The following is a 72089-nucleotide window of genomic DNA, read 5'->3' on the forward strand; positions in this document are numbered from 1 at the left end:
AATAATACTCCGAAGAATGCCGAAGACCCCTGAGCCCCTGTCGGGCCAACATCCGAACAGGACGATTGGGAGGAGGGGCAGGTTAACCCCGACGATCCGGTCGGGAACGAGGTCTTGGAGGATAGTAACTACCTATCGATCTCCGAAGAGGACGTGAGCCTCGGCGACGAAGAATCCATCGTGCCGGAGGAACCCCTCGAACAAGAGCGCTTTAAGCACCGGCTAATCGCCACTTCGAGAAGCCTAAAAAAGAAGCAGCAACAGCTTTAAGCTGAACAAGATTTACTCAATGACAGATGGACTAATGTCCTGGCAGCCGAGGAATATGGCCTCGAACGCCCAACTAAGAGTTACCCGAAGGGCAAGCTACTACCACAATTTGACGACGAGGCCCTTGAGCCAATACCGCCAAAGAATAAAACTGCTGACGAGCCCGACCGACCACCACGTGGACGGGACAGACTGGCTACTTACGCCGAACACCAACTCGCGCCACCCTGCCGTCGAGGCAAGGAGGCAATGGCCCCAGGCTGTACCTACGACCTACGCAAGGACCTAAACAATAGAGCCGGTCAGACAAGATCAATCTATGGATCGAGGGGGCATGCTTCAACGCGAGAGGAAGGCCATCAGGCTTGGCGTGATAGGCACAACCTCAGCCGGGCCGAAAACCGCATACAGACTTCATCCGAACTGCGTCGCGACATCGCCCGATACAGAGGCGCCGCACACCCCCTATGCTTCACCGATGAGGTGATGGAGCACCAGTTCCCAGAAGGGTTTAAACCCATGAACATTGAATCATACGATGGTACGACAGATCACGCAGTATGGATCAAAGATTTTCTTCTCCATATTCACATGGCCCGCGGTGATGATCTCCGTGCCATCAAATACCTCCCGCTCAAATTAAAGGGACCAACACGACACTGGTTAAATAGCCTCCCAGAAAATTCTATTGGCAGCTGGGAAGACTTGGAAGATGCCTTTAGAGACAACTTCCAAGGTACCCATGTTCGGCCTCTAGACGCCGATGACCTTAGTCACATAGTCCAGCAACCCGGAGAATCAGCCTGGAAACTCTGGACCAGGTTCTTAATTAAAAAGAACCAAATTGTGGATTGTCCGGACTCCGAAGCCCTCAGTGCCTTTAAAGACAGCGTCCAAGACGAGTGGCTCGCCCGACACCTCGGCCAAGAAAAGCCGAAGTCCATGGCAGCCCTTACCGCACTTATGACCCACTTCTGCGCGGGAGAAGATAGCTGGCTAGCTCGTAGAAGCAATAGCACCAGCGACCCTGGCACTTCCGAAGACAGGGATGGCAATGGCAAGCCACGACGGAACAAGCACAAGCGTCGAAGAAATAACGAAGATACCGAAGACACGGCAGTCAACGCCGGATTCAGTGGCTCTAAACCCGGTCAGCGGAAGAAGCCACTCAAAGGAAACAAGGATGGTCCATCTAGTTTGGACAGAATACTCGATCGGCCTTGCCAGATTCATGGCACCCCTGATAAGCCTGCCAATCATACCAACAAAAATTGTTGGGTCTTTAAACAGGCCGGCAAGCTCAACGCCGAACACAAGGGGAAAGGGCCACCCAGCGAGGACGACGATGAAGAGCCTCGCCCACCAAACACAGGGGGACAGAAGAAATTTCCCCCCGAGATAAAAACGGTGAATATGATATATGCTACACATATCCCCAAAAGGGAGCGCAAGCGCGCACTTAGGGACGTCTACGCCATAGAGCCAGTCGCCCCAAAATTCAACCCATGGTCAGCCTGTCCGATCACCTTCGATCGCAGAGACCATCTGACTAGTATCCGTCATGGAGGTTCGGCAGCATTGGTCCTCGATCCAATTATCGACGGATTCCACCTCACGCGAGTCCTTATGGATGGAGGTAGTAGCCTTAACCTGCTTTATCAGGACACTGTCCGCAAAATGGGCATCGATCTGTCAAGAATCAAGCCCACCAAAACCACCTTTAAAGGAGTAATACATGGTGTAGAAGCCCGTTGCACGTGCTCAATAACATTGGAAGTGGTCTTTGGTTCGCTGGACAACTTCCGAAGTGAAGACTTGATCTTAGATGTCGTCCCTTTCTGCAGTGGTTATCACGCACTGCTCGGGAGAACCGCCTTCGCCTGCTTCAATGTGGTGCCGCATTATGCTTACTTAAAGCTCAAAATGCCTGGACCCTGCGGTGTTATTACAGTTAATGGAAACATGGAGCGCTCGCTCCGTACTGAGGAGCATACTGCTGCCCTTGCGGCTGAAGTACAGGGTGGCCTCATTGAGCCAAAAACCAAATCGGCAGCCAAGCCCCTGGACACTGTCAAATGGGTCTGGTCTACCCTGCAGACTGACAGTCCGGCTCGTCTAGAGCTAGATTAGCAATTCAGTCTCCGCCAAAGCCCCAACCGGATAGCGGTATACGTACCGCGCCTACATAACTACGCACTAAAGATACCATGGGAGAGGACGGAGGCATGCTAAACATAAGGTCCACGGTACGGCTCGACCCTATCCGGACCTTCATATTTTTCCATCCTTTTCTTCTTGTTTTTCTTTTTCAGGTTCTTTGCAACCCACACCACTCTTCGATGGTACTTAGGGCCCTTTTTCAGGCCCCTTATACACACACTCAATTGTTGATCCTCTTAAAGGACCATACACCATGGGGAAAAGCGGCGCAGACGTGCGACTGAGTGTCCAAAGGATCTTTAAGATCATCTTTTCAAATTTAGGACCTGTATACAGCTTTCCCTTGTTCTCGGCATGTAAAATGGCCTCGATATTTATGGCATCTTGTGTAAAAATACGTTTCGACGTACCAATAAGACTATAATGGAAACAGATTCGCCCAACCTCGTTCGGTATTGGCTTACTTCCTAATCTGTTTTCCCACTTTATGTCCGAATTGGCATACACACCTTGGTATGACTTAAATCGCTAGTGGCTTTATTCAAGCCATATATATATCCTCAACAATAGCAAGTCTGAACACTCTCAGAGTCTTCGGCATCCCGCATACTGCATTATATGCATCGGCGAATCACGTCTTTGGTCAATAGTTGGGTTGCCCGGCTCCTCTGCTTGCTACCTTACGTTCCGTTTTCGGCTAAGGTAGTAAAGGGAGAACTACTGCGATTGTGTTTTTGGCTGGCCCGGCTAAGCACCTCAGTAGAGAAAGCCGAAAACTGACTGTCGTGATGTGGCAAGAGCTGATCAGCAATTCGGCGACTTATTAAAATCTCTAGCGATTTCTTCCATATTACACGAAGGGCTGGCTTTCTCCAGTCACGCGTCTAAGGCATCCAAGTTCGATAGCCGTATACGCACCATGGGCTATCTTACAACCCCATTGTCAAACTCCTATCGCTAAGTGAGAGTGGTAAAGCCACATAGTCCGATCGCCTGGTTCGCTGCACTGACACCTCCTTTACAGACCAAGACATTGGGTTAACAGGTGGTCACGTGCTATTCCGAACACCCCTGTAATATCTACGTGGGGGCTGAAGCCGACGACTGGCAGACTCTCAGGGATATAAACGGCTGCACAGGAGGAAAAACACTTTTACAGATAAACAACATAAATATATTTAAAGCTTTAGTTTATACAACATCTGGGCAGTTCGGACACATTCACTCGAACAAGATGTCTTTTGAGCATTGGCCCTCTATCAAGCGGACACCTTCTAGGATGTCTTCAAAATAGCGCTCCAGCATGCGGTGGTCCTTGCCTCCAGACGAACCTTCAACGGCCACAAGGGCGGCCTTCATCTTACCCCAGTGCATCTTGACATGGGCAAAGGCCAGCCGCGCACCTTCTATACATGACGACCGCTTGACCGCGTCAACAAGTGGCTGCACTAGGCCAAAATAGCTGCTTGGAACGGGTTCGGTCAGCCACAGCCGGGCTATGATGTCCCTCATGGCCGATCCGGACATCCTATGCAGCTCGGCCCACTGCGCCATCTGATCATTTAGCAGTGTGGGGCGCTCCCGTGCCACGAACTGGGACCAGAATAGCTTCTCCACCGCGTGCTCCTCTTGGGCCAGGAAGAATCGTGCGGCATTGGCAGCGCTCTTTGGAAGATCCGTAAAGGTGTCTGGAGCACCCCACAGTTGCGTCAGTAAAACGTACGACTGATTGAGAATTTACTCTGTAGGAGAAAGGGCTTACCAACAGTTATTTGTCCGGCTTGCTTAATCTCCTCGCGCGCCGCTCGGGATTCAGCCCGCGCCTCCTCGGCCTCTTTAAGGGCCTTGGCAAGGTCGGCCGCCTAGGCTTTAATCTTCTCCTGTAGGGTCTTGCATTTCTCGGCGACGTCCTTGAGCGCCTACTCCACTTTGGTCACCCACTCCTCGTATCAGCAACAGACAACCTACTTGGACTTCATGTCCTCGACTGCTTTATCAGCGGCCGCCTTGTTCACCCTTGCCTGCTCCTTGGCCTGGGTAAGTTCACCCTTAAGGGCCTCAATCGCAGCTGCGTTGCCAGCAATTGTACACATAGCAGCGCATGGGCTTTAACTCAGGATGTACATATTAATACAAGCATGAACAAAATGTTTTAAAAACATACCTTGTGCCTCATCAAAACCCTTGTTGATGCAGATGAGATCCTCATCGGCCAATCCCAGCCTTCGTTTAAGTTCGAATACTTCGGCGGCCTGGGCGGTCGCCGCTAACAATGAAGCCTATATTTCAACATATAAAGGTATATCATCTCCTATGAAAATTATTGATCCTCTGTCCGCCCCTTTTTTTAACAAAAGGGACGATCAGAGTCTCAGGGGCTACTATCTATATACAGGCATCTTTTCACATGAAAAGCGGCCAGGAATATTACATTGCATACCTCGAAGCCTGTTAGCAGGTTAGTGAAGGCTTCGTTCAACCCGTTCTTGGCGGACTGAACTTTTTAAACCACCACACCCATTAGGGTGCGGTGCTCCTCCACAATGGAAGCACGTTGTAGTGCCTCCATCAGTGTGTTCGGCATCTCCGAATTAATGGAGGTTGCCGCGGGAGTTGGCACTCCCCCCTCCATTAAGGGGGTCTCTTATTCGACTCGGGAGCCTTTTGGGTTTCTAGAATAGTGTCCGGCTGGTGGCCGGACTGGTCCAGACCCCCGTCGTCAGCCCCCGAGGGGATTGATCCCCCCGTGTTTTCGGCGGCCGAGGTGTTTCCCTCTGGCGTTATTTTGGTGGTTTCCCGTACTGCCCCGTGCCCCGGAGGGGCCCTTCGGGACAACACCTCGGTGTCGTCCGTGGCGATAGGAAGGGAGGCTCGCGGAGGCGACTCGCTCTCCATCATCCTCAGATCCAAAGAGTTCCCCTCCGATGAATGTTGGGGAAGATGGCGGGCCGGACTACACCATACAAAACATTAATACCATAATCATCAAAAACCGAAGTTGTGTACGGCATCTTTGGATACTTACGATTCGGCAAGGGGCTTCGGCCTGGGGCGCCACTCGGGGATGGCCTCAGCGTCCGAATCTGAGCCGTCTGGGAGGGATATTTTTTCCCTTTTGGGCACCTCCGCCTCTGGATCTTCGGAGGCCGCCCTTTTATTCTTCTTCCCCTTCGGGGGAAGGTTGCTGTCGGCCTCCTCCTCCTTCTCTTCGTCTTCATCCTCCTCGGAGGAGTGAGTTTTGGTCTCTCCGGACACCGCGTCTGAAGTACCTTTGGGGCGGAGGACGTCTTTGGCTTCCTTGTTCTTCTTCTGGACCTTTTTTTCCGGCGCTTGATAGGGCGCCGGGACCACGATCCTCATTAGAAGAGGATCTGCTGGATTTTTGGGCAAGGGAGCTGGACATCTGATCCTTTCCACCTTCTTTGTCCAGCCCTGTTTTACAAGATAGAATTCTCAATGCACCCTCTCTTTTGATTAATGAACTATGTTATGTTCGGAAAGGTAGCACTTACTGGGGAGGCTGGATGATTGCAGTTGAGGCCGATGTCCTCGCACGTCCCTGGCCATGACTTTTGAGTATTGAAAAGTAGCTTCCAGATCGCTTCGTGCTTCATGCCGAAGAATCTCTTTAGGGTCCCTTGCCCTTCCGGATTGAACTCCCACATGCGGAGAGGCCGGCGTTGGCAGGGAAGGGACCGGCGAATGAGCAACACCTGGATCACATCTGCGAGGCTGGTGTTCTTCTCTATGATATTTTTGATACGCTTCTTCAGCATCAGCACCTCGTCGGATGATCCCCATTCCAGACCCTTGTTGGTCCATGACGCAAGTCGCAGCGGGGGTCCAGATCTAAATGCAGGGGCGGTTGCCCACTTGGTGCCGCGGGGTTCCGTGATATAAAACCACTCCTACTGCCATATCTTGACGGTCTCCATAAAGGCCCCTTTGGGCCAGATAACTTTTGGAAGGAATTCGGGGCCAGATCGTGAAAATCTAGCCCGTAATAGAACATGAGACCTCGGACAAAGGGGTGTAGGGGAAACCCTAGTCCGCGGAGGAAGTGAGGGAGGAATACGAACCTCTCACCGGGCTCTGGAGTGGGGATAACTTGCTCTCTGGCAGGGAGTCTGTGCCTGATTTCCACTGTCAAATACCTCGCCTCCCGAAGCTCCTTGATGTCCTTCTCCGTCACAGAGGAGGCCATCCACTTGCCTTGCGAGCCGGATCCGGACATGGCTGGAGTGGTTGGTGGCGAGGGGAAAGCTTGGAACTTGAGCGTTGGAGCTCGGGGACGGAAGGGCTGAGGAAGGAGAAGGGCATGGGGTAAAAAGATGGATCCTTATCCTCTTATAAAGGCGGTGAATATCAAGCGTCCCCCACGAGCCTTAAAACTCACCTATTCCCAAGAGGTCGTGCAAACGGCACGGTTGGATTACCCAAACCCGTATTGATGAGAATCCCGCAATAAGGGGACATGATCTTTGCTTTGACAAGACGTGTTAATGAAGACCGCGCCTCGAAACGCGAAGCAGGAGGCTAAAAAACGGTTCGAAATAATAATAAAGGCCAGAACCTAACACCTCGCCGGAAAAGCTGTCAGAAGACATAACTTATTTTTGTTTATGTATTTTGCCCTTGCGGTTCAGGGTTGCAACTATTACACAGAGCCGGATATAGTTCTTTTGGTCAACCACTTTGAAGTATTTGGAGGAGGAACCCGCCTTGCAATGCCGAAGACAATCTGCATGCCGGACACATCGTCATTGAAGCCTGGTTCAGGGGCTACTGAGGAAGTCCTGGATTAGGGGGTCCCCTGGCGTCCGGGCTATGTGACATGGGCCGGATTGATGGGCTGCGAAGATACAAGATAGAAGGCCTTCCCCCGTGTCCGGATGGGATTCTCCTTGGCGTGGATGGCAAGTTTGGCGTTCGGATGTGAAGATTCCTTTCTCTGTAAACTGACTCTGTACAACCCTAGCCCCCCCGATGTCTATATAAACCGGAGGGTTTAGTCCGTAGAGGCAATCACAATCATACAGGCTAGACATCTAGGGTTTAGCCATTACGATCTCGAGGTAGATCAACTCTTGTAACCCCTATACTCATCATAGTCAATCAAGCAGGAAGTAGGGTATTACCTCCATTAAGAGGGCCCGAACCTGGGTAAACATCGTGTCCCCTGGCTCTTGTTACCTTCGATCTTCAGACGCACAGTTCAGGACCCTACCCGAGATCGGCCAGTTTTGACACCGACAGAAGGCCTTATTTGCAAATGTGGAGAGGGGTGTGGGTATCTTTTTGCAAAATTGCCATAGTTTCCTTCCTATCCGTCGGATATAAATTGGATGGCCTATATTGCAGGATGGCAGGCACACCATCATCACCAACTCTGTTTTTATAAGAGTAGAGATATGTAAGTGTCACTGCCCCACCACACCCACACGCACACACTTCCCGACACTGAAGGTGTAGGGTGACACCTCGATCTTGATACTAATCTATCGACTGGCTTCTCTCTCAAACACACACACACACACTACCTGACACCGAAGGAGTAGGGTGGCACCTCGATCTTGATAGTAATCTATCTACTGCTTCTCTCTCAAACACGCACACATACACACACACTCGCTAGTTGTGCCTCTGTGCCTACCGCGCACACTCTCGATATGTCTTTCTCTCCCTTCCCCCTCCCCACCCCCTCCCCCACCCCAACAATGATAGAAGAAGGGTGAAAACTCGATTTGAACTTAATCTGTCAATTGGTTTCTCTCTCAAACATTGTGTCTCTGTGCCTTGCTCAGACACACTCGATATGTCTTTCTCTCCGTAGCCCCCTTGATATGTAGACTTCTCGCGCGCGCACAACTGTAGTGACGATGACGCTGAACCCATTGTGCCTTGTTTTTATCGGCCTCATGTGATAGTTTTCACCCTGTTTTCTGTTAATTAACAAGGCAACCTTTTCTTTGTTACTACTGGTGAATCTGAAATCATTCTGGGCAGACATAAAATATATCACTTCAACCCAATTATCGCGGTAACTATTTTAAAAGAAACTAGCTAGATGCCCGTGCGTTGCAGGGAACGTCAAGATGCATTTGTATGAGTAGTTTATCTTGTGAGAGAAAAGGATGAACGAGGGAAGGCCTTATTTTGCAAACGTGGAGAGGGATGTGGGTATCTTTTTGCAAAATTGCCATAGTTTCCTTCCTATCCATTAGATATAAATCCGACGGCCTATATTGCAGGATGGCATGCACACCATCATCACCAACTCTATTTTCTACTCCCTCCATTCCTAAATATTTGTCTTTTTAGAGATTTCAACAAGTGACTACATACGGAGCAAAATGAGTGAATCTACACTCTAAAATATGTCTACATACACATCCGTATGTGGTAGTCCATTTGAAATCTGAAAAAGACAAATATTTAGGGACGGAGGGAGTATAAGAGTAGACATGGAGATATATCTCCAGCATGGTCCACAAAAAAAATGTGTTGGACTGGTAAGCGCCGGATGCTCGCAACGCGATGACCTGGGTTCAAATTCTGTCTTTAACTTTAGATTTTTTATATTATATATTACTTATTTAATATATACTTCTTTTTCTACTGTACTGACAGTGGAACCCACAGAGTACTTAGAATACAAGATTAAGGATGGACTTGTTTCTTTTTAACTTTCTGTATGAAGCTATAGCCACCCTGCAAGTCACGTGTACACTGTACATGCAATGAACTTTTTATAGAGGGAGAATCATACAGGCAATTAACTCAAATGGATTGGATGTGACTCTATTATTTCCAGCATAAGAGCATCTACAACGATAGCCGGCAAATTTCCTCCCACTTCCTTCCGCGGAGGACGACATCAAACGCCAGCGGCATACATTTTCACAACTCTAACCAACCAGATGAAATTCGTGCAAACACGGACTGATTTCATATAAGCATGAAGGATTTCATATAAAAAAGTCGGACCTTCATATAAACATGATGGATTTCATTATATTTACATGAACTAATCAGTGCTAGTCTGGCTCTCTTGGTATAATTAATACTCCTTCTGCCCAGAAATACTTCTCCTAGAAATAGATGTATCTAGACTTATTTTAGTTATAGATACATCCAATTTATCCATTATTCCCGCCAGCCGGAGAGGGAGTACCTAATCTAAATGGCCGCCCGTGGATCCTTTTGTCTTCCTCATGTCCGACAGATACTTGCGGGGTCGACAAAGGTCCTCGAAAGAGACGAAGCAGCAAAGAAACCACCTGAATGCGCAGTCGTCGCCTCGGCGGTGGTCTTCATGGGACCCAAGTGGCGGCGGCCTACCGTGTTCTACTTCTCCTCGATGATGGCGGCGGGCACGAAGAAGCTGGCTACCGACTCGTCCCTCTCCACGCACCTGGCTTCTATCTCTGCCTGCATGGCGCTGCCACAGGCACGGGAGGCGCGCCCACAGACACGGGAGGCCCGGCCACCGCAGACACTAGTGGCGCGGTACGACGCAGCAACGACGACGCCCGTATCAGCATGCTCGCCGCCGTGCCGGCGTGGAGCAACTCACCACTCCTCATCGAGCTGAATGGGAGCGGCGAGTTGCTGAACCACGCACCGGCTTGGGGCGGCAATTGGCCCTGTCGGGCCAAGCGAGGTAGGTGAAGCACCGAGCAGCCTCGCCCGTATCCGGAGGGCTCGGCGGGCCACCCAGCCGGGTAGTATGCCGGAGAACAGCTCCTCGGAAGCCATCAGAAGAGTGGAGAAAATGGTGAAGGAGGAGATGGGGGAGCGGCGGAGGGGTGCGATTCTTGCCCGCTGTCTATCTGGCCTCGTTTAAATAGAGGGCGGATGGTAGGAGTTTGGCCGGCGTCTGGCCTTGTTTAAACTGAGGGCGGACGGGAGGAGCTCGGCTGGTGTTGTGTTTAATTCCGGCCCGCTCATGAACGGACGTGTGGCCGGAGTATGTTTCTCGGCTTGCATGCGGGTTTAACGAAGGGGTTTGATGTATGCGAGGAGGCGTGTTCAGCCAGGCGTGCAGTTGCCGGGCGGCGCAGTACTATTCGATTTGACAGCGGGCGGCGCAGTTCCCGATACAGCTTTAATGCAGATGAGGGAGGGGGTAGCGGTCCCCGAAATGTTTTTTAAGGGTTCCCGAAATGTTGAACGGCCAATGATGCATCCTCCTTCAATTAGCATCGTGAATGCATGAGGGAAGTAATGGGAGGAGGACCGGGGAAAGAGGTTGCACGATGTGAATGCAATGCAGTTTGCACTCACATAAATGCGCCCCTCCATTCCAATGCATCTACCACATCATACGCACCTAAGCATTTGACTAAGCACCTACAATAAGAGAAAAAGTGCTCACTCCAGACCCATGGCGGCGATGTGCGCGAGCGGCCAGTGGCTGTGCCAGATGGTCCACAACGCCAGCCTGCGGCATGGCACCGAGGATCGTCTCCAGACGGTGTTGGCGACTGGCTGGTGGATGGCCGCCATCGACGCCAACTACGACTCTTAGTTGTACTAGACGATCGTTGCCACCACCAACAAGTTCATCGTCCTCAAGAAGCTCGCGGATGACATTGCCGTACTCCTCCAGCCCACGCGCCCGGGCTCCTCATTGCCTGCCACCATAATCGGCCTCCATGCCCGGAACCTCTTTCAAGCACTGGTGGCCCCGCGACTGGTCGCCGACGCCACACAGAATGTCCACCTGGAGGTCGCGCTCGCCGCGAGGCGCCTCGCCCTGCAAGAATTCGTCGACGTACATATCCACGTGTACGAGCAAATCATGTACATAGGTATCTACAAGGCCAGTGAGGACACTACGATGTTGGCCATCCTCAACCGGCTGGAAGCCTTGGATGCCTTTGCTGAGAAGCACCTTGACCTCGCCACAAAAGCCGCCGCTCCTTAGCCGCCGGTCGGTGGCCCGGCACACTAAGTTGAGGAGGAGGAGGTCGTACGTTGATGGATGCATCTTTCTTCTTGCCTCCTGTAACCACCACTGCGATCGCATCATCGTGGCCTTAATTCTTATTATGCTATTTGTCGGCGTTCTGGGAACGGGGGTCCCCAGACTTGCCTGCCTGCGGCCCACGGCGTGGCTAAGCCAGCAGGCCGTACGACCCATCTTCATCAACAAGGCATCCAAGACCCTCGTGAGGCGGACGACGCAAGACCTCCTCAGGAGTGGCCTAGTCAGGCAGGCTCACAAGGAGCGGAGATATCAAGGCGGGGCAAACCTCCCGAGGCTCTCGTGACGTGAGCCATGACGATCGGCGCCAGGCGGGCGCCAGCGCGTGCAGCGTCCTCGTTTCCTCTTCGGTGCTAAGGAAGCAGGCGCAGGCGAGGAGTACTGAGGCATCAGGCAAAGGTTGCTATATCGGTGCAACGAGACCAAGACCAGGAGGACGGCAAGACGGAGGTCATCGTGGAGCCCAAGACGGCGTCACCACCAGAGCCTTTCGCAGGCGAAGACCACTTTTGTCAGGATAGCTTGTACTAGCTACCCCCCTTCAAATTTGCCCGCCGTTGTTGGCTCCCTTCCCGCTCAATATTTGGGAAGACGACTAGCGCCTATATAAGTAGAGCTAGCCACCACCGTAGGGGGAAGGGATTCAGATCACTCTCACCCACACAAATTAGCCAAGCACAAGAACACCTCAACCTCAGGAGGCTGTTCTTCCCCATGTACTGTTCATCAGGGCGAGAAGGTCTCCAACAATATAGCAGAGTACGAAGGCCTCATAGCTGGCCTCAGGGCTGCGGTGGCCTTGGGGGTGAGGCGTCTCACCATCAAGGGCGACTCGCAGCTCCTCGTCAACTTCTCCAACAAGGTTTATGAGCCAAAGGACGAGCACATGGAGGCATACCTCGTGGAGGTGCGCAAGATGGAGAAGCAGTTCTCGGGTCTGGAGTTACAGCATGTGCCCCGTGGCACCAACAAGGAAGCTGACGACATCGCCAGAAGAGCATCCAAGCGGCTACCCCAAGAGCCTGGCGTCTTTGAGGAGCGGCTCTTCAAGCCGTCAGTAGCGCCACCGCTCTCAAGAACGGCGCTGCCTCGCGAGGAGCTCCCTCAACCACCTGCCACAGGAGCCCCGGCCTGCGGCCCGACCTCGGGAGCGCGCTTGCTCTTAGCGCTCGAACCTTAGGAGGGATGCTGGATCAAGGAATTCAAGGAATACCCGACGCAAGGGACGCTGCCGGAAGAGGAGGAAGACATGGAGCGTGTGGCCCGACAAGCCACGACATATTGCATCTAGGACGGTGAGTTATATAGGAAGCGGCCAAATGACGTTTTCCTACGTTGCATCTCCAGGGAGCAAGGAAGAGAGCTGCTGGCCGACATACACGGCGGGGACTGCGGGCACCACTCGTCGTTGCGAACCCTCGTCGGTAAGGCGTTTCGCAGTGGATTCTACTGGCCCACGGCACTCAACGACGCGGCTGAACTGGTGAAGTCCCGCGAGGCCTGCCAGTTCCACGCCAAGCAGATTCATTAGCCGGCTCAGGGCCTCCAGACCATCCCACTCACATGGCCGTTCGCGGTCTGGGGGCTGGATATCTTGGGCCCGTTCCCTCGAGCGCTCGGGAGCTACCGCTACCTCTACGTCGCCATCGACAAGTTCACCAAGTGGACAAAGATAGAAGCCGTCCGCACCATCCCAGCTGGCTCCGCGGTCAAGTTCATCAAGGGTCTCGTGAGCCGTTTCGGGGTCCCCAACCGCAACATCACTGATAATGGCTCGCAGTTTACTAGTAATCCCTTCAGGACATATTGTGCTAACCTTGGAACGCAGATTTGCTACGCTTCGGTGGTGCACCCCCGGAGCAATGGACAGGCGGAACGCGCCAACGCAGAGGTCCTGAGGGGACTCAAGACCAGGACCTTCAAGAAGAAGCTCAAGGCCTGCGGCAGGGGCTGGTATGACGAGCTCCAGTCCGTGCTGTGGTCCATCCGCACCACCGCCACCAAGTCAACGGGCGAGACCCCGTTATTCCTTGTCTACGGAGCAGAAGCGGTCCTCCCTCACGAGGTCAAGCATCGCTCTGCACGGGTCCTGGTGTTTGATGAAACGCAGCAGGACACCATGCGGGGGATGGACCTCGTGCTGGGCGAGGAACGCCGCCGCGAAGCTGCACTGCGGGCGGCAAGGTATCAGCAGGCGCTGTGGCGGTACCACTGCCGCAACATCCGCCCCAGGACGCTCGAGGTGGGTGACCTCGTCCTGAGGCGGGTCCTCTACAGTGAAGGGCTGCATAAGCTCTCACCCATGTGGGAGGGTCCGTTCAAGGTCGTCCATGTCTCCAGGCCTGGCGCCGTGCGCCTGGAGACACAGGACGGGGTACCCATCCAGAACGCTTGGAACATCCAACACCTCCGGAAGTTCTAACCATGAAGAAAGGCCCAACGCCTCTGAAGAAGGCCCAGTGCCTGTGAAGGTCTCCGCTCGTGACACTCTCACGTAATAATGAGTGGGGTTGTACATGCCCCGGAGTCTCAGGAGTGCCGCCCTCGGGCCTCGAGGGCTCCCTCCCACGTCTTAGTAGCAGCACTTAGCTCCGCGCTGGTGAGAAGACTTGAAGACTAGAATAGGTGCCGGACGCGGCTTTTCATTTGCTTTCCATAGTTGGCTCGCCACTCTTTAATTGAAGTTTGCTTTGGTGTTCTCGGCTGATTTGGTTCAGTTGCCTTCTGCCTCTGTTTCCGTCTTTGGCTTGGCATGTACTCTCTCTCGCATTCCTCGCGAGGGGGCTGGACGGGTGCCCTCGTGAACGTTTTCCTGCCCTCGTGAGCGTTTTTTCTTGTTCTGCCCTTTGTCTGCTTTTCGTGAGGCACCCTCGTTCGAGCCCACAAGCTGGCGCACTTCTTCTAATCTGTGCCCCATGGGTACCGCGATACAAAGCGCAGGGTCAAGGCAAGTGGCACCTGCGACCAAGGCTCAGGAAAACGTTAAGCCTCCTAATGAGTTTTTTCTGCAGTTTCTAAGCGCCTACCAGGCCAAGGGGGCCTCGACAGGCACTAGGAAGCGAGCACCTCGTGGAGAGGAGACTGCTCCAAACATATCAAGCTAAGTTATCCCTACATAAAACAACGATGTTGCAGCACAGCACAAGGACGATGAACATAGCATAATAACTAGGAGATCATAGTTCGTTGCACGCCCCTCCAGGGCCCCATACTGGTTTCTTTCTTAATATAGGAAGGAAAGGAAGAACAAGATAAAAGGGGCGCGTGCCCCAGTGGTGGACCGCGAAGGCGGGCTCTTGGCGCTGACCCGAGCTCAGCCAGACCCCTCCTCGCGCTTCACAGGGGCATGACAACGAGATGACCCACTGCCACCTTCAAAGCGTGCGCGGCGGCTGGTCGTAACCACCGCTGCTAGAGCTGTCGCCGGGGGAAGAGCCGCCGTAGCTGGACGAGACGCGGTCGACGCCAAGGGCGGGTTCGCCCTCATCCTCGTCACGACCATCGCCAAGGCCGAGCACCTCGTCGCCGTCATTGACCTCGGGGCAGCATCCGGAGCGGCGAACATCTTCCCCAAACACCCTCACGTAGAGGGTCGCATCGCCGACGTACTTGAGGTGAAGGGTGCACCGCCTGCCAAGGCCGCGCGCGCGGGCAAACGTCTGCCAGCCGCGGGCCAGTGCTATGTTGCCCGCGACGGAGACCTCAACCGCGACCCAGGAAGCTCTGGTGCAGCAGCCGTCCGCCTGCAGCCAGAGCCCGCCTGGACCTGTGGCCGGAAGCTCGTCGACGAAGAAGCGCGGGAGCGGAAGCCAGTTGCCGGCCGGGTCCTCCGACCAGGCGACGAATTCTGTCAGCACCTCCGCCGAGTGGAAGCGCGGCCGGGGAGGCCGTGCAACCACGGCGCGTCTCCCTTCATCAACAGGGCTGCCGCGACCGGAGCGACCCCGGGCCACGCGAAGCGGCACCGCCGTGGCTGCAGAGGGCCGTGGCGGGGGTCGCGGTGTGCTTGTGGGGACGGCCACGCCCACGCTTGGGCATCGGAGAGCCGGGCCCTTCACGAGGGGCCTTCCCCTTCTCCGCGGCGGAGAACCTCTTCGACGGCGCCATTGGTGTCACTGCTAGCAATGGAGCGAGGGAGAAGAAGCAAGTGGAGTGGGAAGATATGGACGACGGGGGCTCTGCCCCCCTCCCCATTTATAGTAGGGGAAGGCCAACCAGCGCCCCCCACAATCATAGGTAATGATGGTTTTTCCTTGCATGTCGCAGGGACTTGTCAAGTTGGGAAGTTGCCGAGGCTGCATGGGGAAGCGGAGATGCCCATGTCCAATCAACCGCCACGCGTCGACCAAGGCCACAGGCTATTGGGGCCCGCGGCGCTCCGCACTTGCCCTTTGGCTTCGCCTCGAAGCCAAGTCCGAGCGCGCCTTGGGCCTGGGGGCTACTGTCGGCGTCCTGGGAATGGGGGTCCCCAGACTTGCCTGCCTGCGGCCCACGGCGTGGCTCTGCGAGCGGGCCCGTACGGCCCATCTTCATCAACAAGCTTTCAAGACCCTCGCAAGGGGCCAAGCCTCGCGAGGCGGACGACACAAGACCTCCTCGGGAGCGGCCTCACCAGGCTGGCTCACGAGGGGCGAAGAGATCAAGGCAAGGTAAACCTCGCGAGGTTCCAGTGACGTGAGCCATGACGGACGAGACCAGGCGGGCGCCAGCACGCACAGTGTGCTTGTTTCCCCTTTGGGGCGAAGGGGGAAGTGCAGGCGAGGAGTACCGAGGCATCAAGCAAAGGTTTACCCATCGGTGCAACGAGACCAAGACCAGCAGGACGGCAGGACGGAGGTCACCGTGGAGCCCAAGACAGCGTCACCACCAGAGTCTTTTTGCAGGCGAAGACTACTTTTGTCAGGATAAGTTGTACTAGCTGTCCCCTTTAAAATTGGCCGTTGGGGGATCCCTTCCCGCTCGATATTTGGGAAGAGGACCAGGGCCTCTATAAATAGGACTAGCCACCACAGTAGGGGGAGGAAACGGATTCAGATCATCCTCACCCACACAAGTTCACCAAGCACAAGAACACCTCTCCTCAGGAGGCTGTTCTTCCGCTTGTATTGTTCATCCACAGCCCAAGAGGCAATCCACCACCACACACTGGAGTAGGGTGTTACACCACAACGGTGGCCCGAACCAGTATAAATCTTGTGTCCCTTGTGTTGCGAGTTCGTTGTGCTAGCCTAGAAATCGCGAAGCGTGTCAGGGCGTGATCAGTGAGGGAGAGATCTTCGTGCGCACCCCAGAGTTCGAACCTTAAGGGTTTTGCCGGAACCCGCAATCCGTCAAAATTGTTTGGAGGTATGTAGTGGGTCGCCATACATCGTTTCTCTTGACTGCGATCCAATCACCATTGCCCGAAACTTCTTGGCAGGTATGTACTGGGTCGGCATGAGCTCCCACTGGATGGCTGCCGTCAGACAAGACCGGAAAAAGTTGGTGCTCGTGAACTTCCACACCTCCCATGAGATTATCCTTCCTACGTTGGATTATATAGGGTTTTACCGTCGCAGTCCAAGTCATCTAGATTACGAAGTCAGTTGGATGCACCTTGTTTTGCAGAAGATTGTAATCTGCCAAGTGCCCACACGAGATGCGAATTACGCAGACTTGAAGCTAATTGCCTTGTTCGACCGCGGACTCGTGTATCTTTTCGCTGGCGCCTTCTTTAGCTAGAGACAGCTCACCTCGTAGTGGATCGTCAAAGCTGATACACACTTCTGTGATGCTATTGAACACAATGGCATCATCTACGCGATCAACAAAGCAGATGGCACCACGTATTGCTGGCTCGACACGTGTAAGTTGTTTCCAGCTGATGTTAATGATGACGCCATGACACTGTTTGAACTTTTTTTGTGATGATTGGCATATCCCTGTTTGAGCAGAATTTGAGTATAACTATGGAAATGTATTAGAGACGCCATAAATCATCTATATTTGGAATGAGTTAATTCATGCGATTGTGACCACGTCATTACAGCCAATTTGTACCCCTGAATAATCAAACGGTTAGGAAGATATGGATATTCTCCTTATTTTATAGTAATCTATATACTACTAAATATGAGTGTGTATCAATGGCCATGTTAGTTTCCTCATTTTCATGATGTAGAAACATGCATCACACTGCTGGTTTCATCTAACCATACATTAGGGAAGTAAATGTGCATATGGAGAACTCTATATTTGGAAGTAGTAAAATCTTATAATGCTTACCATGTGTACATACCTATATTCGCCCTTTAGCAATCAATGGCTAGAATAATATCCTCGCAAAAAAATTTGCCCACAGAACATGAGTATATAACAATGCATGGTCTGTTAGTTTCCTTGAAGAATTTGTTTGTGAGGACAGAACATGATTACATAACATGCATGACATGGTAGTTTTCTGTGAAGAATCGATTGTGAGATAACATGAGTATAACCATGCATGGCACTTTATATTTTTGAACCCAGTATACATTTCCCTGTATTTTCCTCCCAGTTCCAACAGGGACATATCAATGCTGTTTCTTGCATTATCCTACTCATACTATGAACAATGCTGATCTTACATTAACAATGCATGTCCTTTTTTATATGATGCAGTGTCCCTATAGTTACTGCCCTTTCTAATCACACCACCTTTGCCAAAAACAGGGAAGCACAACTGGTTCCTCGCTCGATCAGACAACGACAAAAGATTGATGATCATTTGGACACATGAGCCGGAAAAGTTATATTGCAAAAACCCCACTGTATACAAGCACCGTGAAATACGTGAGTATCTGGATAGTGGCTGTTATGTCTATGAGAAGGATACCAGCTTGTTGGGGCCTTCAGGATTTTTGAGTTGGAGGCGGGTAAACATCCTTGGTTCACACTCTCTATTTGAAAGGATCGAGAAGAGGTGTCTAGAGGTGGGTGAATAGACTCTAATCAAGAAAAGTTGCAGATTTTAATTTCCTTTAGTTGATGTGGAGTTTGAACACAAGTTTAAACATTCACAATACATATCAAGCAAACATGCAAGCATACAAAGGGTATATGAGCAGCGGAAAGTAAAGCATGCAAGTTGCAAGAATGTAAAGAGATGGGATTGGAGTGTGCAAACGCAATTTGGAGACACGGAGATTTTTTATTCGTGGTTCCGATAGGTGGTGCTATCGTACATCCACGTTGATGGAGACTTCAACCCATGAAGGGTAATGGTTGCGCGAGTACACGGAGGGCTCCACCCACGAAGGGTCCACGAAGAAGCAACCTTGTCTATCCCACCATGGCCGTCGCCCACGAAGGACTTGCCTCACTAGGGTAGATCTTCACGAAGTAGGCGATCTCCTTGCCCTTACAAACTCCTTGGTTCAACTCCACAATCTTGTTGGAGGCTCCCAAGTGACACCTAGCCAATCTAGGAGACACCACTTTGCAAGAAGTAACAAATGGTGTGTTGATGATGAACTCCTTGCTCTTGTGCTTCAAATGATAGTCTCCCAAACACTCAACTCTCTCTCATAGGATTGGATTTGGTGGAAAGATGATTTAAGTGGAAAGCAACTTGGGGAAGGCTAGAGATCAAGATTTATGTGGTTGGAATGGAATATCTTGACCTCAACACAAGTGTAGGTGGTTCTCTCTCAGAAAATGTATGTTGGAAGTGTAGGCATGTTTTGATGGCTCTCTCCACGAATGAAGAGTGGGTGTAGGGGTATATATAGCCTCCACACAAAATCTAACCATTTCACACAAATCACCACACTCGGTGGGACCAATTCAGAGAACTCGGTCGGACCGATTTGGTTCATAATGTGGCCGTTAGGCATTTCGGTGGGACCAACTTGATCAACTCGGTGGGACCGATGTGCTAGGGTTAGGGTAAATCCAAAACTCGGTTTGACCGATTACTCAAACTCGGTGGGACCGATTTGGGTAATAAGTGAAACAGAATGTTGGCCAAGCAAACTCGGTGGGGCCGGTTGCAAATCTCGGTGGAACCGAAACTATTGCAATAGACAACAGAGAGTTTGCAAGCCCATCTCGGTGAGACCGAGATCCCATCGGTGAGACCGAACTGATTAGGGTTTCTGGCAGTGGCTATGTCAACTGAACTCGGTGGCTCCAGATGGAAAGAATCGGTGGGGCCGAGTTGGACTTTTTGGATTAGGACATATGTGGAAGTGAGAAAGTGGTTGAGGGCTTTGGAGCATATCACTAAGCACTTTGAGCAAGCAAGCCATTAAGCAACACCTCATCCCTTCTTAATAGTATTGGCTTTTCCTATAGACTCAATGTGATCATGGATCACTTAAAATAGAAAATGTAGAGTCCTGAGCTTTGAGCTTGAGCCAATCCTTTGTCCTTAGCATCTTGAAGGGGTTCCACATCCTCTTGTCCAAGCCACTCCATTTTTGAACTTATCTGAAACATACTAGGTAGAAGCATTAGTCCAACAAGAGATATGTTGACATTAATTACCAAAATCACCCAGGGAGCACTTGTGCTTTCAATCTCCCCCTTTTTGGTAATTGATGACAACATACATCAAAGCTTTAGATAAAGATATAGAGAGCAACAAGTAAAGCTTTGGAAAGACATGTAACATGCATAGGCTCCCCCTACATGTATGCAATCATATAAATATGAAACATAGGAGCATGTGGATGCATAAGCATGACAGAGTAATCCATGTGTTACATGTATCTTGGCTATATGCATCAGAGCAAATGAGGTGAATATAGGAAATGTACCTTGATGCCCATGAGTCCTTTTTGCAAACAGTATGTACATCAGCAAGAAATCCTCATACACATGACTGTGATGCATATACTTACCTTGTGGTCTTGAGTTTGCTTAGGAAGGAATGAACCTGAGTAAATAAGGTTAGACAACACAGATACACCTACTAGCCAGAGCAAACAAAAGAAACCACAGGAGAACCAAGACTGGGATGACATGTAGAGAGTGAGTACTGAGTACCCAATTGGGTATAGACATGTCCCCAAAGGTAAAGATATGCAATAAAATCAGAGATTTCCTTCCCTTAGATGTCTTGCTCCCCCTGAATCTTGCATTGGGATATTGGGAGAAGATAGGGAACAGAAAATCAGAGCAAAAGAAAAACAACAGAGCTTGAGCTTAATGCAAGCAATCAAATATGATCAAATATGAACATGTCTTTCCCCTCTTAAAGACATGTAACTTCTCTCCTCTTGAACACCAAGCATCTGGGGTTTCTTACACACTCCCTCTTAGTATCCTCTCCCCCTATAGAAATGATTAAGCATAGAGCTTTGATGTGATCTCTCTCTCCCCCTTTGACATCACTTTCCAAGAAGGGATCTTCTGGATTTTTGTGTTATTGCAGAAGGGTTCTGTCCTTGAGTCACAAAGCAAGTTGAATGTGATGCTGGTAGAGGACAAGAATCATTTAGTGGAGCTGGAGCAAAAGGACTGCAGGAATAAGTGGCAAGTTGTCTTTCCTGTAGTAAAATTGGTAGCACCGAGTTGTGTGATTCGGTGGCACCGAGAGAATTCGGTTGGGCCGAAGAAAACAGACAGGTGTGACCGAGTTCATCACAATAAAACACTTGTCACCTCAGCTCACTAGGCACTTTAAGATCTCACAAGGATTTGCAAGGAATTAGCTAAAAGATTTGCAATGCATTTGATGCAGAAAATGCAGAACAAGAAGAAATGAAAAGATCTAGATGAAGAACAAATATGCAAGAGACAAATGCAAAAGGAAACACAAGAGAACTTCATCTAGAATTGGGTGGTGACAACTTCACCTATGTTAGAGTATATTGACTTAGGAGTCAAGTGAGATCACTTATCTTTGGTCATACTCATCGTTTAAGCTCAAAATGGGGTTACCATTTTTCGTTTAAGCTTCTTGATGTATTCACATCTTGTTGAGTTGCTTTATCCCATGACTTGGAGTAAAGCTTCTCTAAGATGGAATAGCATACCTTGGGTGGTGGTGTTGATCTTGATCATGTAGTCGAACTTGTGTGGGTTGCTCAAGGTTGATGTAGCTCATCAAGAGTTGGGAGCACCACTCGGAGTTTGAGTTCATCTTTCTACATGGGTTAGCTTTGCAAGGAAGAGCACTTGTGTATCCAAAATGACAATCATAAAATTTGACATTGAATGAGTCAAAGGATATATCTGAGGGGCTTTGTGCTTCCTTGACTTCAACCACCATTGTATAGAGACTTGGTGATGTAGAGATTGCTCAAGATGTGAGTGAGTTGCAATCTCATGGATTTAGATGCATCCAAGTACCTACAAGGGTTAGATAGCATGCAAGGGTGCAAAAGTATCCAAGACATATAGATGGCATCATGAAAGAAATATGCAGGATTAGTCAAAGGCTCATGCCTTGCATGTATCCAAATGGAGTTCCTACTCCAAGTTTGAAGCATCAATGATGTTCAATTCACCTCTCAAACGGCAAAAGACTTTCTCATCAAGCGGTTTGGTAAATATATCCGCTAATTGCTTATCGGTGCAAACATGCTTAAGATTAATGTCCCCTTTGGCAACATGGTCTCGAATGAAATGATGACGAACTTCAATATGTTTAGTTCGAGAATGTTGCACGGGATTGTGAGAAATCTTAATAGCACTTTCATTGTCACACAGCAATGGAACATGTTTCACATATATCCCATAATCTTTAAGAGTTTGAGTCATCCAAAGTAATTTAGCACAACATGAACCAGCGGCAATGTATTCTGCTTCGGCGGTGGATAAGGATACCGAGTTTTGTTTCTTGGAGGACCAAGACACAAGAGATCTACCAAGAAATTGACAAGTACCCGAAGTGGACTTTCTATCAACCTTGTCTCCGGCATAGTCCGAATCGGAGTAGCCAACAAGATCAAAGGAAGACCTCTTAGGATACCAAATGCCAAAATTTGGTGTATGTATTAAGTATCCCACTATCCTTTTCACAGCCTTAAGATGACATTCTTTAGGTGCAGCTTGATATCGTGCACACATGCACACACTTAGCATAATATCGGGACGAGAGGCACATAGATATAACAATGAACCAATCATAGAGCGGTAAACTTTTTGATCAACCGGTTCACCATCTTTGGTCAAATCAAGATGTCCACTAGTAGGCATGGGTGTAGTCATACCTTTGCATTCTTGAATACTGAACTTCTTGAATAAGTCCTTGGTGTACTTTGTTTGAGAGACAAAGGTACCTTCCTTAGTTTGCTTCGACTTGAGTGTAGCCTTGGGCGACTAGGCGTGCTTTGTTGCGGACGACTTGACCATCTTCATCTTGCTTGTTGCGAAACACCCATTTGGTACCAATGATGTTGTGGTTGTTGTCGGGCTTCTCGACCAATGTCCATACTTGATTTCTCTCAAAGTTGTGTAGCTCTTCATGCATAGCGTTTATCCAATCCGGATCTTCCAATTCATCTTCAACCTTCATTGGTTCAATGCTAGAGATGAATGAGTAATGTTCACAAAAGTTAGCTAAACGAGTTTTAGAGCGAGTGATTCTCCCGGTTTGGATATCATTGTAGATTTGCTCGACGGGATGATCTTTGGCGATTCTTGCTCGAACTCGTGGGAGCTTTGGCTTGGCTCGGGGTGGAACATCTTCTTCATCTTGTTCTTCTTCTTGGCCTTCTTCATTGTTGACGTTGTCATTCTCTTGTCGTGGTGGAGAAGGAGGTTGTTTATGTTCATCTTGGTGTGCTTCCTCGTTTCTTCGTCTTGTTGTGTCCCACTTGTGGATGCTTCCATATCAATTCTTGGTTCACCTTGTCGTGAGGTAGAAGCTTCCACTTGGACGGACGAGGTACTCTCCTTCACCTCCGTTGGACGAATCTTGCCAATAGACAAGTCTTGGATTGCTTCCGAAGGGTCTTTGTCTCCTACATCAATTGGCAATTGCTCTACTTGCGAGCCGTTAGATTCATCAAACTTCACATCTACCGTCTCTTCAACCTTTCGGGTGAAATTGTTGTAGACACGGTAAGTGTGAGAGTTTGAGCCATAACCAAGTAGGAAACCTTCATGAGATTTAGAAGCAAATTTAGAACGACGATGCTTATCAAGAATGTAGCATTTTGAGCCAAATACTCAAAAGTATCCAACTTGGGGTTTGTTACCGGTGAGGAGCTCATATGCCGTCTTGCCGAGTAGCTTGTGAAGATACAAGCGATTTGTTGCATGACAAGCTGTCTCAACCACTTCCGCCCAAAAGTGTTTTGGAGTCTTGTACTCATCAAGCATCGTTCTTGCCATCTCGATAAGAGTCCGGTTCTTCCTCTCAACGACTCCATTTGGTTGAGGTGTGTACGTAGCCGGGAACTCATGTGAAATCCCTTCTTCGTCAAGAAAGGTATCCACATTTGCGTTCTTGAGCTCCATTCCGTTGTCGCTTCGAACCTTCTTGATCTTCACGTCAAATTGATTTTGGGCCTTCCTAGTGAAGTTTTTGAAGATCTTTTGGACCTGCGATTTGTCATCAAGAAAGAACACCCACGTAAATCTTGAAAAATCATCAACTATGACTAGTCCAAACGAGTTACCACCGAGACTCTTGTTGGCATTTGGACCAAAGAGATCCATGTGAAGTAGCTCGAGTGGTCTTCTCGCGGTCATGATGTTCTTCGCGCGATGACTTCCTCCAACTTGTTTCCCTGCCTGACAAGCACTACGAAGTCTATCCTTGTCAAATATGACATCTTTTACTCCAAGGATATGATCACCTTTAATAAGATTATCAAGATTTCGCATACCCACATGACCTAGCCTTCTATGCCACAGCCAACCCTTAGAAGATTTAGCAATTAGGAAAGTTCTAGGTTGAGCCTTTTTAGTGAAATCAACAATGTAAAGATCACCTCTACGTATACCGGTAAAGACCATTTTACGATTGTCTCTATGAAACACTTGGCAATCTACTTTAGTGAATAGGACATTGAAACCGAAATCAGCAAGTCTAGAAACTGAAAGTAAATTGTACCCAAGAGATTCAACGAGCATGACATTTTGTATGGAGCTATCATGTGAGATGGCCACCTTACCGAGGCCAACCACCTTACCCTTTGAGTTATCACCAAAATTGACATATTTTCGAGGGCCATCGTTTTCAGCAAGCTCACGGAACATATCTTTATCTCCGGTCATATGATCAGTACATCCACTATCAAGGACCCATTCCTTTCCTCCCGCCATGTAGCCGCGAAGGTTTGCCATAAGACCAAAGTGTCTCATTGCATCATCAAGATCATAGTCACTATCATCTTCCTCATCATAGTATCCATGTTCAACATCATCTTGTGATTGATCAATTCCTAGAGAGGGTAATTTATTAGACAAATGTTCATTTCTGTGATTATCTTTATGAATTCTAATAGCTTCGGAAATAATATTGCTAATGATCCCAACATCTCCTATGGCACGCATGAGATTTGTAAGCTCAAATAGACAATCACCAAAGCTAGGATCACTAGAATTCATCTTACTCAAGGCAATAGACTTATGGAGAATTTTGTCTAAATTTTTCAAGGAATAATCTGGAAATCGTTCCTCAAGAAATCTCCATATAGTATAGGCACAATCAAGAGTAGGCAAACTAGCAATCAAATTTTTGGGCAATCCTCTTATGATAAGATTGATAGTTCTAAGATTGCGAATCATGTCAAGATCCTCTTCGGGTGTGGGATGCAAGGGATCAATATGAGGTGCACAAGGGCTAGTAATGTACTTGTTCAAATGATATTCATTGAAAATCTCAAGCATTTCATTTTCCACTCATGAAAATATTCTCCATCAAGAATAGGCACTCTACATCTAAGACTCCCCAAAGTAGACACATCCATCTTCCTCCAAAGGTGTTTAAACCAAGGCAATGGAGACCAAAGCTCTGATACCAATTGAAAGGATCGAGAAGAGGTGTCTAGAGGGGGGTGAATAGACTCTAATCAAGAAAAGTTGTAGATTTTAATTTCCTTTAGTTGATGTGGAGTTTGAACACAAGTTTAAACATTCACAATACATATCAAGCAAACATGCAAGCATACAAAGGGTATATGAGCAGCAGAAAGTAAAGCATGCAAGTTGCAAGAATGTAAAGAGATGGGATTGGAGTGTGCAAACGCAATTTGGAGACACGGAGATTTTTTATCCGTGGTTCCGGTAGGTGGTGCTATCGTACATCCATGTTGATGGAGACTTCAACCCACGAAGGGTAACGGTTGCGCGAGTCCACGGAGGGCTCCACCCACGAAGGGTCCACGAAGAAGCAACCTTGTCTATCCCACCATGGCCGTCGCCCACGAAGGACTTGCCTCACTAGGGTAGATCTTCATGAAGTAGGCAATCTCCTTGCCCTTACAAGCTCCTTGGTTCAACTCCACAATCTTGTCGGAGGCTCCCAAGTGACACCTAGCCAATCTAGGAGACACCACTCTCCAAGAAGTAATAAATGGTGTGTTGATGATGAACTCCTTGCTCTTGTGCTTCAAATGATAGTCTCCCCAACACTCAACTCTCTCTCATAGGATTGGATTTGGTGGAAAGAAGATTTGAGTGGAAAGCAACTTGGGAAGGCTAGAGATCAAGATTTATGTGGTTGGAATGGAATATCTTGACCTCAACACAAGTGTAGGTGGTTCTCTCTCTCAGAAAATATGTATTGGAAGTGTAGGCATGTTCCGATGGCTCTCTCCATGAATGAAGAGTGGGTGGAGGGGTATATATAGCCTCCACACAAAATCTAACCGTTACACACAAATCACCACACTCGGTGGGACCGATTCAGAGAACTCGGTCGGACCAATTTGGTTCATAATGTGACCGTTAGGCATTTCGGTGGGACCGACTTGATCAACTCGGTGGGGCCGATGTGCTAGGGTTAGGGTAAATCCAAAACTCGGTTTGACCGATTACCCAAACTCGGTGGGACCGATTTGGGTAATAAGTGAAACAGAATGTTGGCCAAGCAAACTCGGTGGGGCCGGTTGCAAATCTTGGTGGAACCGAAACTATTGCAACAGACAACAGAGAGTTTGCAAGCCCATCTCGGTGAGACCGAGATCCCATCGGTGAGACCAAAGTGATTAGGGTTTCTGGCAGTGGCTATGTCAACTGAACTCGGTGGCTCCAGATGGAAAGAATCGGTGGGGCCGAGTTGGACTTTTTGGATTAGGACATATGTGGAAGTGAGAAAGTGGTTGAGGGCTTTGGAGCATATCACTAAGCACTTTGAGCAAGCAAGCCATTAAGCAACACCTCATCCCTTCTTAATAGTATTGGCTTTTCCTATAGACTCAATGTGATCTTGGATCACTTAAAATAGAAAATGTAGAGTCCTGAGCTTTGAGCTTGAGCCAATCCTTTGTCCTTAGCATCTTGAAGGGGCTCCACATCCTCTTGTCCAAGCCACTCCATTTTTGAACTTATCTGAAACATACTAGGTAGAAGCATTAGTCCAACAAGAGATATGTTGACATTAATTACCAAAATCACCCAGGGAGCACTTGTGCTTTCACTATTTCTCGGACTCAATTATCTGATTAACCAGGAGATCACCGTTGGCAAGGACCTTGATGGCAGAGAGGCTCTGTTTGCTATGGAAAAATGTGTCTACACGGCAAGCCCTAGGAGTTCGGGAGCAAACTCCCCTGATTGTGAATGATATAGCCTGCAGCCAAAAGAAGGTGAGAATGATAAAGGCATCTGGATTAACTTTGATCCTTGGATGTGTCGAGTCCAACAGGCAGTGATGTGGTTCAAGCCGTCAGGTTGATATAATTGGGCTGTTGCGTCGAAAAGGTGGAGTACTGGTGTCTCCGGATCATTGGTGGCTGAAGCGGGGCTGCAAATTATGATGGTGTTGGATCATCCCTCTTTGAATGACTTGTTGTCTTTGCTGCTTGTTCTGGATGGGTAGTTCTCTCTTTTATTATGCATATTCCTTGTCATTTGGTCATCCTCGTCTATGTCATTCTTACTATGTAATAGTTGCCTCTATTTAGAATGTCATTCTCGACTGGGTCACGAGAGTCTGAGCGCTACAGATGGGTGCTTTTTGGTGGTGTAGCAAGACTTCTTATGAACTATCATGTCTTGTTGTTTATGTCAGTAGTAGTCACTAGTCAGTGTTTGAATGTTGTATATATCGTTGTTTCGAACTGTTTGTTGTCTCGAACTGCTGGTGGGCTAAATGAGGGCATCACCATTCTCCAGTGTTCAGAGTATATCTCCTTTTTTCAAGTTATAATTTGAGCTCAGTGTCTTTTCGATGTTGTACACTTGTTTGGGCCAGTGAGGTGTCGTTGAATATGGGTCGAGTAGTAACGCAATGCCAAAGAGGTCCATTATGACTCTCAGGCCGGGCTCTCAAAAGATCCTCAAGAAAAAAATAGGCCGGGCTCTCAAAAAAAGAAAGAATTGGGACTCTTAGGGGGACATGTGGGCGCCACCGATGTTTTCGTGCACTTGCGCTCCGAGAGCATATTGGCGCGTGTTCGAAATTCATGCTACCTTTTCATCCCCAATCTCCCGCCCCTCCCCCACCTCTGGAATCTCCATTCCTACTCCAGTTCCCCCAAATCCCCCTCATGTACTCCCTGTACTCAAGCGCACTATCATATCGCCCGTCAACGCGGATCTCCGAGCCGGAGATCCTGAGGTCCGTCCTACCTTCGGGCGCTGCGTGCTGTCGCTCAACAATGGCATGGTGGCGCCTAACGACCAGTTTGCCGGCAAAGTGCTGATGGTAACCATCAGTGGCGACCGGCCTCCCGTCTCGCCGGACGACCTTGTCAAAGCTCTTGGCATTGCGCACGGCATCCAAATAAGCGACTTGCTCGTCGAAGTCTGTCCGCCACCGGCTGATTTCTTCGTTAGGTTCTGGACAACTTTCGACTGCAGTCGTGTGCTTGAATCTTCCCGGCGTTTGTTAGGCGATGGCGCGCTGGTGAGCTTTGACCGGTGCCACCCAGGATGGGGCTCGGTGCCCTCTGAGCCTGAGTTTTTAACAAATCTTACCTTCCACGGCATGCCTCGACGTGCTTCGAACAACGAGTCCATGAATGAGCTTATCAACGACCTTGGAGGTGAGCTCGTAAGTATGTTTGTTCCTCCAGACAGCTGGGCTCTGACAGTTATGGCATGGATGAAGAAGCCGACACCATACCGAAGGTGATTGGTGTTGAGATACCGGTGTAGGAATCGGGGTTGTACTATTCGTCGCCACCAAGGCCGCCGAGGACCACGTTAGGGATGTACCTATGTCGAGTGTTCGTGCATGTCAAAGAAGTGGTCAATCCATCAATCAAAGTCCTGCCGCCACCGCCGCTTGTGCCCGGGTTCGTCGACGGCGTCCATTACATGAGTCAACGTCAGACTTTCCCCGTGTTGCTCGGAACGATGGATGGCACAGGGCCTACTCCATCGCGCGGCGGAGGCCACTGCTTCTTTGTGAGGAGAGGCAGGGCTGGCTGCCTGGATGTGCTCTAATTTGAGGTAACAACTGAATCTTGTTAGATACTAGTTAAATCCGAGCTATGGGTGTGAAGCACTGATGTGCCAGTACATTTGATTGTGACCTGCTCTAATTTTTTACCTGAACTTTTTTTAGAAAGGGTTGTACATCAACTTAATGTTCTAGCAGAACTTATATATTGTGTTGTCTGTCTGTTTTCTTTGCACAACATTCAAGATATTTCCCCGTCAATGATAAAGACATTGAACCGTTATGTACGAGTTCGTTGGTTTCAACTTAGCCCTACCCGTAGCGATCCACTACTTCCACCCTGATTGTGCCGCCTCCATAAAAAATTTGTATGCAAGTTCGGTGTGCTATGATGTTCTATATGATTGTGTCAACTATCTAAGTTTTTACTGAGCATCAGCAATGCATATGACTGAAATATGTATTTACGAGCATCGACCGATGGGTCTCTCTCTCTCTCAAACACACACACACACAAGCGCGCGCACAAGTGGGGCCCGTTGAATTATTTCTTCGCTCGTGACAGCTTTTAATTAGGTTCCACTGTACTCTAACTTTTTTCTTAAGTTATTAATTGAGCTCAGTGACTTCAAAAAGTTGTACAGAAGCCATGTCTGGGCCTTTCCGGCGTCGCTGAATGTGGGCTAAGTAGCCATGTAAGGTTGTAGTGTACTACACAGGCCTTTTTTTCAACATCAGCAATTCAACTGGGCCGACAGTTGTACACAATATCCAGGTCAACTTGTTATTCTCTGCCCTGCTAGGCTGCAAATCTTTCCTAGGCTTAACAAGAAAATGGGCTTTAAGAAATAATAAATGGGATGTAATTATAAAACTGGGCAGTAACTATAAAAAATGCACCAAACACGTAATTAGTTTAAAAATATATTATTTTTGGAATGTGAAAATTTTAATTTCATTACTTGTTGTGCGCGCAATATTTCGTTAGATTTTTACGTAATACAAATTTATTTTGAAATTATATTTAATCTGACTAGAAATTTCAGGATAAAAATATTTCGGATCCCGTCAAAATGTGGAAAATTTTATTGAATTTTGTTTTGAGTGGTTGGTTGAAATTGTTAATCGTTGTCCTAGCTAGAAAATGGGTTGTACTTTTAACATACTGTAAATGGGCTGTAGTAAATTCCATTAGAATTCAAAAATGGGTTGTACATTCTTACAAATCGCAAATGGGCTATATGTTCTCTGCCACACACTTGTGGGACTACTAAGTTGACGCGTCCCCTAAGAAAACAAAAACTAAGTTGACGCGTATGCAAGGCTTTGTCAACTTATAGTCAAACACACGGTTCTAGCAGTAGCCGCCCAAAAAATGATTCCTCCCCCTGACATCTGGGGCTCACCGTTTCGGAGGCTGACCTGTGGGCCTACTAAGTTGACGCGTACCAGGGACTTTGTCAACTTAGTCAATATAAACGATTCTAGCTGCAGTAACCGTACGATGTCCATCCAACGGCCGTCGTGCTTCTTCAACCTCTAGTCTTCTTGCTCCAGCCGCCCAAACCAGCGCCGGCTGTGCTGCCTGCTCCTGCCTCCCGTGTCCGCCTGTGCTGCCACTGCTGGCCATGCCATCCCTCTATACTCACCCACACCTTCTGTTATTCTCCGGTGACGGCAGCCTCACACCGCAGCCGAAGCAGTCAACCCACGTACTCCCCTCCGCGTGGGCATCCACTGCCGTGTCTTCCCCGGCTCCGTGTTGTTCCCTTCCTAGGCCTCGCCATCGTCCACCTCCTTGGTGCTCTCGGCGTGGCGTGGTCAATGTGGTCAACTAAGGACAACCATCGGAAGAGGTCTTTAGGCGGTTAGGCTGACAGCTGGACCCACCAGCTACATCTTCGAACACAAGGAAGTGCCTCCTTATTACTCGCAAAATAAAAATGATTCCTCCCCCTGATAGCTGGGACTGAGCAGCTATATCTTCACACGCAAGGAAGTGCGTCCTTATCGTCCCTGACCGCTGGGACACACCCGGTCAAAGCGTATGTAGCGTTGTCTGTCTGGTCGCGAACGTGTACGTACATACTGGTCGATCGGTCTCTCTGCAAGTATGGACCGTGGCCGAGTAATTAGCGGCACATGTCGTTGTAGAGCATCCAACATAGCAGTTCATGCAGTCCCGTCTAAGTCCTGTACACGTATGTACAGCCACAGGGCAAAAAATACGGCCACTTACATACATACGGGTGGGGTCTCGAGCGCGTACTCGCGCATATATACGGATGGCCAGGGCTTGTGTACATGGAGAGGCAACAGACGACAGCAACGACGTCCTATTCATCGGGCAGTGAACCGGCTGGGTCAGAACGGAGAAACAACGTCATGTTCATCGGGAGACAACCGACTGGGTCGGAATGCGTCGTGTTCATTGGGAGCCAATCGGCTAGGACGGAACAGCCGATCAAAACGAGGCCTGGCGTACCGCAGAACGGAGGAAACGGCCTTGTGTTCGACCGGCCACGGTCGAAACGGGATCCTGTTCATCGGGAGGGGTCTGGCGTACCGCAAAACAGAGGAAACGGACTTCTCTTGGACCTCCTACCGTCGAAATGGGGTCCTGTTGATCGGGAGGGGTGTGGCGTACCACAAAACAGAGGAAACAGACTTGTGTTGGAGCGCTACGGTCGAAATGGGGGTCCTGTTCATCGGGAGGGGTGTGGCGTATCGCAAAAATGGACTCCATGGGATACTGTTCATCTCCACCGGCTTCTGCCTCCACGGGCTACTGTACATCCATCGTCGACCTCCTCCAGCCTCCACCTGCGACTGTTCATCCACGGGCTCCTATTCATCCAGCCTCCACCACTCCTCCACCGACTACTGTTCAACCAGCCCTCTCCATGGGGTCCTGTTCAACCACCCATCCACGGGCTACTGTTCATCAAGCCCTCCACCGGCTACTGTTCAACCAGCCCTCCACGGGGTCCTGTTCATCCAGCCCTCCATGGGGTCCTGTTCATCCAGCGGCAACGACCTCTACTACCACGGGGTCCTGTTCATCCACCCCCGCCGGGAACGGTTCATCCACCCCCCCCCCCCAACAACGCTCACTGTTCATCAAGAGGCAGCATCGACCGGCTTCAGTTAGCAGCAGTAGCGAAGGAATCGCTCGATCGGGTTCAGTTAACAGCCAGATCGATCAATCGCTCAGGTTCAGTAACGCGTAGCCTGCAGTGCAATCGCTCGGGTTCAGTTAGAGCCCAACGCCTCACACCCACGCACGTACGTTTACGAAAGAAACGCGCATCGCTCGGCCCCAGACCACCCACCGTAACCGGGAATTCCCTGATATTTTCCTCGCCCTCGCTTCTACCACAGTTTTATCCGTCATGGATGGCCCAAAGAATGCCATGCAGCTGCATCTCTGGCCCGCCCAGGACGAAAAGCCCATTTTCTGTCATGATTTTTTGTCATAGAAGTAGGATCCCACCACATCTATGATGATACCGGGTTTTGTCACAATTATCATCATAGAAGTGTCATAAGCATGACAGAAAAAAATTCGTTCGGCCCAAAATGTCATGGATGTGTCTTTTTTTGTAGTGATAGAAATTTGCAAAGTACATACGGATCTGAATGTGGCAGACCTGTTGACTAAGCCTCTTCCGTGAGCAAAACATGATCAACACCAAGACTCCGTGGGTGTTAGATTCATCACAATGTAATCTAGATTATCGACTCTAGTGCAAGTGGGAGACTGAAGGAAATATTCCCTAGAGGCAATAATAAAGTTGTTATTTTATATTTCCTTATTCATGATAAAGGTTTATTATTCATGCTAGAATTGTATTGATCGGAAACCTAAATACATGTGTGAATACATAAACAAATATCGTGTCCCTAGTAAGCCTCTACTAGACTAGCTCGTTGTTCAAAGATGGTTAAGGTTTCCTAACCATAGACATGTGTTGTAATTTGATAACGGGATCACATCATTAGGAGAATGATGTGATGGACAAGACCCATCCGTTAGCTTAGCATATTGATCGTTCAGTATTGCTATTGCTTTGTTCATGTCAAATACATATTCCTTCGACTATGAGATTATGCAACTCCCGGATACCGGATAAGGAGTTAGTTACAAGGTGATGTATTACGGAACGAGTAAAGAGACTTGCCAGTAATGAGATTGAACTAGGTATGAAGATACCGACGATCGAATCTCGGGCAAGTAACGTACCGATGGACAAAGGAAATTACATATGTTGTCATAATGGTTCGACCGATAAAGATCTTCATAGAATATGTAGGAGCCAATATGGGCATCCAAGTTCTGCTATTGGTTATTGACCAGAGAGCTGTCTCAGTCGTGTCTACATAGTTCTTGAACCCGTAGGGTCCGCACGCTTAACGTTCATTGAGGATATAGTGTTATATGAGTTATATGATTTGGTGCCCGAATGTTGTTCGGAGTCCCCGATGAGATCACCGACATGATGAGGAGTCTCAAAATGGTCGAGAGGTAAAGATTGATATATAGGACGATGGTATTCAGACATCGGAAGTGTTTTGGAGATAACCGGATAGTCATCGGAGTACTGGAGGGGGTACCGGTCACCCTCAGGAGGGTATTGGGCCTATTGGGCCATAAGAGGGGAGCACACCAGCCAACAAGGGGCTGGCGCGCCCCCATGGCAGCCGCCCAAGTGGGGAAAGGAAAGGGGGTGTGTCGGCGTTCTGGGAACGGGGTCCCCAGACTTGCCTGCCTGCGGCCCACGGCGTGGCTCCACTAGCGGCCTGGTACGGCCCATCTTCATCAGCAAACACTCAAGACCCTCGTGAGGAGCCAAGCCTCGCGAGGCAGACGACACAAGACCTCCTCAGGGGCAGCCTCACTAGGCTGGCTCACGAGGAGCGGAGAGATCAAGGCGAGGGGCACCTCGTGAGGTTTCCGTGACGTGAGCCATGACGACCAAGGCCAGGCGGGCGCCAGTGGGCGCAGAGTACCGATTGCCTCTTTGGTGCTAAAGGGGCAGGCGCAGGTGAGGAGTCCCGAGGCATCAGGCAAAGGTTTGCATATTGGTGCAACGAGACCGAGACCGGCAAGACGGCAGGACGGAGGTCATCGCGGAGCCCACGACGGCGTCACCACCAGAACCTTTGGTAGGCGAAGACCACCTTTTGTCAGGAAAGCTTGTACTACCTGTCCCCCTTTGAATTGGCCGTTGTGGGATCCCTTCCCGCCTAAACATTTGGGAAGAGGACCAGGGCCTCTATAAATAGGACTAGCCACCACCATAGGAAGGGGAGGGAAAGGTTGAGATCATCCCCAACCACACAAGCGCACCGAGCTCAAGAACACCTCTCCTCAGGAGGCTGTTCTTCCCTAGTACTAGTTCATCCCCAGCCTACAAGGCAATCCACAAACCACACTGGAGTAGGGTATTACACCACATCGGTGGCCCGAACCAGTATAAACTCTTGTGTCCCTTGTTCCGTGGGTTCGGCGAGCTAGGCCGTGAGATCGTGGCGAGAGTGTGAGCGAGGGGAGAGAAATCTTCGTGCGCACTCCAGTGTTCGAACCTCAAGGGTTTTGCCAGAACCCGTAATCCGACATTTGGCACGCCAGGTAGGGGGTGCACCGAAGCTTCTTCCTCACCGGACCAACTCGCCATCGCTCCGCAGCTCCAATGACTGATGATATGAGGACCCAAGCCGACCGTTGGGTGGCCTGGCCCGCTCGAGCACCGACGTCCGCTCTAGAAGACCTCAACTATGCGCTCCACGCGGCCCGCACACCGCCTAACGCCACCGGCCGCGGGCAGCGTGGACCCGCAACTTCCGCCCTCGCACCATGGCACGCGCACGCCGCCGCGTGATCTTCAAGCTACGCCGTGGCGACAGCACCGCACACCCGACGGAAGCAGGCGAACATGTGGGCCGTGCTCATCGCGGCACGGGAGCTGTTACGGTGCAGGCTAGCCGAGAGCAGCTGCGATGCGTTGCTGGAACGCGTCGCCGAACTGTTGGGCTGCGCCTGTAGGGGCGAGCCGCATTTCTGCTCTTTGTCCACGCCTCCGGTTGTAGCTGAGGTGCGCGCGAGGCCCCGGCGAGCTCGCGCACCCCCTGGGGCAATGGAGGAACCTGACGACACCAACATGGGCACTGACGCCACCCGTCCAACCGCTGCAACTTCATCACGGGCAGGAGCAAGCGCTGGCGGCCCCCTGCAAGGGCGCGCTGGAGTGCAACCCGGCAGCCGCCAAGGACGGGTGCCGTGGCTGGAAGCTCCAGGCACGGGGCACTCAGGTGGTGGCCCTGGTGGGGCGGCCGTCGATGCCTATGTCCCCGCATGGTGAACCTGGAGTACGTGCTCGGGGAGGGCCCCGGCACGTTCCTCGGGCCAGGATGGGACGGCGGAATGCTTGAAGCAGGAGCTTTCCACGAGTCACCCGAAGGCCCCACCGACCCCTTCAGCGACGACAACGGGTACAACAAGTATCGCGGGAACAGGCGTGCACTAACCATGGGCTACAGGTGGACCAAACCGCGACGGTAGCCGGAGACCCAAGGGTGGTGGTTCCGCCCCTGGCCGGAGCGGAACACTGGGGGCTGCGCGCAGGGGGCTCGGAGCCACGGCCTCCCCCGCGCCGTGGGGAGCAAGGCGTCGTGCGGAGGTAGGTCCTATGCCAGGGGAAGCACTAGTGAGCCCTTCCCCCCCGGCAGAGGGCCTGTGGTCACCGGGGGCGCCGCTAGCGTCCCCCTTGCCCCTTGGCCTCGTCCTGGTTTCCGGACAGCCCAATGGTGGCCGGGGGTGGCGCACGGCGGGGCCCTCGTCTGGCGATATGAAGTAAGGCTCACGTCTGTGAAGGTCTCCGCTCATGTCACTCTCACGTAATAATGAGTGGGGCTGTACACGCCCCGGAGTCTCCGGAGTACCGCCCTCGGGCCTCGGGGGCTCCCGCCCACGTCCTAGTGGAAGCACCATGCTCTGCGCTGGCCGTCGACACTGTCCCCCATTGACTATGCTCACAACCAGTGATAGCACTTGGCTCCGTGCTGGTGGAAGACAAGAAGACTAGCTAGGTGCCAGACGCGGCCATTTGCTTTGAGCTCTTTTTTGTAGTCCAAATTTGCAGCCTTTGATTTTGAATTTGAAATCGTATTTTCATTGGCAATCGCGGAGGGTGCCTTTTCTCGTTCATGTTGATTTCATGAGTTTCTGGATTCGTGCCTTGTTTTGAGGTTTGCGTCTGCTACCCCCCCCTTCCGAGCACCTCGCGAGCGGGGGGCGGGCATGGCATGCACGCACTACACGTGCACCCCACCATGACTAGCGCTCGCTTCTCGCAAGGCCCTCGTGGGCGGACTAGCAGGCCCCTCAGGAGACCACAACCTCGCGAGCCCGCAATGGACTCCCCTCGGGAGAAATGCACATCCGCAGCTGCCAAATCAGTTTGAAGCCCGCCTGGACTAAGGTAAGTTACGACAGCAAGCCCGCAAGGGGCTCGTGAGCTCACAAAAGCATGTTTCAAGCCTAGCCTAAGAAGTAAAATGGTAGTCCGTTTACATGAGGGGCTCCCCCTCCCCAAAATGCTCTTACATCGTGAGGGGCCGTCCCCAAGCTTTAGCATGCAGGTTCAAAATAAAGGAGTGTGGGCTCAGTCGGACATGTCGCTCGCCGCGTCTTCCGAATCACTCCTAGACATGCTGCTGGCGCTATCTTCACCGTCATCAATCGCGCCGCCCTCATCCTCCATGACCACCACCGCGTCATCATCAGAAGCGAAGGCCCTGACCAGAGCATCCACATTGTCGTCCACCCAGCGCGCTAGGTTGTCCCGGATGACCTCGGGCACAGGGGCGATGGTGGCATCAAAGTCAAAGTCAGGATTGATGTTTTGGAGATGGCTGAAAATGCAGGAAAACGCGCGCCCGAGGAGGCCTCGGCTCTTCTCCTCGACAAGCTCGTGATCCCTCTTAGCCCGGCTCTCCAGACGCGTTACGACATTATTGAAGAAGCGGAGGTGGCTCGCATAGTCTTCCGCGTGGGGATGAGGGGCGTGTTCATCACAAATGGCGCCTAACGCCTGGTTGGCCCTCGTCCTGAGGTCCCGAAGCATGGGGGTGTGCTCGCGCTGCAACGTCTGTCGGCAGATCGCCTCCTCCCTATTCTACTGCACGATGGACTCAGCAACGGTAACCCGTTGCTGAAGCGGGAGTAGCTCAGCACGGGCGGAGGCCAACTCGGCCTGCATGGAGATCAAGGCAGCCGCGGCGGCCTTCTCGCGCTGCTCCGCCTCAGCCAACCTTGACCTGAGGGCGGCGGTCCTGCCCTCAACTTCGGCTTCCACGAACTTCAGCTTCAGGTCGTACCTATTGGCAAGATCAACGCAAGGCTCGGCTACCCTGCGATCAACTTTCTCCTGGGTCCTGGCCTCGCGCACGCTGGCAGCATCTTCCGCTTGGGCAACCTGACGCTCCCTCGTCTCCAACCGCTCAATCTCGAGGCTGCGCTCCGTGGCCTCCAGCATCAGCGCTTCCTCGCGCCTCAAGATCTCCTCCTTGTCGGACGGTGCCCCCTTCATCCACGCCAAGGAAGCCCTACGAGCCTCCACTTGCTGCTCCAGGGAGGCATTCAGGGCCTGGAGCTCCTGCCTGCGCTTCTCGGCGACCTCGTGGCAGTGGTCTGCCTCCCTGGCCACCTCCAAGGCTCGGGCGCTGGCCTCGCGCGAGGTTGCGAGGGATGCCTCGGCCTTCGTGTTGGCATGCTCACAGTGGAGCCGCCCGAGGTTGATGGCCACCTTCAGTAGATGCCACTCGTCCACCAGCCGAAGGCCCTCGGTTTTGAGGCGGGCGTCTACATGCAAAAGTTCCTCCCCAAGCCGGCTCAGCGCACCCATCACCTCCCGGAAAAGCTCATGACGAACAGCGCCCCTCTTGCACGCCCACTCGAACGAACGACCAGGTCCGTCCTCTGCGCCGAAAGTCGCTGAAGAAGTCCGAAGAGGCACGCCTCCTCCCAGCAGGGGGCTGGAGGCCAGCCCCTTTCCAGCCGTCCTTCTGGTCTCTGCAGGGGCTCGGAGGGGTGGAGGCTCGTTGCGCAAAGAAGACGCCAGGGCTGAGGTCACCCAGCCGCAGTCAATAACCAGAGGAGGAGCCCTTGGCACACCTTCAGCACCCCAGGCAGGACCGCGAAGGAGGAACGACAAGTACATGGGGTCGAGACGCCAGGACGGCGCGTGCGCCTCCCCGGCTGATCTCGCGCCAAGTGCGGCAGGCCGGCCAGAGGCGCTCAGGATCAGCGGAGGACTCGGCGCAGGAGAAGGTTGCTTCTCGGGAGATCTCGCCACCTTAGGAGAAGGGACCCTGAGGAATCACGGTCAGGAGGGGAAGCAGCACTCGAGGAATTACAAAGATAAGGTACTCACTCGTCTATGGCGATATACTTCCTCTATTTCAATGGACGGAAGGCACCACCGCTATAGCTTGGAGATCCCTTCCTCTTCCGGAGCGCGTCGAAGTTCTGTCGGAGCCGGCCGAAACCCTGGGCGCGGTCACCAGCGCCGGGCGCGGCCGGAGTGGCTCCTGAGGAGGCGACCTCAGGGGTGCAGGACTGCGTGGAGACCTCGGCCTTCGCCTCGTAGCGACCCACCGGGGCCTCGAGGGTTTCAGCCTCAGGAGTGTCGGGCTGCGTCGCCCCTCCGGCCGCTTCCTCAGGACGGCTCTCCAGGGGCCCGTGGTACGACCCTTCAGGAGCCCCGAGCGGCGCCTGTTCGTCAGCAGCCGCGTCGCCAGTGGCCGATGATGGTCGCCCCCATGCGCCCACTTCCGAGGAGATCACTGCATCGGCGGCAGGCAAGGGAGCCATGAAGACAGGGCTCTCGCGAGGCCCTTCAAGGCTAGCCGGGCATGGTCCCCATGCCTCAGGGGCAAGAGCCGGCACTTGAAGCCTCATGCGATCCCCGTAACCGGGGAAGGTCCACATCGGCCGAGAGTGACGCTGAAGTGGAGCAATGCGGCACCGGATGAACTCCTTCACCACCATGGGCATCGTCACCCCAAGGCCCTTCAGCCTGGCCAGCCGGTGCTAGACATGAGCGAGCCGCTGGTCAGTGAGCCTTGCGTGCTCCCAGCCGGAGCTTGGGGCGGCCGGAATCCGCGGAAGCAGCAGCAAGGGGTTACACACACCAACATCCACATACACCCATCGCTTCCGGAAGCCTCCGACGACCGGCGAGAGCTCGAAGTCGATCCCTGAGCCGGCCGTAGCGGCCACAGCCTGGAAAGATACACACCCTGAGTGATGGCGAGCGTCTGTGAGATGCAGAGAGAAGAAGTGGCGGAGCAAGGCCACGGAAGGGGCAATGCCCACCATGGCCTTGCATACAAAGGCGAAGACGGCAAGGAGGATGATGGATTGGGGATCAAGGTGCAACGCATTGATCTGATAATGTGAAAGGACCGCATTGAAGAAATCAGAGAAACGAGGGATCAGACCGGCCCAGAGGGCGTGAAGATCGAGGGGGATCTCGGTGGCCGTCATGTCGATTTTAGCACGGGAAACGGGCCAGGCCACCGTCGCCCCCCATTCGTTGGAATCGGCGGCAAGCGTTGGGCGCAGCTTGCCCATCGCCTCCTAGTTGAGCACCACCGACCGCTCGACAACGGGTATGAAGGCCGCCGGCATATGAACCAAGGTACGGGACTCCATCTTCCCCTTCTTCTTCCGGCTTGGCTCCATGGCGGCGGGAGGAGTTGGCGTCAGATCGAACGGGGGAAAGGATCCGCTAGTTGCCGGAAGACGAGGGAACTACGGAGCGCTCGCCTGCAATGGGGGTGGTGTTGTGTAGGCAGCGATGGCTGCTTAGCCAGGCGGAAATCAAGGCTGCGTGGGGAAGTGGAGAGGCCCACGTGCTGTCAATCGCCACGAGTCAATCAAGGCCGCAGGCCGCGACGCTCCGCACTTGACCCTTGGCTTCGCCTCGAAACCAAGTCCGAGCGCGCCTTGGGCCCGGGGGCTACTGTCGACGTTCTGGGAATGGGGGTCCCCAGACTTGCCTGCCTGCGGCCCATGGCATGGCTCCACTAGCGGCCTGGTACGACCCATCTTCATCAGCAAACACTCAAGACCCTCGCGAGGAGCCAAGCCTTGTGAGGCGGATGACACAAGACCTCCTCCGGGGCAGCCTCACTAGGCTGGCTCGCGAGGAGCGGAGAGATCAAGGCGAGGGGCACCTCGTGAGGTTTCCGTGACGTGAGCCATGATGACCAAGGCCAGGCGGGCGCCCGCGGGCGCGGAGTACCGATTGCCTCTTTGGTGCTAAAGGGGCACGCGCAGGCGCAGGCGAGGAGTCACGAGGCATCAGGCAAAGGTTTCCATATCGGTTCAATGAGACTGAGACCAGCAGGACGGCAGGACAGAGGTCATCGCGGAGCCCACGACGGCGTCACCGCCAGAACCTTTGGCAGGCGAAGACCACCTTTCGTCAGGATATCTTGTACTAGCTGTCCCCCTTTGAATTGGCCGTTGGGGGATCCCTTCCCTCCTAAACATTTGGGAAGAGGACCAGGGCCTCTATAAATAGGACTAGCCACCACCATAGGAAGGGGAGGGAAAGGTTGAGATCATCCCCAACCACACAAGCTCACCGAGCTCAAGAACACCTCTCCTCAGGAGGCTGTTCTTCCCTTGTACTAGTTCATCCCCAGCCTACATGGCAATCCACCAAACCACACTGGAGTAGGGTATTACACCACATCAGTGGCCCGAACCAGTATAAACTCTTGTGTCCCTTGTTCCGTCGGTTCGGCGAGCTAGGCCGTGAGATCGTGGCGAGAGTGTGAGCGAGGGGGAGAGAAATCTTCGTGTGCACCCCAGTGTTCGAACCTCAAGGGTTTTGCCGGAACCCGTAATCCGACATTTGGCGCGCTAGGTAGGGGGTGCGCTGAAGCTTCTTCCTCACCGGACCAACTCGCCATCGCTCCCCAGCTCCGATGACTGATGATCTGAGGACCCAAGCCGACCGTTGGGCGGCCTGGCCCGCTCGAGCACCGCCGTCCGCTCCAGAAGACCTCAACTCCGCGCTCCAGGCGGCCCGCACACCTCCTAACGCCACCGGCCGCGGGCGGCGTGGACCCGCAACTTCCGCCCTCGCACCATGGCGCGCGCGCGACGCCACGCGATCTTCAAGCTATGCCGTGGCGACGGCACCGCACACCCGATGGGAGCAGGCGAACATGCGGGCCGCGGTCATTGTGGCACGGGAGATGTTACGGTGCAGGCTGGCCGAGAGCGGCCGCGACGCATTGCTGGAACGCGTCGCCGAACTGTTGGACTATGCCTATAGGCGCGAGCCGCCTTTCTGCTCTTTGTCCATGCTTCAGGCCATAGCTCACCCCCTGGGGCAATGGAGGAACCTGACGACACCAACATGGGCACTGACGCCGCCCGTCCAACCGCTGCAACTTCATCACGGGCAGGAGCAATGAAAGTGTGTTATATCGACTAGAGGGGGGTGAATAGGCGATTTTTATGAATTCTTCACTGAGGAATTTGCAAGTGAGGAAATTCCTTAGCGAAGAACTACTTGCAGCGGAATAAGTACTCAAGAGTAAGCATAGCAGAACATAGGCATGGTCATCATGATGAAATGAAGACAAGCACAGAGTACAGAAAGCGTAAACACAGGATAATACAAGATGAAGACAAACAGACTGAAGAAATTGAACTGAGGAAATTGAGAAAGTCTTCAGTCAAAGTCTTCAAACACAGATATGAACAAGCACACAACACAGTTATGAGGAAATGAAAGAGTTGAGGAAATAGAACCAGTTGGCTTGGTGAAGACAATGATTTGGTAGACCAGTTCCAACTGCTGTCTCAGTTGTACATCTGGTTAGGGTGGCTAGGTATTTAAACCTGAGGACACACAGTCCCGGACACCCAGTCCTGAACACGCAGTCCAGGACACTTAGTCCTCACCGTATTCCCCTTGAGCTAAGGTCACACAGACCTCACCCAATCACTCGTGGTAAGTCTTCAGGTGACTTCCGAACCTTCACAAACTTGGTCACTCAGCTATCCACAATTTCCTCTTGGATGCTCTAGACCATGATGCCTAACCATCTGGAAGAAGCACAGTCTTCAAAGGTAACAAGCGTCGGATCCATGCGGGGTCAATCTCTTCAGTGATGCTCGATCACTTTGGGTTTGTAGGTGTTTGGGTTTGGGTTTTCCTCACTTGATGATTTTCGCTCAAAGTCCTCGGAGGATGGGATGCTCTCAATTGAAAAGTGTCAGTTTCTCTCGGAGAAGCCAACCAGCTAGTGGTTGTAGGGGGTGGCTATTTATAGCCTAGGGAGCAGCCTGACATGATAAGACATAAATGCCCTTCAATGACATGACCGTTAGGTGGGTAGATATTTTGGGACAGCTGGCGCATAGCACAGCAACGGTCGGAAATTTGAGTATGAACTTCCTCAGGGCTATCATGTTCCTCACTGTTTAGGCAATCCGCACTGGCGAATTCCTAACTCCTCAGTCAGAACAAATTCCTCAGCGACCAGAAGAACTTCGTCTCTGTCACTGAAGAATATGACTGAACTGTATGAGATTTCCAATGGCTTCACTCGAAGGGATTGGTAGGTGTAGGATTTTGAGTTGAGCATCACATGGAAAATTTTCCTTAGTATTTCCTCGACCCCCTTTAACAGTACGGTGTCTTCTATAACTCAAGAAGGAGAAAATGAAACTACGAAAACAGAAGTCTTCATGCTTCATGTTCCTCAAATGAATACCAAGTCTTCAAGGTCACACCAATTTCTTGACTTTCAAAGTCTTCAGAAAGTCTTCAGAAATCCAAAGTCTTCAGTCGAAGAACTTCATTTTTAGGGGTCGACTTTCACTGTAAGTATCAAACTCCTCATAGACTTGTAGACCTGTGTACACTTATAAACACATTAGTCCCTTAACCTATAAGTCTTCAATACACCAAAATCACTAAGGGGCACTAGATGCACTTACAAGCAAGCGCTGGCGGCCCCCTGCAAGGTCGCGCTGGAGTGCAACCCGGCACCTGCCAAGGCTGGGTGCCGCGGTTGGAAGCTCCAGGCATGGGGCACTCAGGTGGTGGCCTTGGTGGGGCGACAGTCGATGCCTATGTGCCCCGCATGGTGAACCTGGAGTACGTGCTCGGAGAGGGCCCCGACACGTTCCTCAGGCCAGGATGGGACGGCGGAACGCTTGAAGCAGGAGCTTTCCACGAGTCGCCCGAAGGCCCCGCCGACCCCTTCAGCGCTTACGATGGGGTACAGCAGGTATTGCGGGAGCAGGCGTGCACTAACCATGGGCTACAGGTGGACCAGACCGCGACGGTAGCCGGAGACCCAAGGGTGGTGGTTCCGCCCATGGCCGGAGCGGAACGCTAGGGGCTGTGTGCAGGGGGCTCGGAGCCACGGCCTTCCCCGCGCCGTGGGGAGCAAGGCGTCGTGCGGAGGTAGGTCTTCTGCCGGGGGAAGCGCTGATGAGCCCTCCCCCCCCGGCAGAGGGCCTGTGGTCACCGGGAGCGCCGCTAGCGTCCCCCTTGCCCCTTGGCATCGTCCGAGTTTTCGGACGCCCCAATGGTGGCCGCGGGTGGCGCACGGCGGGGCCCTCATCTGGCGATATGAAGTAAGGCTCATGCCTGTGAAGGTCTCCGCTCATGACACTCTCACATAATAATGAGTGGGGCGGTACACGCCCCGGAGTCTCTGGAGTACCGCCCTCGGGCCTCGGGGGCTCCCGCCCACGTCCTAGTGGAAGCACCATGCTCCGCGCTGGCCGTCGACACTGTCCCCCAATGACCATGCTCACAAGCAGTGATGGCACTTAGCTCCGCGCTGGTGGAAGACAAGAAGACTAGCTAGGTGCCGGACGCGGCCATTTGCTTTGAGCTCTTTTCTGTAGCCCAAATTTGCAGCCTTTGATTTTGAATTTGAAGTCGTATTTTCATTGGCAATCGCGGGGGGTGCCTTTTCTCGTTCGTGTTGATTTCCTGAGTTTCTGGATTCATGCCTTGTTTTGAGGTTTGCGTCTGCTACCCCCGCCCCTTCCGAGCACCTCGCGAGCGGGGGCCGGGCGTGGCATGCACGCACTACGCGCGCACCCCACCATGACTGGCGCTTGCTTCTCGCAAGGCCCTCTCGGGCGGGCTAGCAGGCCCCTCAGGAGACCAAAACCTCGCGAGACCGCAAAGGACTCCCCTTTGGAGAAATGCACATCCGCAGCTGCCAAATCAGTTTGAAGCCTGCCTGGACTAAGGTAAGTTATGGCAGCAAGCCCGCAAGGGGCTCGTGAGCTCACAAAAGCACGTTTCAAGCCTAGCCTAAGAAGTAAAATGGTAGTCCGTTTACATGAGGGGCTCCCCCTCCCCAAAATGCTCTTACATCGTGATGGGCCGTCCCCAAGCTTTTGCATGCAGGTTCAAAATAAAGGAGTGCGGGCTCAGTCGGACATGTCGCTCGCCGCGTCTTCCGAATCACTACCAGACATGCTGTTGGCGCTATCTTCACCATCATCAACCGCGCCGCCCTCATCCGCCACGACCACCACCGCGTCATCATCAGAAGTGAAGGCCTTGACCAGAGCATCCACATTGTCATCCACCCAGCGCGCTGGGTTGTCCCGGATGACCTCAAGCACTGGGGCGATGGCGGCGTCAAAGTCAAAGTCAGGATTGATGTTCTGAAGATGGCTGAAAACGTAGGAAAACGCGCGCCCGAGGAGGCCTTGGCTCTTCTCCTAGACAAGCTCGCGAGCCCTCTCAGCCCGGCTCTCCAGGCGCGTCACGACATTAGTGAAGAAGCGGAGGTGGCTGGCATAGTCTTCCGCATGGGGATGAGGGGCGTGTTCATCACAAATGGCGCCTAGCGCCTGGTTGGCCCTCGTCCTGAGGTCCCGGAGCATGGGGGTGTGCTCGCGCTGCAACGTCTGTCGGTGGATCGCCTCCTCCCTGTTCTACTGCGCGATGGACTCAGCACGGTAACCCGCTGCTGAAGCGGGAGCAGCTCAGCACGGGCGGAGGCCAACTCGGCCTGCACGGAGATCAAGGCAGCCGCAGCGGCCTTCTCGTGCTGCTCCGCCTCAGCCAACCTTAACCTGAGGGCAGCGGTCCTGCCTTAGCTTCGGCTTCCACGAACTTCAGCTTCAGGTCGTACCTATTGGCAAGATCAGCGCGAGCCTCGGCTACCCTGCGATCAACTTCCTCCTGGGTCCTGGCCTCGCGCGCGCTGGCAGCATCTTCCACTTGGGCAACTTGACGCTCCCTCATCTCCAACCGCTCAAGCTCGAGGCTGCGCTCCGTGGCCTCCAGCATCAGCGCTTCTTCCTGACTCAAGATCTCCTCCTCGTCAGACGGCGCCCCCTTCATCGACGCCAAGGAAGCCCTACGCGCCTCCACTTGCTACTCCAGGGAGGCATTCAGGGCCTGGAGCTCCTGCCTGCTCTTCTCGGCGACCTCGTGGCAGTGGTCTGCCTCCCTGGCCTCCTCAAAGGCTCGGGCACTGGCCTCGCGCGAGGTTGCGAGGGATGCCTCAGCCTTCACGTTGGCATGCTCGCGCTGGAGGCGCCCGAGGTTGATAGCCACCTTCAGTTGATGCCACTCATCCACCAGCCGAAGGCCCTCGGTTTTGAGGCGGGCGTCTACATGCACAAGCTCCTCCCCAAGCCGGCTCAGCGGACCCATCGCCTCTTGGAAAAGCTCATGACAGACAGCGCCCCTCTTGCACGCCCGCTCGAACGAATGACCAGGACCATCCTCCGTGCCGGAAGTCGTTGAAGAAGTCCAAAGAGGCATGCCTCCTCCCAGCAGGGGGCTGGAGGTCAGCCCCTTTCCAGTTGTCCTTCGAGTCTCAGCAGGGGCTCGGAGGGGCGGAGGCTCATTGCGCAAAGAAGACGCCAGGGCCGAGGTCACCCAGCCGCGATCAATAACCAGAGGAGGAGCCCTTGGCACACCTTCAGCACCCCAGGAAGGAGGGCGAAGGAGGAACGACAAGAACGTGGGGATGAGACGCCAGGATGGCGCGTGCGCCTCCCCGGCCGACCTCGCGCCAGGTGCGGCAGGCCGGCTAGAGGCGCTTGGGATCAGCAGAGGACTCGAGGCAGGAGAAGGTTGCTTCTCGGGAGATCTCACCGCCTTAGGAGAAGGGACCCTGAGGTATCACAATCAGGAGGGGTAGCAGCACTTGAGGAATTACAAAGATAAGGTACTCACTCGTCTATGGCGATATACTTCCTCTGTTTCAATGGCCGGAAGGCACCACCGCTACAGCTTGGAGATCCCTTCCTCTTCCGGAGCACGTTGAAGTTTGGTTGGAAACGGCCGAAGCCCTGGGCGTAGTCACCAGCGCCGGGCGCGGCTGGAGTGGCTCCTGAGGAGGCGACCTCAGGGGTGCAGGACTGCGTGGAGACCTCGGCCTCCGCCTCGTAGCGACCCACCGGGGCCTCGGGGGTTTCAGCCTCAGGAGTGTCGGGTTGCGTCGCCCCTCTGACCGCTTCCTCAGGACGGCTCTCTAGGGGCCCGTGGGATGACCCTTCAGGAGCCCCGAGCGGCGCCGGTTCCTCAGCAGCCGCGTCGCCAGCGGTCGATGGTGGTCGCCCCCATGCGCCCACTTCCGGGGAGATCACTGCGCCGGCGGTAGGCAAGGGAGCCACGAAGACAGGGCTCTCGTGAGGACCTTCAAGGCCAGCCGGGCATGGCCCCCATTCGTCAAAGGAGGGCATCTGCTTCACGAACTCCACCTTGTTCGAGCAGCAGTACAGAAGACAACCTTCTGCCGGCAGGCTGGCTGGTGTTGTGTCACCAATCAGGAGCTCGAGCACCGTGCACCATGCCTCAGGGGCAAGAGCCGGCACTTGAAGCCTCATGCGATCCCCGTAACCGGAGAAGGTCCACATCGGCCGAGAGTGACGCTGAAGCGGAGCAATGCGGCACCGGATGAACTCCTTCACCACCATGGGCGTCGTCACCCCAAGGCCCTTCAGCCTGGCCAGCCGGTGCCAGACATGAGCGAGCCGCTGGTCGGTGAGCCTTGCGTGCTCCCAGCCGGAGCTTGGGGCGGCCGGAATCCGCGGAAGCAGCAGCAGGGGGTTACGCACACTAACATCCACATACACCCATCGCTTCCGGAAGCCTCCGATGACCGGCGAGAGCTCGAAGTCGATCCCCGAGCCGGCCGTAGCGGCCACAGCCTGGAAAGATACACACCCCGAGTGCTGGCGAGCGTCTGTCAGATGCAGAGAGAAGAAGTGGCGGAGCAAGTACACGGAAGGGGCAATGCCCACCATGGCCCCGTAAACAAAGGCGAAGACGACAAGGAGGATGATGGATTGGGGATCAAGGTGCAGCGTGTTGACCAGATAATGCGAAAGCACCGCATTGAAGAAATCGGAGAAAGGAGGGATCAGACCGGCCCAGAGGGCATGAAGATGGAGGGGGATCTCGGTGGCCGTCATGTCGATTTTAGCACGGGAAGCAGGCCAGGCCACTGTCGCCCCCCCCTTCGTTGGAATCGGCGGCGAGCGCTGGGCGCACCTTGCCCATCGCCTCCTGGTTATGCACCACCGACCGCTCAACAGCGGGTTCGAAGGCCGGCGGCATATGAACCAAGGTACGGGACTCCTTCTTCCCCTTCTTCTTTCGGCTTGGCTCCATGGCGGCGGCAGGAGTTGGCATCAGATCGAACGGGGGAAAGGATCCGCTAGTTGCCGGAAGACGAGGGAACTACGGAGCGCTCGCCTGCAATGGGGGTGGTGTTGTGTAGGCAACGGTGGCTGCTTAGACAGGCGGAAATCGAGGCTGCATGGGGAAGTGGTGAGGCCCACGTCCCGTCAATCGCCATGCGTCAATGAAGGCCGCAGGCGGTTGGGGCCCGCGGCGCTTCGCACTTGCCCCTTGGCTTCGCCTCGAAGCCAAGTCTGAGCACGCCTTGGGCCCGGGGGCTACTGTCGATGTTCTGGGAACGGGGGTCCCCAGACTTGCCTTCCTACGGCCCACGGCGTGGCTCCACTAGCGGCCTGGTACGACCCATCTTCATCAGCAAACACTCAAGACCCTCGCGAGGAGCCAAGCCTCGCGAGGCGGACGACAGAAGACCTCCTCAGGGGCAGCCTCACTAAGCTGGCTCATGAGGAGCGGAGAGATCAAGGCGAGGGGCACCTCATGAGGTTTCCGTGACGTGAGCCATGACGACCAAGGCCAGGTGGGCGCCAGCGGGCGCAGCGTACCGATTGCCTCTTTGGTGCTAAAGGGGCAGGCGCAGGCGAGGAGTCCCGAGGCATCAGGCAAAGGTTTCCATATCGGCGCAACGAGACTGAGACCAGCAGGACGGCAGGACGGAGGTCATCGCGGAGCCCACGACGGCGTCACCGCCAGAACCTTTGGCAGGCGAAGACCACCTTTTGTCAAGATAGCTTGTACTAGTTGTTCCCCTTTGAATTGGCCGTTGTGGGATCCCTTCCCGCCTAAACATTTGGGAAGAGGACCAGGGCCTCTATAAATAGGACTAGCCACCACCATAGGAAGGGGAGGGAAAGGTTGAGATCATCCCCAACCACACAAGCTCACCAAGCTCAAGAACACCTCTCCTCAGGAGGCTGTTCTTCCCTTGTACTTGTTCATCCCCAACCTACAAGGCAATCCACCACACCACACTGGAGTAGGGTATTACACCACATCGGTGGCCCGAACCAGTATAAACTCTTGTGTCCCTTGTTCCGTGGGTTCGGCGAGCTAGGCCGTGAGATCGTGGCGAGAGTGTGAGCGAGGGGGAGAGAGATCTTCGTGCGCACCCCAGTGTTCGAACCTCAAGGGTTTTGCTGGAACCCGTAATCCGACAGAGCGCCCTCCTGGCTGCTCCCTCCTACCCCCCACCTATATATATGTGGGAGGGGGCGCCTAGCACAAGCACAACAATCCCTTAGCCGTATGTGGCGCCCCCTCCACCGTTTACACCCCCGGTCATATTTTCGTAGTGCTTAGGCGAAGCCCTGCGGAGATAGCTTCACCATCACCATCACCACGCCGTCGTGCTGCCGGAACTCCTCTACTACCTCACTGTCTTGTTGGATCAAGAAGGCAGAGGACGTCACCGAGCTGAACGTGTGTTGAACGCAGGGGTGTCGTACGTTCGATACTTGATCGGTTGGAGGGTGAAGATGTTCGACTACATCAACTGCATTGTTAAACGTTTCTGCTTATGGTCTACGAGGGTATGTAGACACACTCTCCCCTCTCATTGCTATGCATCTCCATAGATCTTGCGTGTGCGTAGATTTTTTTTGTTTTCCATGCAATGCTACCTAACAGGGAACACCGCTCAAGCCCTCTGAATCTTGTCTCGAATTTTACCTTCAGGATTTAGCTAAGAATTTAGTAATTGTTATTTCATTTCGAAGCTGTGTAAGAACATTATCTCTAGATCATGTTTGATAAGCGGGGGTTGTTCTTATAAGTCTAAAAACAATGGTTATTCAATTTATTATAAGAATATGTTTTGATGGATTTGCCCCTATTTTCAGTGGATTATTCATTATGGATCTTGAATGTAAATGATGTCTATAACATTAATGGTAAACGTCTTACTAAGACTGGTAATACCACTTAAATGTCGCACTGCTGTCTTGGTCATATCGGAAAGTGATACGTCTCCAACGTATCTATAATTTATGAAGTATTCATGTTGTTATATTATCATTCTTGGATGTTTTACAATCATTTTATAGCAACTTTATATCATGTTTTGGAACTAACCTATTGACCCAGTGCTAGTTGCTGTTTTTTTGCTTGTTTTTTACATCGCAGGAAATCAAAATCAAACGGAGTCCAAACACTTCAAAAAATTTTGTGGATTTTTTATGGACCAAAAGACATCCAGTGGGCCAGACCAGCACCTGGGGGGTTCCCCGAGGGGGTCACAACCCACCAGGGCATGCCTGGGGGCCCAGGTGGGTTGTGCCCACCTCGGTGGCCTCCCGCACCCCCTCTTTGCCCTATAAACCACCAAATATTTCCAAAACCCTTGGGCTAACCCTAGATCAGAAGTTCCACCACCGCAAGGCTCTTTAGCCACCGAAAACCAATCTAGACCCCGTTCCGGCACCCTGCCGAAGGGGGAATCATCTCTGGTGGCCATCTTCATCATCCCGGCGGTCACCACAATGAGGAGGGAGTAGTCCACCCTCGGGGCTGAGGGTTTGTACCAGTAGCTACGTGTTTAATCTCTCTCTCTCTCCCGTGTTCTTGAGATGTCACGATCTTGATGTATCGCGGGCTTTGTTAATATAGTCGGATCATATGGTGTTTTCCCCTCTCTATCTTGTGATGAATTGAGTTTTCCCTTTGAGATTTCGTTTTATCGGATTGAATACTTTTATGGATTTGAGAGCACTTGATATATGTCTTGCATATGAATACACGTGGTGACAATGGGGTATCATATTTATTCACTTGATATATGTTTTGGCATTCAACTCGCGGATTCCCGAGGTGACATTGGGGTAATCTATGCATAGGGGTTGATGCACATTCTTGTCTTTGTTTCTCCGGTAGAAATCTTGGGTCACTCTTTGAAGTTCTTTGTGTTGGATTGAATATTACAATCTGAATTTGCTTTGGTGTTATTTTAGTACGAACTCTTTGTTAGATCGAACAGAAAGAATAGCTTGGTGTTATTTTAGTACGTACTCTTGGATAGATTGATTGGAAAGAATAGCTTTCATGTGGTTTCGTACCCTACAAACAATTCCGTCTTATGTTCTCCGCTAGATAGGAACTTTGGAGTGATTTCTTCATTGCACTTTGAGGGGTGGTTATATGATCCAATTATATTAGCACTGTTGAGAGAATGCACTAGCGAAAGTACGGACCCCAGGCCTCATTTTCAAGCATTGCAATACCGTTTTTGTGCCTGTTTACTATTTGCTACCTTGCTTACTATAACAATATATTTCTACCATCAATATTACACTTTTATCATCATCTCTTCGCCGAACTAGTGCACCTATACAATTTGCCATTGTATTGGGTGTGTTGGGGACACAAGAGATTTCTTGTATTTGATTTAGGGTTGTTTGAGAGAGACCATCTTCATCCTACACCTCCCACGGATTGATAAACCTTAGATCATCCACTTGAGGGAAAATTGCTACTGTCCTACAAAACTCTGCGCTTGGAGGCCCCACACGAGTCTACAAGAATAAAGTTCCGTAGTAGACATCAGAAAGCAACGTATGCAAGAGCTTCATAAAGATGGAGTATTGACACTTTTGATTTTGAATCAACTAACAAATACGTAGTGATGTATGTGGTTCGATAAGCACAGTAGGGCGTGGTGAATACTTCGTAAACTTCACTTATGATTTTAGTATATATGATTTATTTAATGAAACATAAGTCTAAAACATTTGAAAAGCGTCAAAGAATTTCATAATGAAGTTAGGAATCATCATGACAAAAAGATAAAAGGTTCTTGGATGATGAAGAAGAATATCTGAGTCATGAGTTTAGCAAACATCTGAATAATTGTGGAATTATTTCACAACTTACTGATATGATTTTATTGTTTTTGGGCATATGCACTTGAAACAACAACATATACACTAAATAGAGCACCGTCTAAAAAGTCCTGTCGATATGACACCATATGAGTTACGGAATGTGCTACTTCTTGAGCTTGCGTTGGTTTTTCCCTTGAAGAGGAAAGGGTGATCCAGCAAAGTATAGATAAGTATTTCCCTCAGTTTTGAGAACCAAGGTATCAATCAAGTAGGAGGTACAAGAAAGTCTCCAATCTATGCACCTGCACAAACAATCAAACACTTGCACCCAACGCGACAAAGGGGTTGTCAATCTCTTCACGGTCACTTGCAAGGATGAGATCTGATAGAGATAGATATAAAAGATTACTAAAACGCAAAACAAAGTAAAAACAAATAAATTGCAGCAAGGTATTTTTGGGTTTTTTTGGTTTATAGAGCTGAAAATAAATGATGGAAAATAGACCCGGGACCATAAGTTTCACTAGATGTTTCTCTCTTGAAAGCAAATAATACTGTGGGTGAACAAACTACTGTCGAGCAATTGATACAAAAGCGCAAAGTTATGACGATATCCAAGGCAATGATTATGCATATAGGCATCACGTCCGTGTCAAGTAGACCGAAACGATTCTGCATCTACTACTATACTCCACACATCGACCGCTATCCAGCATGCATCTAGAGTATTAAGTTCATAAGAACGTAGTAACACCTTAAGTAAGATGACATGATGTAGACGGATAAACTCAAGCAATATGATGAAAACCCCATCTTTTTATCCTTGATGGCAACAATACAAATACGTGCCTCGCTACCCCTACTTTGTCACTGGGTGAGGACACCACAAGATTGAACCCAAAACTAAGCACCTTTCCCATTGCAAGAAGAACCAATCTAGTTGGCCAAACCAAACCGATAATTCGAAGAGAAATACAAATATATCAAATCATGCATATAAGAATTCAGAGAAGATTCAAATAATATTCATAGATAAACTGGTCATAAATCCACAATTCAACGGATCTCGACCAACACACTGCAAAAGAATATTACATCGGATAGATCTCCAAGAAATCAAGGAGAACATGGTATTGAGATTCACAGAGAGAGAAGAAGCCATCTAGCTACTAGCTGTGGACCCTTAGGTCCGTGGTAAACTACTCACGCTTCATCGGAAGGGCAATAGAGTTGATGTAGAAGCCCTCCATGATCGAATTCCCCTCCGGCAGGGTGCCAGAAAAGGCCCCAAGATGGGATCTCACGGGAACAGAAGGTTGCGGCGGCAGAAAAGTATTTTCGTGGATGCTTCTGATGTCGGGGGAATATTTCTGAATTTATAGACCAAAGATTAGCGTTAGAAGACCTTCGAGGGGCCCACAAGACTAGGGGTGCACCCCTAGGGCTTGTGGCCTCCTCGGGACTACTCTGACTTCATCTCCAAGTCCTACATGTGTCTTCTGGTCCAAGAAAAATCATCGCAAAAGTTTTATTCCGTTTGGACTCCGTTTGATATTCCTGTTCTGTAAAACTCAAAAACAAGGAAAAAACATAAACTAGCACTGGGCTCTAGGTTAATAGGTTAGTCCCAAAAATAATATAAAATAGCATATTAATGCATATAAAACATCCAAAACAAATAATATAATAGCATGGAACAATAAAAAATTATAGATACATTGGAGAGGTATCAAGCATCCCCAAGCTTAATTCCTGCTCGTCCTCGAGTAGGTAAATGATAAAAACGGAATTTTTGATGTGGAATGCTAGCTAACATATTTATCCATGTAATTTTCTTTATTGTGGCATGAATATTCAGATCCATAAGATTCAAAACAAAAGTTTAATATTGACATAAAAACAATAATACTTCAAGCATACTAATAAAGCAATCATGTCTTCTCAGAATAACATGGCAAAAGAAAGTTATCCCTACAAAATCATATAATCTGGCTATGCTCCATCTTCACCACACAAAGTATTAAATCATGCACAAACCCAATGACAAGCCAAGCAATTGTTTCATACTTCTGACGTTCTCAAAAAATTTCAACTTTCACGCAATACATGAGCGTGAGGCATGGATATAGCACTATAGGTGGAATAGAATATGCTGGTTACGGAGAAGACAAAAAGAAGGAGATAGTCTCACATCAACCAGGCGTATTAATGGGCTATGGAGATGCCCATCAATAGATATCGATGTGAGTAGGGATTGCCATGCAATGGATGCACTAGAGCTATTAGTTTATGAAAGCTCAAAAAGAAACTAAGTGGGGGTGCATCCAACTTGCTTGCTCACGAAGACCTAGGGCAATTTGAGGAAGCCCATCATTGAAATATACAAGCCAAGTTCTATAATGAAAAATTCCCACTATTATATGAAAGTGACAACATAGGAGACTCTCAATAATAAAGATCATGGTGCTACTTTGAAGCACAAGTGTGGAAAAGGGATAGTAACATTGTCCCTTCTTTATTTTCTCTCATTTTTTTGTGGGCTTCATTGGCCTCTCTTTTTATTTGGGCTTCTTTGGCCTCTTTTATTTTTTATAAAGTCCGGAGACTCATCCCAACTTGTGAGGGAATCGTATCTTCCATCATCCTTTCCTCACATGGGACAATGCTCTAATAATGATGATCATCACACTTTTATTTACTTACAACTCAAGAATTACAACTCGATTCTAGAATAAAATATGACTATATGAATGCCTCCGGTGGTGTACCGGGATGTGCAATGATCAAGAGTGACATGTATAAAAATTATGAACGGTGGCCTTGCTGCAAATACTATGCGAACTACATGATCATGCAAAGCAATATGATAATGATGGTGCGTGTCATAATAAACAGAATGGTGGAAGTTTCATGACAATATATCTCGGAATGGCTATGGAAATGCCATAGTAGGTAGGTATGGTGGCTGTTTTGAGGAAGGGTATATGGTGGGTGTAATGCACCGGTGAAAGTTGCGCGGTACTAGAGAGGCTAGCAATGGTGGAAGGGTAAGAGTGCGTATAATCCATGGACTCAACATTAGTCATAAAGAACTCACATACTTATTGCAAAAGTCTATTAGTCATCAAAACAAAGTACTACATGCATGCTTCTAGGTGGGTAGATTGGTAGGAAAAGACCATCGCTCGTCCCCGACCGCCACTCATAAGGAAGACAATAAATAAATAAATCATGCCCCGACTTCATCACATAACGGTTCACCATACGTGCATGCTATGGGAATCACAAGTTTTAACACATGTATTTCTACCAATCCACAATTACTCACTAGCATGACTCTAATATAGCCATCTTTATATGTCAAAACAATCATAAGGAATCAAAATGCTCATAGTATTCAATGCTCTTTATATAAAAGTTTTTATTATATCCCTCTTGGATGCCCATCATACTAGGACTAAATTCATAACCTAAGCAAATTACCATGCTATTTAGAGACTCTTAAAATAATATAAGTGAAGCACGAGAGTTCAACAATTTCTATAAAATAAAGCCATTGTTGTGCTCTAAAAAGATATAAGTGAAGCACTAGAGCAAATTGCCTAGTTCAAAAGATATAAGTGAAGCACATAGAGTATTCTAATAAATCACGATTCATGCGTGTACCTTTCAAAAGGTGTGTACAGAAAGGATGATTGTGGCAAACTAAAAAGCAAAGACTCATATCATACAAGACGCTCCAAGCAAAACACATATCATGTGGTGAATAAAAATATAGCCTCAAGTAAATTTACCGATGGATGAAGACGAAAGAGGGGATGCCATCTGAGGCATCCCCAAGCTTAGATGCTTGGTTGTCCTTGAATATTACCTTTGGGTGCCTTGGGAATCCCTAAGCTTAGGCTCTTGCCACTCCTTATTCCATAGTCCATCAAATCTTTACCAAAAACTTGAAAACTTCACAACACAAAACTCAACAAAAAACTCATCAGATCCGTTAGTATAAGAAAATAAATCACCACTTTTTGGTACTATTGTGAACCCATTCTTTTTTATATTGGTGTAATATCTACTGTATTCCAACTTCTCCATGGTTCATACCCCCCGATACTACCCATAGATTCATCAAAATAAGTAAACAACACATAGAAAACAGAATCTGTCAAAAACAGAACAATCTGTAGCAATCTGTAAACTTCGTATACTTCTGTAACTCCAAACATTCTGAAAAAATTAGGACAACAGAGGCAATTCATATATCAATCTTGTGTAAAAAATTCAGGATTTTATCACGCTTCTGTGATTTTTAACAATTCTGGCAATGGGCGCAAAAGTTTCTGTTTTTCAGCAAGATCAAATCAACGATATAACAAAGTATCCCAAAGACGTTACTTGGCTCAAACACTAATTAAGAACACCAAAACACAATTACTATAGAAGTAATACTGTGTATTTATTCAAGAACAGTAGCATAAACAAAAAAACACAAAAATAAAATTGGGTTGCCTCCCAACAAGCGCTATTGTTTAACGCCCCTAGCTAGGCATAAAACATAGATCTAGGTATTGTCATATTTGATATTCAACTCCTCAGTTGCACACTTATAACCTTTAGGGGATTCTTTGGTTTTATCAATAATCACACTCCTAGGCAAGAAATCAAGAAATTCACTTGTGGCAATTGGTTCCTTAATAATATTAATAAAGTTAGGGTGAACACTTAGGAGCTAGGGTTCTGCCAGTTCTAGGCCGGAGATTGTAGGGGAAGGAGGGGGCTGGACGTGGGCGAACTCGCGGTCGCCAGCGGCTGGGCGCCGTCGTGCGCGAGGGAAGAGGCGACGGCGTTGGCAGGAGGCGGCTAGGGTTAGGTGTCCCGAATCCCTTCGGGAAGCCGAGAAAATAATGATTGCTTCTTGCTTAATCTCAAAACAGGTCCTTACATGAGTTTATATAATCCTCCTAATGATATAATTGGGCTAAGCCCCTAACACGATAAGATAACTGGGCCAGGCCCCTAATTGCCTGGACTGTAATATATGCCGCTCATAACATTTCTCCCCGCTTGCACAAACAACTCGTCCTCGAGCTGGAAGGCGGGGAAGCGCTTGTGGAACTCCTTGAGGTGATCACCCGTCGCCAAACACCTCCGGGGCAGCTGGGGCGTGCAGGTCGCCGAGCCCGGTGGCGGCGGCGTCCTCCTGTAGTCGCAAACTCCAGGTAGAAGAGGCGCGGGCAGACGTGGCCGGGCAGGTAGGGCTCGTCGCAGTTGAAGCACGACCCTTGGCGGCGACACTCGAGCAGCTCGGCCGAGGTGAGCCGGCGGAACGGGCGCGCCGCGGTCGCGACGAGGGGTGTCGTGGAAGCCTGAGCAGGACGACCTTGCACGGAAACATCCGGCCAGGGTGGCGACCCAGCGGCCCTAGACGATGATGTCTCCTGGATGGCCACGGCGCAGCGCTCGAACGTGTGTGCATAGTACATGGCCGTCTGAAGGTCCTGGGGTCCCTGCAGTTCCATGTCCACACGGATATGATCTGGTATACCGCCGACGAAGAGTTCGGCCCGCTGGCGAGCCGTCACGCCGCGCGCGTGGCACGCTAGGGCCTGAAAGCGGTCGATGAAGTCTTGCACCGTAGAGGTGAAGGGCAGGCGGCCCAACTCTGCCAGCCGGCTCCCGCGTACCGGCGGTCCGAAGCGCAGGAGGCAGAGCTCGCGAAAATGCTCCCATGGGGGCATGCCGCCCTCGTCCTGCTCGAGGGCGTAGTACCATGTCTGTGCGGCGCCGTGGAGGTGATAAGAGGCGATCCAGGTGCGGTCCGACACGAGCGTCTGTTGCCCCCGGAAGAACTGCTCGCATTGGTTGAGCCAGTTGAGGGGGTCCTCGGTGCTGTCGTAGGTGGCGAAGTCGAGCTTGGCGAAGCGCGGCGGGGTCAGAGTCGGACCCCATGGGCATATGGCTCGGCAGTACGGGCCAGCGAAGAGGATGATGCCGGGTCGGTGGGCACCGGGGGTCCCCCGCGAAACGGCGGTCCGGCGGGTCCAGCGCAGGCACCCGCGGAGCCGGAGGGCCCGCCGTACTGCAGGGTGGGTGCCGGCTGTTCCCCGGCCATAGTGTAGACCGACTGTGGCGTCGACCCGGCCAACCACGCCGGAAGCGGTGACGGTGAGGTTGGGAACCGGACCTGCTGGATCGGAACACCTGTCGGCGCGGTCGTCGTCGGCCCGGTGCTGAGCGGCGGGGGTGCCTGGGGCAGCAGCAGCTGCTGCATGGGTGCGACGGGCGCGGCGGGATGAAGTTGCAGCAGCTGCTGCATGTGGGCGACGGGCGTGGTGGAAGCCGCGAGGGCCGTCGATGGCCACTGCGGCCAGATGGGAGTGCTGGCGGGGGGCGGCTGCTGCATGGGGGCGATGGGCGCGGGGGGCGTCATGAGAACCGGCAACGGCCACTGCGGGGTGGTGGCGGGCGGCGGCTGCAGCGGCCTAGCGAACGCCACGGAGGCCGCCGAGTGCGGCGAGTACCACGGTAGGGCCGGCGGACCGGTGGCGGCAGCCAGTAGCGAGGGTGGCGGAGGCCCGTAGGGGCTGGCCAAGTACAGCCGGATCTCCTGGACCGCTGTGACGAGGGTGTGGAGGACCCCAGTGACCTCCTCCGGGCTGTAGATGGCGGCGGGCGGCGCGGTGGAGGGCATCGGCAGCTGGGCGGTGGGGCGCCGGAGGTGGGGACCAGCGGCGTGGGTGGGGAGGATAGTGACGCGGTGGAGAGGATTGGCGGCGCGGTGGTGATGAGCAGTGGTGGGGTGGGTGGAGGTGCAGACATGATCGGAACCGAGCTACCTGATACCAATGTGTTAGGAGCTAGGGTTCTGCCGGTTCTAGGCCGGAGATTGTAGGGGAAGGAGGGGGCTGGACGTGGGCGAACTCGCGGTCGCCGGCGGCTGGGTGCCGTCGTGCGCGAGGGAAGAGGCGGTGGCGTTGGCAGGAGGCGGCTAGAGTTAGGTTTCCCAGCTCCCTTCGGGAAGCCGAGCAAATAATGATTGCTTCTTGCTTAATCTCAAAACGGGTCCTTACATGAGTTTATATAATCCTCCTAATGATATAATTGGGCTAAGCCCCTAACACGATAAGATAACTGGGCCAGGCCCCTAATTGCCTGGACTGTAATATATGCCGCTCATAACATCTACAGTAGCAATTTTATTCTCGATAGTATCAAGCCCTTGCATCACATGTGTAGCGACCTAACCTCAGACAGTCAAGTCTCTGTGTTTCAGTGTCATCCCTGGATCGGTATTGCTGACACACACAGTACTCGAGGATTTATAACAGAGTTCAATCACACACTTATTACATCGAATGTCTCAAAAGAGAACTTCATACAATAATATGGCTGAAGGCCATCTAAATAAGATAATAGCGGAAGCTTCGAAGGTAGAAGAGTCCATCCAACTCCACGGCAAAACTGAGTGGATGACAACGACCTAGCGCACCTTACTGTTCGTCTGAAACTCTGCAACATAATACGTTGCAGCCTGTGTAGGTCAGCACATGGAATATGCTGGCAAGATAACACTATAGACCAATGAACAAAATAACAGCTATCACTACATGCATTTATGGCTGGTGGAGGCTCTATGGTTATCATTTGCATAAATCTAATTTTTCCCTACAACAAAGGAATAAATTTTATTTAAATAAAAAGTTTGTTGAAACATTGAGAAGGTTCCTCCAACTCAATCCCAAAATAATAGTTATAACCTAACAAATATATTTAAGTAAAGTGACGAGATCAAATCAATAATTCAAGTACCAGATACTCAAGATGTCCATAACCGGGGACACGGCTAACCATGATTAGTTTATACACTCTGTAGAGGTTTGCGCACTTTTCCTCACAAGAGTCGATCTCCTCTGTTGGATTTCTCCAACTACATGACGTTTGAGAAATGGATGACCGAGACACAATCTTTCCAAAGACGTCCCCTTAACCGATTGATAGGTCGGTACACCTACAATCCCCTACATCTACTAGCCCATCATGGAAAGGATTGCCACAGCTTACTCAACTATGCCAGAGCCCATAATGGCTTGTGGCTGCACACAGAAGTTTCTAGCATGAATAATCTTATGATCCCTTTGAGCCTGGGTGGCAAACCATAGGATAATCACACGGGTACTCCGGGATATCCTAGGACAACGCGGGATTGCTCCAGGTGCCCGGACAACCACTGGGTGCTCGAGGGTGCCCCAACCAATCCACCCAGGTGTGTATTAAAGTAGCCACCTTAAGTTAAACCTTACTTAACAATAATCTATCGCATCTTTCATGAATACGCTCAAACCAATCCACGTCTACGAGCATTGCATAGTAGTATAAGCATAACGTAGTAACACCCAAGGTTTGAAATAAAAGACAATAGGTTCTACCTCATCAACTACTTCCCGATACCCACATGTTAGCAAGTCCTAACCATGCAGTGTTTGAGTATTGAAACTAATGCATAAAAACGGGGTAATAAAGGGGTATGATCAAAGTGTTACTTGCCTTGCTGACGATCTGAAAACCTGAGTGACTCGTAGTAGCAAGCCTCGCACTCCGGAAACTCCATCGTGAACAAACAATAGCATACATAAGCACTCAAGCATAATATGCAAAGGTAAAACTCAAAATAAAAGATCCAAACTGAAACTCAAGAGAAGAGCTTCGATTTGCAAAAAGAATCAATCGAATCGGAGTCACGAAACTTAGATTACGATCAAAAGACGTTCGAATTCAAATCGGCTTGAAACCAAATTTTAAATGTGTCAAAACCGTGTTCAAGTTGATTATCTGGAAAGAGGGGAACAAGACGAAGATTTTGGGGTTGGTTTCACTGGATGTGGACAAATAAGCAAAAAGTAGCGACGGTTTGAAGTTCAGGGACTAATCTGTGATAAAAGTATTCGCGGATAGGTCTCTGGCCGATAATAAATAGAAAAAGAAAAATCTATCGGACGAACGTCTGCTAACAGAACTAAACGAACGAATTCGTTCGTTAACAAAAACTAACCGATGAACGTTCGTTAATTAACGAACTAAATTAAAAACCGATCTAAACGGAATAAAATGAGAAAATTAAAAAAATCGGGTTGGGTTTCGGCAGTTATACCGGTTCCCGAAAAAAACCGGCGGCGACGGCGGTGGTCTCCGGTGAGGCGGGGCAACGGCGTCAGCGGCGGCTCGTGGCGCGGGGTGGCGGCGCGGGGCGATGCGACGGCGGCGGCTTGCGGCGACGGCAGCGGCGAGCGGCGGCGCTGCGGGCTTGGGGAGGCAGCGGCGCGGCTTGATGAGGGGGAGAGAGGGGCGGGGCGGCAGTATTTAAGGAGGGGGGTGGCCGGCTTGGGGAGGGGGTCACGGCCGGCGGCGGAGTCCGGCTCGGACTCCTCTGGAGTTCGGCGGCAGCACGGGGAAGGAGGCGGTGGCGCGGCTGGGCCGGCCCAGCAGAGATTTAAAAAAAATCGCCTAAAGAAAAATCCTAATAAAATATAAAAAATTCTAAGAATACCAGAAATAATTTTCACCGTCCAAACCGAATATTTAGGACAAGGTGAACATTTTTCTGGCCTAAAATGTAATTTTCAAAAATGCATATTTTCTCTAATTCAAATAAAATACAAATAAAATAATAATTTGATTTTTAAAATTTCTTCTCCAATATTTCTCTCTTGTTGAAGAAGTCATTTTATCTTATCTCATTTTTATTATTGGAAATAATTGGAGAGAAAAATATTAAAATCAAATTGATCCTCTTTTCAAATTTGAAAAAAAAAATCAAATATGGAAATTTGTGAAATCTCCAACTCTCTCCTTGGGTCCTTGAGTTGCTTAAGATTTCTGGTATCACAACCAAAATGCAATTAAAATATGATATGCATATGATGACCTATGTACAACATCCAAATTGAAAATTTGGGTTACAAACCGACCCCCCTGAAGATGAATCTCGTCCTCGAGATTCGGGTTGGCTAGAAAATAGGTGTGGGTGGTCTTTCCGTAGGTCTTCTTCTCGCTTCCAGGTGGCTTCCTCCTCGGTATGGTGGCTCCATTGTACTTTGCAAAACTTGATAACCTTGTTGCGTGTAACTCGGCTGGCAAACTCGAGATCTTGACGGGTTTCTCCTCATAAGTTAGGTCACTCTCCAACTGAATTGCTTCCAGGGGCACTGTATCTCTCAGAGGAATATTGGCCATCTCAGCATGGCACTTCTTCAACTGGGAAACGTGAAACACATCGTGCACTCTTGACAATCCTTCTGGTAACTCCAGCTTGTAGGCTACTTCTCCCATACGCTCCAAAACTCGATATGGTCCTACAAATCTTGGGGCTAACTTCCCTTTAACTCCAAATCTATTAACTCCTCGGAGCGGTGACACACGAAGATATGCTCTGTATCCAATTTCATAGACTACCTCCTTGCGTTTAGTATCAGCATAACTCTTCTGCCTGGACTGAGCTGCCTTAAGTCTATCACGAATCAATTTAACCTTCTCTTCAGACTCCTTAATTAAATCTGGTCCAAACAACTGACAGTCTCCTACTTCATCCCACATCAACGGTGTCCTGCACCTCCTTCCATACAAAGCTTCGAAAGGGACCATCTTCAAAGTAGCCTGGTAACTGTTCTTGTATGAGAACTCTGCGTAAGGCAAATATCATCCCAACTAGATCCATAATCTAGAGCACAAGCTCTCAACATGTACTCCAGAATCTGATTGACTCTCTCGGTCTGTCGATCTGTCTGCGGATGAAAGGCTGTACTGAACTCTAGCCTGGTACCCAAAGTCTGGTGCAGCTGATTCCAAAACTTCGAGGTAAATTGTGTCCCTCTATCTGATACAATGGTCCTCGGAACTCCATGCAGACATATGATCCTGGTCATATATATCTTGGCCAACTTCGCGCTCGTATAAGTGGTTTTCACGGGGATAAAGTGAGCCACTTTGGTCAAGCGATCAACTACTACCCAGATAGAATCATATCCCGATCGTGTCCTGGGTAATCCGGTGATGAAATCCATGCCAAGCTTGTCCCACTTCCATTCGGGTATCGGCATAGGCTGAAGTAATCCTGCTGGCTTCTGATGTTCTGCCTTCACTCTTTGACATACATCACATACTGCTACATACTCAGAAATATCCTTCTTTATATCTGTCCACCAGAAATGTTCCTTCAAATCCAAATACATCTTGGTGTTTCCGGGGTGAATTGAGTATGGCGAGTCATGAGCTTCCTGAAGTATTAACTTCCTGATCTCCGCATTATTAGGCACATATACACGATCCTCAAACCATAAAGTTTCGTGCTCATCCCCACGAAAACCCTTGGCTTTTCCTTTGCTCATCTTCTCCTTTATCTCAGCAATTTATCATCCTTCTAAGCTTCTCGAATCTTTCCCAATAATGTGGAATGAACCTCCATTGCTGCAACAAAACCACTTCGAACTATCTCCAAACGAAGTTCCTTGGGATCGTCGACTAACTCCTGCGGTAATCCTCCTCTTACGAGGGTATTGACATAACTCTTACGGCTCAAAGCGTCTGCTACGACATTGGCCTTTCCTGGATGATAATGCAGCTTCATATCATAATCCTTTATTAGTTCCAACCATCTCCTCTGCCTGAGATTCAACTCCTTCTGTGTGAAAATATACTTCAAACTCTTGTGATCCGTGTACACATCACAATGATTTCCAATAAGAAAATGTCTCCAGGTCTTGAGCGCATGCACTACGGCTGCTAGCTCCAAATCATGTGTGGCATAATTCAACTCATGAGGTTGAAGCTAACGTGAGGCATATGAAACAACTCTTCTGTCTTGCATAAGTACACCTCCAAGTCCCAGGCGAGAAGCGCCGCAATAAACTTGGAAATCCTTGCGTATATCCGGAAGAATCAGCACTGAGGCTGTAACTAAATGTTTCTTCAACTCCTGAAAGCTGGCCTCACACTCCTCGGTCCATTTGAATTTGGTGTCCTTCTTCAACAACTCCGTCATGGGTTTCGCAATCTTGGAAAAATTCTCAATGAATCTCCTATAATATCCTGGGAGTCCCAGAAAACTGCGGATCTCTCCAACTGAGGTGGGTGCCAACCACTCAGTGACAGACTGAACCTTGGTAGGGTCTACTGCTATACCTTCTCCTGATATAACATGTCCAAGAAATCCAACTTCCTTCAACCAAAACTCACATTTGTTGAACTTGGCATATAGTTGATGTTCCCTGAGCTTCTCGAGAACTAATCGCAAATGTTCCTTGTGTTCCTCTCCATTCTTTGAGTACACCATTATGTCATCAATGAACACCACAACAAACTTATCCAAGAACTCCATGAACACCTTATTCATCATACTCATAAAATACGCAGGGGCGTTAGTCAATCCAAAAGACATGACCGTGTACTCATATAGCCCATACCTTGTGGTAAAAGCTGTCTTAGGTATATCCTGTTCTCGGATCTTTAGCTGGTGGTATCCTGATCGAAGATCGATCTTGGAGAATACTTTAGCTCCCTGCAGCTGGTCAAACAAATCATTGATCATCGGTAGTGGGTACTTGTTCTTGATCGTAACCTCATTCAATGCATGATAATCAACAACCATTCTCAAAGATCCATCCTTCTTCTCAACTAGGAGCACTGGGGCTCCCCACGGTGATGAACTTGGTCGAATGTAACCTTTCTCCAATAACTCCTTAATCTGCTTCTTGATTTCCTCCAGATCATTTGCGGGCATTCGATACGGTCTCTTCGATATTGGTCCAGTGCCTGGCAACAACTCTATTAAAAATTCTTTGTCTTGATCTGGCGGCATGCCTGGTAATTCCTCTGGAAATACATCTAGGTATTCCTTCACAACAGGCACTTCCTCCTGAACAACTCCTGAGAGTGAATTTACTTGAGTCCTCCTTGGCGCATGCCTGGATACGTACTTGATCCTTTTACCCTCTGGGGCGGTGAGTAGAATTGACTTACTAGCACAATCGATATTTCCTCCATACATCGATAGCCAATCCATACCCAGTATCACATCCAATCCTTGTGACTCCAAAATTATTAGGTCTGAGGGGAAAACATGCCTACCTATGGTCAATGGCATCTGAAAACATCCTCTGCTTGCCATATACTCCGATCCTGGCGTGCTTACTAACATAGGTGTCTTAAGGACTTTGGTGGGTAACTTATACTTATCTACAAATCCCCTTGATATGTATGAATGCGATGCACTAGTATCAAAAAGAACAGTAGCGGTAAATGACTTAATCAAAAACTTACTGATAACTGCATCTGGCTGCTCTTCAACTTCCTCCACGTTAACGCGGTTCACCTGTCCTCTGGTGAAAGGGTTGGGCTTCTTCCCAGAACTTCCATTGCCATTTCCATTCTTTGCTTCAGGACACTCGGTGGCGTAGTGTCTAGTCTTCCCGCACTTGAAACAAGTAATGTGACTTAGATCCTTCTTGGCGGGTGTAGTGGGGTTGAAACGGTTCTGACCGTTGTTTCCTCCATTCCCATTACCATTCTTAGGGCCACTATGGTTATGTGAGCTTCCTCCATTGTGAGTGTGGCCTCCATGGTTATGATGGGTATGTCCTCCCGAGTTCGGGGTAAAACGAGGCTTCTGCTGAGATCCAGAGTTGTACTTCCCCTGTCCATACTTCCTTTTGCGGCTCTCTATCTGCTTCTACTTGCCTTCGATCATAAGAGCCCTATCTACCAACTCCTGGTAGTTGGCAAATGTTGCCACCATCAACTACATACTTAGTTCATCATTTAGCCCTTCCATAAACTTCTCCTGCTTTGCGGCATCTGTGGCCACATCATCTGGGGCATAGCGGGCTAATTTGCTAAACTCATCCACGTACTGTGCCACAGTAGATTTCCCTGGCGTAAGTTGCGAAACTCATGCTTTTTCATACTCATTGCTCCAGTTGAGACATGTGTTGTGCGGAAAGCTTGCTGAAACTGATCCCAAGTGACATTTGCTATGGGGAAACTGACTGTGTAATTCTCCCACCATGAGGCTGCGGGTCCATCCAGTTGGTGTGCGGCAAAGCGCACTTTCTCAGCATCTGTGCAACCTGCGGTGGTCAGCTCCCTTCCAATCCTGCGGAGCTAGTCATCAGCAACAATCGGCTCGGTGCTACTGGAAAACACCAGCGGATTCAACCTCAGAAAATGGGCTAAGTTGTCAACTGGAGGTGGTGGCGGTGGATTGTTGTTGTTGTTTTTGTTGCCTTGGTTCTGGACTAGCAACTGCATCAAGGCATTCTGCTGTTGGATCAACTGAGTGAGCTCCGGTGGGAAGACAAATCCGGGGTCATGTCTCGGAGGCATCTGATAGGTTTAGAGCAGTGAGAATAGAATAGAGTGAGGTCTATAGATAGATCGCTACCCATATGCACATGAGACAAACACATTCATTTCACACCACTCAATTCAAACAAGGGCATACAAACGATCTAATCTATCGTTACAAAATACTCGGACTATTACTATATACATGGGGGAAATACTACTGATAATATGGTAGTCGACTACAAATTTTGATCGATGGAAGACTCCATGATATCTGCTCCATCTTCGTCTTTGTAATCATCATCACTATCAGGGTCGGAGTCGGTGTCGTCGATTATGATGTAGTCTTCGGGATGGTTGTCCTCCTCAGGTGCGGGATCTCCCATGAATATTCCTAGCTTCTTCTTCAGGTCTTCATTCTTCTCCAGTAATACTGCAATTTCCTCTTCATATCCATCACGTGTAGAGTTGAATTCCTCTTCTACCTCCATGTTCCTGGTCATCACTTTCTTCATGTCTATCATCCTGGCGCACATCTGGTTCTCTTGACGACAAATGTGTTGGTTTAACTCCTGGATGTAGGCTGCAATGGATTTATCCCTCCTGGTGCAAATCATCTCCCATTGCTCATCTCGGCGTCCACATATCTGGTAGATGGTGTCCTTAAGATCCTTGTGGTATACCTCGCCGATGCGTCCCATGGCGATGTGGGCTGCCATGCTCTTTCCTAGACTCCAGGTTGGTGCATCAAAGGAAAACTCTATGGGCTCAGTAACTGGCGTGAATGTCCGTCCTGGAACATGAACTCGAATCATCCAGCGCTCCTCTTCTTGTAAAGTGGCGGTGTAGGTCCCGATGAAGCTTGGTATTCCGATGTTCAGGTACCTAGTGGCTTCCTTCAGGTGTCGTCCAAAAGGTGTGTCTTCATTTGGTTGAGTGAACTTGTTCCTCGGGTCCGCCATCTATAGACTAGAAAATGGAGAGGAGTCAGAAATGAGTAGAGAAGAGTGTCCTATGGCTTATCTTAGTGGTCGTGTCCTACAGTCAGCGTGTGCTCTGATACCATCTTATAGCGACCCAACCTCAGACGGTCAAATCTCTGTGTTTTAGTGTCATCCCTGGATCAGTATTGCTAACACACACAGTACTCTAGGATTTATAACAGAGTTCAATCACACACTTATTACATCGAATGTCTCAAAAGAGAACTTAATACAATAATATGGCTGAAGGCCATCTAAATAACATAACAACGGAAGCTTCGAAGGTAGAAGAGTCCATCCAACTCCACGGCAAAACTGAGTGCATGACAACGACCTAGCGCACCTTACTCTTTGTCTGAAACTCTGCAACATAATACGTTAAAGCCTGTGTAGGTCAGCACATGGAATATGCTGGCAAGATAACACTATAGAGCAATGAACAAAATAACAGCTATCACTACATGCATTTATGGCTGGTGGAGGCTCTATGGTTATCATCTACATAAAGCTAGTTTTTCCCTACAACAAAGGAATAAATTTTATTTAACTAAAAAGTTTGTTGAAACATTGAGAAGGTTCCTCCAACTCAATCCCAAAATAATAGTTATAACCCAACAAATTTATTTAAGTAAAGTGACGAGATGAAATCAATAATTCAAGTACCAGATACTCAAGATGTCCATAACCGGGGACATGGCTAACCATGATTAGTTTATACACTCTGCGGAGGTTTGCGCACTTTTCCCCACAAGACACGATCTCCTCCATTGGATTTCTCGCACTACATGATGTTTGAGAAATGGATGACCGAGACACAGTCTTTCCGAAGAGGTCCCCTTAACCGATAGATAGGCCGGTACACCTACAATCCCCTACATCTTCTAGCCCATCATGGAAAGGATTCCCACAGCTTACTCAACTATATAGGTCAGAGCCCATAATGGCTTGTGGCTGCACACAGAAGTTTCTAGCATGAATAATCTTATGATCCCTTTGAGCCTGGGTGGCAAACCATAGGATGATCACACGGGTACTCCGGGATATCCTAGGACAACGCTGGATTGCTCCAGGTGCCCGGACAACCACTGGGTGCTCCAGGGTGCCCCAACCAATCCACCCAGATGTGTATTAAAGTAGCCACCTTAAGTTAAACCTTAGTTAACAATAATCTCTCACATCTTTCATGAATACGCTCAAACCAATCCACGTCTACGAGCATAACATAGCAGTATGAGCATAACGTAGTAACACCCAGGGTTTGAAATAAAAGACAATAGGTTCTACCTCATCAACTACTTCCCGATACCCACATGTTCGCAAGTCCTAACCATGCAGTGTTTGAGGATTGAAACTAATGCATAAAAATGGGGTAATAAAGCGGTATGATCAAAGTGTTACTTGCCTTGCTGACGATCTAAAAACCCTAGTGACTCGTAGTAGCAAGCCTCGCACTCCGGAAACTCTATCATGAACAAACAATAGCATACATAAGCAATCAAGCATAAGATGCAAAGGTAAAACCCAAAAGAAAAGATCCAAACTAAAAAACTCAAGAGAAGAGCTTCGATTTGCAAAAAGAATCAATCGAATCGGAGTCACGAAACTTAAATTGTGATCAATAGAAGTTCGAATTCAAATCTGCTTGAAACCAAATTTTAAACCACACAATACTATGCTTATTGCTTCAGCCAGGTTCAGGTTGATGACACCTTCAGGTGGATTTGGAAATCCAAATGCACCATGCAGTGGAAAGTTTTCTCATGGTTGCTAATGTCTGACAGATTGAACACTAGAAACATGCTTAAGAGATGACATTACAGAATCCAAAATGATGATTACACATGTCTGCTCTGCTGTAACCCTCCGGAGGAGGACATTATACACCTCTTTTTTACCTGCCCCTTCAGCCAGAGATGCTGGGACGCCCTTGGGATACAATGGCCAAATGATCCGTGCAGGCTGAGGAAATTGCATGGGGCCAAGGCTAGATGGGCTCGACCAATGTTCCTCGAAGTCTTTGTGGTGGCAGTCTGGGGGATCTGGAAGGAAAGAAATGACAAGCATTTCCGTGGGATTCAACCCTCGTTTGGGTCATGGAGGGGAAGATTCAAACGGGACTTTGCCATGCTAGTGCATAGAGCAAAGAAGGAGCATAGCCCCTTTATTCTATCCCTTGTAGATTCTCTGTAAAAGATCCTTGTAGATTACCTTGTAATAGTCTAGTCTCTTTACCCCCCCTCTCTAATCTAATCTGTAACTCTTTGGACTTGCTAACTCCCCCCCTCTCTATTAACATATTAATATAAAAAAAGGCAGTGAGGGAGCCTCACTGTCATCAGTTAAAAAAATTAAATTTGCCAAAAGCATGTTCAAGTTGATTATCTGGAAAGAGGGGAACAAGACGAAGATTTTGGCGTTGGTTTCACTGGATTTGGACAAACAAGCAAAAAGTAGCGAGGGTTTGAAGTTCAGGGACTAATCTGTGATAAAAGTATTCGCGGATAGGTCTCTGGCCGAAAATAAACAGAAAAAGAAAAATCTATCGGACGAATGTCCGCTAACAGAACTAAACGGACGAATTTGTTCGTTAACAAAAACTAACCGATGAACGTTCGTTAATTAATGAACTAAATTAAAAACCGATCTAGACGGAATATACTGAATAAACCAAGAAAACTAAAAAAACCGGTTGGGTTTCGCGGTTATACCGGTTCCCGAAAAAAACCGATGGCGACGGCGGCGGTCTCCACCGAGGCGGGGCCACGCCGCCGGCAGCGGCTCGCGGCGCGGGGCAGCGGCGGCGTCGCGGGGCGATGTGGTGGCGGCGCGGCTTGATGAGGGGGAGAGAGGGGCGGGGCTGCGGTATTTAAGGAGCACGTGGCCGGCTTGGGGAGGGGGTCGCGGCCGGCGGTGGAGTCTGGCTCGGACTCCTCTAGAGTTCGGCGGCGGCACGGGCAAGGAGGCGGTGGCGCGGCTGGGCCGGCCCAGGAGAGATTTTTTTTAAAAAATCGCCCGAAGAAAACTCCTAATAAAATATAAAAAATATTATAAAAAAACAGAAATAATTTTCGCCGTCCAAACCTAATATTTAGGACAAGGTGAACATTTTTCTGGCCTAAAATGCAATTTTTAAAAATGCATATTTTTCTCTAATTCAAATAAAATACAAATAAAATAATAATTTGATTTTTAAAATTTCTTCTCCAATATTTCTCTCTTGTTGAAGAAGTCATTTTATCTTCTCACATTTATTTTTTTATTATTGGAAATAATTGGAGAAAAAAATTAAAATCAAATTGATTCTCTTTTCAAATTTGAAAAAAAAATCAAATATGAAAATGTGTGAAATCTCCAACTCTCTCCATGGGTCCTTGAGTTGCTTAAGATTTCTGGGGTCACAACTAAAATGCAAATAAAATATAATATGCATATGATGACCTATGTATAACATCCAAATTGAAAATTGGGATTTTACAACATGTTCCAAAGTTAAAACTGTTTCATTAACCATGAGGGATGGTGAGCCTACCAAATCTATCATAGCATTATAAGCATCCAAAGTATGGCTCCCCAAGAAATTACCTCCGGTAATAGTATATAGCACATATCTATACCAAGTAGTGACACCCACATAAAAATGACGGAGGAGAACGGTAGTAGATTGCTTACGAGTAGATCTTTTTTGAGCATTGCAAATTCTATACCAAGCATCTTTTAAAATTTTCTCCCTCCCTTTGTTTAAAATTGAGAACCTCACTTTCAGGGGCACTAACAATGGTAGAAGGACTATCCATGAAAGCAAAACAAGCGATGTAGCACACAAGCAAACAAAAAGCAAATGAAAAGACGAACGGAAGAAGGATGAATAAAAAGGAATTTTTTTTTGTATTTTTCTGATATCGTTTTGGAAGTGGGGGAGAGGAAAACGAGAAGCAAATGGCAAACAATGTAATGCAAGAGATGAGAGTTTATGATGGGTACTTGGCAGGCTTGATGTAGAACCTCCCCGGCAACGGCACCGGAAATTGGCAAGTTGACGGGAGGCTATTTTTGACTTGGTGTGAACCTCCCCGACAACTGCACCAGAAATTCTTCCTGCTACTTCTTGAGCTTGCATTGGTTTTTCCCTTGAAGAGAAAAGGGTGATGCAGCAAAGTAGAGATAAGTATTTCCCTCAGTTTTGAGAACCAAGGTATCAAGGTACAAGCAAGTCTCCAATCTATGCACCTGCACAAACAATCAAACACTTGCACCCAACGCGATAAAGGGGTTGTCAATCCCTTCACAGTCACTTGCAAGGATGAGATCTGATAGAGATAGATATAAAAGATCACTAAAACATAAAACAAAGTAAAAAATAAATAAATTGCAGCAAGGTAATTTTTAGGTTTTTTCTTTTATAGATCTGAAAATAAATGATGAAAAATAGACCCGGGGGCCATAGGTTTCACTAGAGGCTTCTCTCTTGAAAGCAAATAATATGATGGGTGAACAAATTACTGTCGAGCAATTGATAGAAAAGCGCAAAGTTATGACGATATCCAAGGCAATGATTATGCATATAGGCATCACGTCCGTGTCAAGTAGACCGAAACGATTCTGCATCTACTACTATTACTCCACACATCGACCATTATCCAGCATGCATCTAGAGTATTAAGTTCATAAGAAGGGAGTAACACCTTAAGTAAGATGACATGATGTGGAGAATTAAAGCAATATGATGAAAACCCCTTCTTTTTAACCTTGATGGCAACAACACAAATACGTGCCTCACTACCCCTACTTTGTCATTGGGTGAGGACACCGCAAGATTGAACCCAAAACTAAGCACCTCTCATTGCAAGAAGAACCAATCTAGTTGGCCAAACCAAATCGATAATTTGAAGAGAAATACAAAGATATCAAATCATGCATATAAGAATTCAGAGAAGATTCAAATAATATTCATAGGTAAACTGATCATAAATCCACAATTCATCGGATCTCGACAAACATACCGCAGAAGAATATTACATCGGATAGATCTCCAAGAACATCGAGGAGAACATGGTATTGAGAATCATAGAGAGACAAGAAGCCATCTAGCTACTAGCTATGGACCCTTAGGTCCATGGTAAACTACTCACACTTCATCGGAAGGGCAATAGAGTTGATGTAGAAGCCCTTCGTGATCGAATCCCCCTCCGGTAGGGTGCCGCAAAAGGCCCCAAGATGGGATCTCACGGGAACAGAAGGTTGCGCCGGCGGAAAATTATTTTCATGGATGCTTCTGATGTTGGGGGAATATTTCCAAATTTATAGGCCAAAGATTAGGGTTAGAGGACCTCCGAG

The sequence above is a fragment of the Aegilops tauschii genome, chromosome 4 (genome assembly GCF_002575655.3).
Source record: "Aegilops tauschii subsp. strangulata cultivar AL8/78 chromosome 4, Aet v6.0, whole genome shotgun sequence".
Classification (NCBI taxonomy): Eukaryota; Viridiplantae; Streptophyta; class Magnoliopsida; order Poales; family Poaceae; genus Aegilops; species Aegilops tauschii.